Raw genomic sequence first — 72,089 nt, 5'->3', positions numbered from 1 at the left:
GTTATAAGGTCTTTGAATGGGAATATTGTTACACTGTCCCTAACAGAGGTGTGTTGCACACTCAGAATTCCAGGCAATGAAGGCAACTTCTTCCAAGGACAACTGCCTGAGGGCCTGCTCGAATTTCCAAATGTCCACCTGGTCTGGTGCAAACACCTGCATGTCTAAGAGACATCTGGATTACTTCCTCACACGTTTGCACGTCTTCCAGATTTTAGCATAGTCTAAAGGTTATTCTTAGGCTCTCCATGACCTTCAAACCTAATATAGTCCACATCACATACATTGCATTTTTTCCTGTACATATATTATGCTATGCCTTATGCCATTTGCATAGGGTTGATGATCATACCTCTACTTTCAAGATAGCTCCAATAGAATCAAGTCAAGCAAGGGAATCTCATTCCCTTAGTCTCAGCAATTGGTTCATTAGGAACAGGGAATGTCATGAAGGTATTAAACAAATCAGCCTGACTAATTCCTGGCAACAGGGCTTGCTTAGAAATGACCCAATTGAGCTCAAGCTCAAGCTCAAGAATTTTTTTTCATTATTGTTGCAAATGAGGGTTGCTGCTTCTCCACAGAAATCAGACTTCTTTGTGAACAGAGCCATCATGCAGCCCTGTGAGGAAAAGGACAACATAAGAATAAAGTGACAAAAGAATGAAACGGAAAGATGGGATAGGACGGGGAGAAGGGGACAAATGAGATCATGGCCCACATTAATTTTGTCTCAAGTCCATCCTTCACCAGGCTTTTCATCTGTGCAAATCATAAGTTGCTTTTATTTTTAAAAAACAATTAATATTGGGCTTTCTTAATATTATAAGCAATAACATGCATATGAACAAATGAATTCAAACTACTTGCAAGCCCAATTGAATCTGTCTTTAAATCCAGTACCCAACCTATCCATTTCTCATTAATATCATGCCTACCACCCTAGTTCAAGGCAGGATCCCTGACCTGAACATATATATATATATATATATACACATATACATATATATATGACATTACTGCCTCTGTTTAATCTTCCTACTCTAGGCTGCTCCAATCTTGCCTCCACACACAAGCCAGAGAGATCTGTTGAAAATAGAAATAAGATCTACTTGCTTTTCCAATAAAATTTTGCCAAGGCTTTTATTGATTGTAAAGTAAGAACCAAGCATCCCTCCCTCTGCCTTCTATGCTGTGGGATATGGGCATGCTAATATCTATGATGTCTCCTTAGCCCCTCTACTCCAGCCTCCTGCCTCTTTCTTCGTCTTCCCACCCTGGCACCTTCTACTTGCTGGGTCTTCTTCGTGAATGCATTTCCCTTACTTTCATTTTCCTTCCATTCAAACATTGCTCACACATAGTGGGTGATTTGGGGTAGCCTATCACAAGTCAGTCAGTTCATGAGGCAGGGGCAGAAGGGAGAATGAGAATATTTACTGAATACTAGTATCCAGGAGAGGATTCTGGGTACTTTTTATTTCTGCAAAACTTTACAATCTCAGAAACCCACAGAGGGAGTTCTATTCTATCCTATAAGGTTGCTATGAGTTAGAATCAACTTGATGGCAGTGATATTTTTGGCTTAATACCCAGGAATAGAGGACGAACTGGGTCAATGAAAGCCTACTTCCCTGAGCAATAGGTTAGGAGGTATTTTAGAATCAGGGTGGGGGAAGTGATCTTCTGGAACATTCTGGCTTAGGTGATAGTTCCTTCAGTCCTCAGACTGTTCTTTCTACTTGAAAGTGCAATTTCCCAAAGCAACTGTATACAAACATTCCTGGGGTGAGGTCCAGGTAGTAAGGCAGGGGGTAGACCAAATACAGGGGTACATATGTTAGCCAACTAAAAAGGGGGGGAGGAAAAAAAGGGTAGTGGGGAACATGGCACTAACCCACCTAAGGGGAGGGTATTGTTTATATCTCCATAGGGAAAGAGGGACCAGACTTCAACCCAGTGCTCCAACATGTGAATGCAACATACCGGCATGAAGCAGGGAACCAATAGAGACCTCTGAGGGGCCAGCCCCATTCCCAACTACATGGATAGCTTCTCCTCCCCTCTGAAGGTTTTACTTCAGAGGGCACCACTGAAGCTACAGCTCAGGGAGAGGAACATGTCTGATCAGAGCACATGGGAGCAAATGAAGGGGGAGGAAGAGAGAGTGGAGCACATGCTGGCCCACCAAGTTTTGAGGGCGATATCCCTTCTCAGATATTGAACAATAACCAATTTCCCTTTTCAGATATCTCTTCTCAGATATTGGATGATATCCAATTTACAGAGAGAGCACATGACCGGCCCACTATGAGACACGACATCCTTCACTGACCCATCGTCCTACAGGGGACAACACTGGAGACACAGTGTGGGAACTGGTCCCGATCTGATACCACCACACCAAGGCAAAACACTAGGGGCGTGCAACAGAGCAGCAAGGGGAACAGAGCAAGGAAGACCCCAGGGAATACCAAAAACAGACTTTGGGCCCAGGGCGTGTCACTCCATCAGACTTGACCAGAAAACACTCCTAAAGATCAACACACTGACCTTGAACTATTTACAGGTTTTTCTTTTTGTTTGTTTGTTGTTGTTTTGCTTTCTTTTGTTGCCTTGTTTTGCTCTGTCTTGTTTTTGTGCATATTATTATCTCTGCAGATCTATCTAGATAGGCAGGATAAACAATCTGGAGCAGAAAACAATGGGACTGACAATTTGGGGGTGGGGTGGGGGGAATATGGGGGAGGAGGGAGTGGGAGAAAGGAAGTGGTGTTAACAAACCCAGGTACAAGAGAACAACAAATAATCCAAAATCAGTGGCGAGGAGAGTATAGGAGGTCTGGTAGGGCTTGATCAAGGACAAAGTAACCGAGAGGAATTACTGAAACCCAAATGAAGGCTGAGCATGATAGTGGGACAAAAGGAAAGAAATAGAGGAAACAACACAAGAACACTTTGTTGTGATGATTTGGCGATCTGAGATGCGCACCTGTCTGGCACGATTGCTGATGACAATGGGTGCACAGGCAAATGTGGTCAAGAAAGCTGATGGTGCCCAGCTACCAAAAAATATAGCACCTGAAGTCTTAAAGACCTGAAGATAAACAAGCAGCCATCTAGTTGAGAGACAACAAAACCCACTTGGAAGAAGCACACCAGCCTGTCCGACTAGATTGCTGAGGACAAAGTGGGTGCATAAGTAAAAGTTGTGAACAAAGCTGATGGTGCCTGGTTATCAAATGATATAGCATCAGGGGTCTTAAAGGCTTGAACACAATCAGGCGGCCATCTAGTTAAGAAACAACAAAGCCCACAAGGAAGAAGCACACCAGCCTACCCCAACGCGAATGCTGAAGACAAAGCGGGTGCAAGGGCAAGTGCGGTGAAGAAAGCTGATGGTGCCTAGTTGTCAAAATATATAGAATCTGGGGTCCCATAGGCTGGAAGATAAACAAGGGGCCATCTAGCTGAAAAACAACAAAGCCCACATGGAAAATGCACACCAGCCTGTGAGATGACAAGTCATCGAAGGAATCAGGCATCAAAGACAAAAAAAAAATCATATATTTTGAATGAGAGGGAGTGCAGAGTGGGGACCCAGGGCCCATCTGGGCAAATTGGACATCCCCTTGCAGAAGGGCTGTGGGGAGGTGACAAACCAGTCAGAGTGTAATGTAGCAACGATGAAACATACAATTTTCCTCTAGTTCTTGACTACTTCCTCCCCCCCACTATCATGATCCCCATTCTAACTTACATAACCGGTTGGACCGGGAGATGTACACTGGCATGGATAGGAACTGGAAATACGGGAATCCAGGACAGATGAGCCCCTCAGGAACAGTGGTGAAAGTGGCGATATTGGGAAGGTGGAGGGAGGGTGAGGGAGAAATGGGAAATAGATGACAAGGTCTACATGTAACCTTCTTCCTGGAGGACGGACAGCGGAGAACTTGGTGAAGAAGACATCAGATGATGTAAGATATGATAAAATAATAATTATTTATAAATTATCAAGGGTTCAGTGGGAGAGGGGAGCAGGGAGGGAGGGTAAAATTGGGGAGCTGATACCAAGGGCTCAAGTAGAAAGCAGGTGTTTTGAGAATGATAATGGCAACATATGTACCAATGTGCAGGACACAAATGATGTATGTATGGATTATAAAAAGAGTTGTATAAGCCCTAATAAATGATAAAAATTATATTTAGTTAATAATAAATGTTGGTTGAACTTGAAAAAAAGAAATAGAGGAGAGAACTAGGAGGCAAAGGACATATATAGAGATCTAAATACAGGCATATACATATGTAAATATATTTATATATGATGATGGGGAAATAGATCTATGTGCATATATTTAATAGGTTTAGTTTTAAGGTACCAGATGGACATTGGGCCTCAACTCAAGTACTTCCGCAATGGAAGAACACTTTGTTCTATTAAACTGGCACTCCATGATGCTCACTTTCCCGACATGATCACTGAAGACAAAGGGGCATAAGCAAATGTGAAGAAAGCTGACGGTGCCCGGCTATCAAAAGATATAGCATCTGGGGTCTTAAAGGCTTAAAGGTAAACAAGTGGCCATCTAGCTCAGAAGCAACAAAGCCCACATGGAAGAAGCACACCAGCCTGTGTCATAACGAGGTGTCGAAGGTATCCGTTATCAGGCATCAAAGAACAAAAAAGTCATATCATTGTGAATGAGGGGAAGTGCAGAGTGGGGACCCAAAGTGCATCTGTAGACAACTGGACATCCCCTTACAGAAGGGTCATAGGGAGGAGAGGAGCTAGTCAGGGTGCAATGCAGCAACAATGAAACATACAACTCTCCTCTAGTTCTTAAATTCTCCTCCCCACCCCCCGCTATATGACCCCAATTCTAACCTACAAATCTGGCTAGACCAGAGGATGTGCACTGGTACAGATAGGAACTGGAAACATAGGGAATCCAGGACAGATCAACCCCTCAGGACCAGTGGTGAGAGTAGTGATACTGGAAGGGTAGAGGGAAGGTGGGGTAGAAAGGGGAAACTGATTACAAGGATCTACATATAACCCCCCCTCCCTGGGGGACGGACACCAGAAAAGTGGGTGAAGGGAGGTGTCAGGCAGTGTAAAACATGACAAAATAATTGATAAATTATCAAGGGTTCCTGAGCGAGGTGGGTGTGGGGAGGGAGGGGAAAATATGAGGAGCTGATGCCAATGGCTTATGCAGAAAGCAAATGTTTTGAGAATGATGATGGCAACACATGTACAAATGTGCTTGACACAATGGGTGTATATATGGATTGTGATAAGAGTTATATGAGCCCCCTATAAAATGGTTTTTAAAAAAGAAAAGAAAGTGCAATTTCCCACCCCTCTGCAGGTATTATCAGTCGAGTTCTGCCTTCCAGAAGGACATCTGCACTCTTCTCAATGGCAGCAGGAAAGTTTTGTCAGTTCATTGTGAATTCTTAAAGGGTTGTAAGATTGTAACAGAAGGAGAGGAGCGTTTGGATGCCTCAGCGTTTTACTGAGGCACACGGCAACATCAACGTCATCTCCTTCAAGTGACCTTTCCTACCGTTCCCTTCTCCCTGCTGCTTCTCATCTTGTGTCTTGCGTATGCCATCAAACTCAAAACCAAGTTCACTGCCCTCGAGTCGATTCCACCTTGTAGCTACTGTATAGGACAGGGTAGAATGTCCCCCATGGATGTCTTCAGAGGAGCAGAACATGCATCTTTCTCCCTTGGATTGCTTGGTTGGTAAGTTGTATCCAGTGACATTGCATTTAGCAGGCAATGCCTACTTGGAACCTACTATGCCCCCAGAGTGCCTTTGTGCATGCTCTACAATGTGCTTATGATTTTCAGTAATTAAAAAATACATTTAGTGGTTTATCATAGACTGTAGGTCCTTCGGGAAAACCTTGTCTATATGATTTAAACTGGGTCCCTGATTTAAAGTTAAAGTCAATAAACTGTTGTAGATGCCCCCAAGGGCTGTTCTACAAGATGAAGTCTCCTAAGAAGATGTTCTCAGAGTGTCATTCACCGTGACCCCTATGTACAATGTAAAGAAACACTGCGTATCCCTGCACCATCCCTGTGATCTGTTGTGAATCAGATCCTTGTGATCCACAGGATTTTCATGGATTGATTTTCAGATGTAGAGCATCAGGCCTCTCTTCATACTCTGGCTTAGTTTGAAAGCGCTTCTAATATTCTTCCCCCTCATAACAACTTAAGAACTTGCAAGTCTCTACTGACAGGTCTTAGCCCTGCACTGACAGTGAATTGAACCTGGGCATCCTGTGTGGAAGGTGAGCATTTTACTGCAGCACCAATGTCTCCTTTGAGACCAATCACACACCTTGAAACCTTTGGAGGAATCAGCTGGCAGATGAGAGCTTGTGCCAATACCTTTATCATTTCCAGAGCAGCAAAGGAGAGACAGGTTGGATTATTGTCTGCTGATACCGCTATGTACCTTGCAACTTCAGCAGCTTCAGCTTCACTTGAATGCTTGTTAAAAGACCAGAATCTTGGCCCTCCCCCAGACCTACTCAACTGGAGTCTGCATTTAAGCAGACACTGCCCCACCCCCATGATCTGTGCTCATCTTATGGTTTGAGTAGCAATCACTGCTCGGTAGCATCTTGCACGTACTGCCTACTGTGATAATTGGAAAACCCAGGGCCAGAACGCAGGAGCCAGGCCTCACTACTTATTGATGACCTTCATCAATACTTTTACCCTCGTTATGCCTTCGTCTGTCCACCAGTCAAAAGACCTGGCTGGTCCTGTTAGCTTGCAATTACTATTATGATGAAAAATGAAGAGCTTCGGTGTAAGGTGCTCTTTCTGGCCTATCTATAGAGAGAGACACGGGGCCAGCAAGGTGAATAAAGAATAAATGGATTTACAGTGTAAAAAACAAATTCAACTCCCCCCACCAAAAAACCCCAAATGACCTCAGAAATTACCTAAAAGTAGCTAGATGTTATGTTAACTAGGGACTCCTGGCTAAGGGCAGAGGTCAGCTCACCAATTAAGTCACAGCCTAATAATGCCTTCTTGGGGCCCTGGCCTTTTTATAAGGAAGAAACTGGGAATGTCTCCCTTTCTCTCTTGCCCTTTGCTTTTATCCTTGCCAGGACTCTGTGTCTGCCTCTGGGGGGTGGGAGTGGAGTGGGGTGGGGGTGGGGGCGCGTGGGGCTGCCAGCCCCTCAGAGCTGTCCATGCCTTGCCATGTTTCCACCAACCTCGGATCCACGTGACTCCAAACCCACTGGCCTCTGAACTCCCTGCTTCTCCTTTCAGTGTCAATGGTCGGTAGCTACACTAGTCTGAAGAGGGTGCTGGCTAGCCTCGGACTCCTGCACTTGAGTTGGACGGGACTGGACACCTGCTTGAGGTAAAGCTGCTGCTTGATATAAAGTTCTTTCTTGTGCACATGTAAGTGTCACTGGTTTTGTTTCTCTAGGTAAACAAGCCTCATACGCTATCATTTTACCAGCCAAATCACTCTCCATTCACATGGAAACACCCACCCAGTCCTCAAAAGCACTGATTCTCAATGCTGGCTTCACATGAGAGTCAGCCAGGATTACCCCAAACCTCAGGGGCAGGTAGCACACCAGACCAAAGTCACCAGAATCTCTGTGATTTATAAGCCCTCCCTGAGTGTCTCAGTTTCCTAAGTTGTCAAAGGGTTTGTATTCACTTGACCTTCCATTCTTGGAAATCTTTGACCTCCACGATCTGTGAGCCAGCAGCCTGCCATTAGACCCGCTGACTTTGGATATAGCCACCCTTGTAGCTACAGGATTCTGGAGAAACCTCCAGGTGCACCTCTGAACCACACCCACAAACCCTCCACAGCCTGTGACCCAACAGCTTCACATTTGATATAATCATTAGGAGAAACCTCCAGGTTGATGGCTGATGTGTGGACTAAGGATAGTTTTCAGACACTGCAACCTTAGCAAAAGTGTTTTGCATACAGTTACTGGTTCTTTGGGACCAGAGACCATTTTGAGTTAACAGTTGAAGTTCGATAAATATTTGTTAGATGAGGGAGTTCAAGCTGCCTTCCACTAAGCTCCACTGCCAAGGGGCCTTACTTTTCTATTGGCTATAGACTGCAGGTGCCTTCCCTAACTGTAGCGAACTAGACAACACCATCATGCAGCAAGTACGCAGCGAAGCTGATTAATTCTGACCAGGATGGCGGGGGAGGGTCAAACTGTGATTACATTCGCCTCATATTTCTCACTTTCTTTGGAATATGAGATTGCTTGCCCGGAAGACTTGGTTAAAATATGAATCTATTACATGGAGGGAGTAACTTATCACACTACCATCCTCCACTGTCACACTAACAGATTGTTTATTAGACTTGCCCCAAGAATTAGTGAATCCAAGATAAGCCAAAACTTAGGTTTCCAGATATTGGCTTATGTGATTAAGAGAAAAGTCTGGATGTTGGAATGGCAGGTGGACAGTACTGTTTGAGGCCAAACGTTTAAGCACCCTGAGAAAGCAGTAGAAAGAAGGCACCAAGTGAGCACTGTGAATGAAAGGAGTAAGACCTGTAATAACGCCACCACGTGTCTGTTAGTTTGTCACATTTGGGTCACTTGTGTGTTGCTGTGATACTGGAAGGTATATTATTGATATTTCAAATGCCACCAGGGTCACCCATGGTGGACAGGCTTCAGTGGAACTTCCAAACTAAGACAGGCTAAGAAGGAGGACCCAGTGATCTACTTCTGGAAAAACTAGCCATTGCAAACCTTATGCATGCAAAAGAGCAATGTCTGGTACAGCCCTGGAAGATGAGCTCTCAAACTGGAAACACTGGAAAAGCCACTGGCGAAGAGTTGGCCTTAGTGATGTGGATGGGGAAAAGCTTTCAGGACTTTCATTTGCTGATGTGGCATGTTTCCCAATGGGAAGAAACAGCTGCAAGCCTACATTAACATAGGAACATGGAAGGTAGGCAGTGTGAAGCCATCAAAAGTGAAGGGCAGCACATAAAGATTGATATCTTAGGCATTAATGCATTAAAATGGATTGGTATTAGCCACTTTGAATTAGTCAATCACGTGGTATACTATGCCAGAATGATAAATCTAAAAGAATGCAGCCACGACTGCGGGCCCCGGACCCTCGTGTGGAGGGTGCTGTGCTCAGACCGGGGCTGGGTAGCGGTGCGCCGAACCCCTTCTGACCCAGGCCCCGCCGGCGTCAGCGCGGACACGGCCCAGAACCTGAAGGACTTAGCAGGGCGGCTGCCCGCCGGCCCACGGGGCATGGGCATAGCGCTGAAGTTGCTGCTGGGCGCCGGCGCCGTGGCCTACGGCGTCCGCGAGTCCGTGTTCACCGAATCCCCTGGTTCCAGTACCCCATCATCTATGACATCCGGGCCAGACCCCGAAAAATCTCCTCTCCCACAGGCTCCAAAGATCTGCAGATGGTGAACATCTCCCTACAGGTACTGTCCCGGCCCAACGCCCTGGAGCTCCCCAGCATGTACCAGCGCCTGGGGCTCGACTGTGAGGAGCGGGTGCTGCCATCCTTTGTCAACGAGGTGCTCAAGAGCATAGTGGCCAAGTTCAATGCTTCCCAGCTGATCACCCAGTGGGCCCAGGTGTCCCTACTGATCCGACGGGAGCTGACCGAGAGGGCCAAGGACTTCAGCCTCATCCTGGACGATGTCGCCATCACAGAGCTGAGCTTCAGCCGAGAGTACACAGCTGCTGTCGAAGCCAAACAAGTGGCCCAGCAAGAGGCCCAGCGGGCCCAGTTCTTGGTGGAAAAGGCGAAGCAGGAGCAGCGGCAGAAGATGTGCAGGCGGAGGGGGAGGCCGAGGCCGCCAAGATGCTTGGGGAAGCCCTGAGCAAGAATCCTGGCTACACCAAACTGCGCAAGATCCCGGCAGCCCAGAACATCTCCAAGACGATCGCCACGTCACAGAATCGGATCTATCTCACTGCTGACAACCTCGTGCTCAACCTGCAGGACGAGGCCTTCACGCGGGGAAGCGACAGCCTCATCAAGCCTAAGAAATGAGCCTGCTGAGCGAGAGTTTCGCCCGAGACGACGTGGACGCCCCTCACCTGCCCAGCATCATGATGGTCCCCTCTCCGCCCCTCCACCCCACCCCTCCCGGATTATTGAAGGACTGGCCCTTTTTTTTTCAGGGAAATGACTGTCCTCTTCCCCCATTTCGTCCAAGGAATCGAGTGTGATTGATTTCTCAGTGATTTATTCCGTACCGGGTGAGTTCCCTCCCTGGAGACTGGGAGGAGAGAACTGTCGTCCCAGGAATTCTCAATAAACTTTTATTATGCAAACCGAAGCAGAGACCTCCTGCCTCTGAGCCGAGCTGGGGAGGCCCCTGCGCACATGGCACCTCAAAAAAAAAATAAATAAAAAGAATGCAGCCACATTCATGATCAAAAAGAATACTTCAATATCTATCCTGATGTACAGTGCTTTCAATAATAGGATGATATCCATATGCTTACAAGGAAGACTAGTGGATATGAGTGTTATTAAAATTTTACATATTTACTCATAATGCTAATAACAAAGACATAAAAGGTTTTTACTAATCGCTGCAGTATGAAATGTATTAAACACGAAATCAGGATACATTGGTAATTACTGGTGATTAGCCCACCAAAAGTAGAAACAAAGACGAAATATTAGTAGCCGGAAAATATGGTTTAAGGGATACAAATGATGCTGGAGATCACACGATGGAATTTTGCAAGACCTATCTTTTGGAAAATTCTTTTTTTGAAACAATATAATTGGTGACTATACATGACTTCGGTGCATGAAATACAGAGAGGAATCAAACTGGCCACATTTACAGAAAGAGAATGAAGAGATCAGTCGGAAGAAAGACAGAAGACAACTGTGGAACAGACTATCAATTTTCACATCCATAAGAGCCAAATAATGACCTGGAGTTTGTCTCATCTGAATTTATAGACCATCCCAAGCATAGAGATGATATACGGAACACTAATGACCAAAAACCAGCAAACTCTCAGAGGAAATCAAAGATATCACCGTGAAGAAAGCATGAGGTCATTAAAAAGAAAGGAAAAAAAATAAATGAGGAGCTGATTCCAGAAGCCCAAGCACGAGGGCAACAAATGTATAAGAGTGCTTTACACAATTGATGTGTGTGTGGATTGTGATAAGAGTTGTATGAGCCCCAATAAAATGATTTTTTAAAAGACATGAAATATATGAGAGGAAAATGGATGTCCAAGAAGCTCTGAAACTTGGTTTTGAACATAGAATAGCCAGAGACAGAAGGAACGATGAAGTAAAAGAGCTAAACAGAAGATTTCAAAAGGCAGCTAAAGAAGACAAAGTAAAGCATTATGATGAAATGTGAAAAGACCTGGAATTGGAAGTTCCTCAAGGTGAAAAGACTAAAGAATACATTCAAACCATGAGCTACAATGTTAAAGGATTCTATGCCCAAAATGTTGAAAAGTGGGGAGGTTACTTTGAGGATGAAGGTGCATCTAACCAAGGCCATGGTATTTCTCAATTGCTTCTTCTGCATATACAAGTTGGACATTGAATCAGGAAGACAAATGAAGAATGAGAGTATTTGAGTTGTGGTGCTGGTGAGGCATATTGGAAGTATGCCAAAGGGACAAATGGTCGAAAGGACAAACAAATCTGTCTTAGAAGAAGTACAGCCAGAACACTCATGGAAGGCAAGGATAGGGAGACTTCATCTTACAAGGTCTGGCCATGCTGTCAGGGGAGACTGGTCTCTGGAGAAGAACATCATGTTTGGTAAAGTACCGGGACAGTGAAAAGTGGAATGCCCTCTGGGAGATGGATTGACAGTGGCTGCAACATTGGGACACTTGTGAGGATTGTGCAGGACTGAGTAATGTTTAATTCTGTTGTGCATAGACTCACTAAGGGCTGGAACTGCCTTGATGACACCTAACATCATTGATTAGATATTGAATGATTCAGATCCCTTCAAGGGAAGATGAAAGATATACTGAAAAGGGTTGCTTGGTGTTCCAGCATTTCAGGAGGTAGTATATGATCAAGAACTGGTGGTATTGAAGGAAGACATCAAAGCTGCTTGGAAAACATTTCCACTGGAAGAACAAAGCCCCAGAAATTGATGGAATACCAATGGAAATGTTTCAATAAACTGATGCAAGTTATCTGTATCAAGGAATTTGGAAGATGGTTACCTGGTCAGCCATCTGGAAGAGGTCCATATCTGTGGTTATTTCAAATCAAGGTGACCCAGCAGAGTTTAGAAATTATTAAACAATATCATTACCATCACACACAAGTACAATTTTGCTAAAGCTCATTCAAAAACATTGTCCAGCAGTACTCCAATCAGGAACTTCCAGATTTGGATGAGGACGTGGACTGGGGGAATCTCATTTCTGATATAAACTGAATCTTGTCTGAAATGAGGAAATACCAGAAAGATGCTTACCTGTGTTTTATTGACCATGCAAAGAGATTAATTGTGTGAATTATAAAAAACTGTGGATAGCATTGCAAAGGATGGAAATTCCAAAGCACTCCCTTGCCCTCACGCAGAAGCATAGGCTGGTGTTGAAACAGAACAAGGTTTAAAATTAGGAATAAGATGTATCATGCTCATATCCTTTTACTATGTCTATTTCATCTATATGCTGAGCAAATACTCCAAGAAGCTGTAATACATACAAAAGAACATGGATCCAGATTAGAGAAAGTCAGTCACAACATGAACTATGCAGATGACACAGGTTGCTGACAGTGTAGAGATCTCAAAATACTGAGGATTAAAGACCGCAGCCTTCAATATGGATTACATCTCAACATAAAACAAAACTCCTCACAACCTGACCAATACACAACTTCATGATAAACAGAGAGAAGACGGAAGTAGTCAAGGGTTTCGTTTTACTTGCAGCCACCGTCCACCTTCAGATAAAGCAGCAGTCAGGAAGCAAGAGGACTCATGGTGATGGGCAAATCCCACTGAAATGGGCCTCTTTAAAGATTTCAAAAGGCCCCCCCAACTGTCATGATCCGAATTCTCCCTTGCAAGTCTGGCTAGACCAGAGGATGTACGCTGGTACAAATAAGACCTGGAGGCACAGGGAATCCAGGGCGGATGATCCCTTCAGGACCAAGGGTGTGAGGGGCAATACTGGGAGGGTGGAGGGAGAGGGGTGTTGGAAGGAGGGAACCGATTACAAGGATCTACATGTGACCTCCGCCCTGGGGGACAGGCAGCATAAAAGGGGGTGAAGGGAGACATCGGACAGGGCCAGATATGACAATAATAATTTATAAATTATCAAGGGCTCATGAGGGAGGGGGAGGGAGGGGGAAAAAGAGGACCTTGTGCAAAGGGCTTAAGTGGAGAGCAAATGCTTTGAAAATGATGAGGGCAAAAATTGTACAGATGTGTTTTACACAATTGATGTATGTATGGGTTGTGATAAGACTTTATGAGCCCCTAATAAAATGTTAAAAAAAAATAAAAGATTTCAAAAGCAAAGCTGTACTTTTGAGAAGGAAGGTGCACCTTACTGATTGAAGTCATGGTATTTTCAGTCACCTCATATGAATGTGAAAAATGTACAGTGCATAAGGAAGACTTGATACATCTGAATGACAGCAGGGCAAAGAATATCAAGTATACCCTGGCTTGCTGGAAGAATCGACAAGTCTATCTGGGAAGAAATACAGCCACAATGCTCCTTTATAGTGGAGCTGGTGGCTTTGGCACGTTATCAGGCTGCATCAGTCTCTGGAGAGAACCACTCCTGCTTGGTAAATTCGGGGTCAGTGGCCAAGAGGAAGACTGTCCCTGAGAGGAATTGACACAGTGGCTGCAGCAATAAGCTCAAATGTGGCCATGATTGTTAGGATGGCTGGGATCGAGCAATGCTTCCTGTGGGTTGATGTGAGTTGAAACTGTCTTGATGGCACTAACATCAACAACAACACATTTGTGTGTGTGTGTGTGTGTGTGTGAGTGAGTCAAAAGTATTGCTACTTCATCATAGCACACTTTATTAAACACAAATATCAAAATGTGAAGGTATTATTTCTTGGCACATCCTACAACTAGGTGTATGCATTTCTGAAGATGGTATGTCCATCTCTCTAACCCTTCCTAAAGAACTCTGTGCTTTCTGAGTTTTGACATCAAAACAGTTTTTTAATTTTATTAGGGGCTCATCCAACTCTTATCACAATCCATGCATACATCAATTGTGTCCAGCACATTCGTACATATGTTGCCATCATCATTTTCAAAACACCTGCTTTCTACTTGAGCCCTTGGCATCTGCTCCTCATTTTCCCCCTCTCCCCGCTCCTTCTCCCCCTCCCCCGTGAACCCTTGATAATTTATAAATTATTATTAGTTTTTCATATCTAGCACCATCCAGTGTCTCCCTCACCCACTTCTCTGTTGTCCATCCCCTGGGAAGGAGGTTATATGTAGACCTTGTAATCTGTTTCCTCTTTCTCCCTTACCTTCCCTCCACCCTCCAGATATTGCCACTCTCTCCACTGGTCCTGAGGGGCCCATCTGTCCTGGATTCCCTGTGTTTCCAGTTCCTGTCTGCACCAGTGTACATCCTCTGGTCCAGCCGGATTTGCAAGGTAGAATTGGGATCATGAGGGGGGTGGGGAGAGGAAGCACTCAAGAGCTAGAGGGAAATTTCATATTTCATCGTAACAACACTTATGTTTGATGTTTTCAACCTACCTGGCAGTGCAGTGAAGAAAACACCTGGGGAGTTTCTTTCTGTGAAGATTCCAAGCCAGAAAAGGAAACTCCCTGGAGCACATTTCTACCCTGTAATCTATGGGGTTGCTATGCGTCACCATCATCATCCTGTTTTATTTGTGTGTGTGCCTGCCTTTATTTCTCAAGTTTATGGTACCCATAAATCACCAGGAATCTTGCTAAAGGGAAGACTCGACTTTAGAAGGTCTGGAGACCCTGACATCGAATGAGTTTCTAACATCTTCCTAGGTGAGTTTGATGCTTCTGGTTCACAGATACCTTCTGAGTCACAAGGGGATTCAACTGTGCAGGCAAAGTTGAGAACTAAACTCTTGAGGATGCTGTTAGGATGTTATTGGGATTGCTAATCACCCTAATCCTCTACACCCTTCGATGGTTACCTTGATGTATCTACTTGGCTAGCTGTGCTTTCTGGTTCTAGTTGCTCTGAAGGTATTTTGTAGGCATCATTAGCATTTATAGCAGTTGACTTACAGGTTAGTCTCCAAAATATGAGTGAGCCTCACTCAAATCTCTAAAGACTGTAAGAGCAAAGACTTTAAGAGCAAAACCCGAGGTTTCCTGGAAGAAACTCAAAGATGTGCCACATTTATTCGACCCATTTAGTGGGATTGGAGCAAACTCAGACAAGTTTGCTTGAGGTAGGTACTGAGTTAGTGGCAAGTCCTGGATTGGTTTTTGCCTACATCTTTCTGACACGTAGGCCAGTTGCTCTCCAAGGGTCTCGATTCCTTTCACACAGTAGAGCTGTGGGCAGAGATAGGTGGGTTGGCAGGTTTGGAGCTGCTTGACGAGAGATTTAGAGAGACTATGGAGGCCCTGAGGGGCAGCCAGATAGGTGGCGAAGTTTGTAACCATGGACCAGTGGGCCATTTAATGAGGCCCCTCTGTTCCTTCAGCCAATAGGAGAGGGAAAGCTTGGGTTTATTTCTACCTTTGATGCTAACCAGATATCTCTAGACACCCCCTATCAGGTATTCATCTGGATGCTGGCTCTGTCCCTAAACCCTGAGTCAAGAATCCTCAGTGGCCACACAATTAGAATGGAAGAAATGCACCTCCTCCAATATCCCTGAATTTGCAGCTTACTCTCAGGTATATACTTAGAGAGTAAGTGGTTACTACCTTCACTTTCCAGGTGAAAAACCCAAGGTCAGAGCTTTGTCAGTGAGAGATCTCCTAACCAGGGAGACTTCTGACCCAGGAGTCCTCACACTTTTTAAACAGGGGCTAGTTCACTGTCCCTCAGACCGTTGGAGGGCCGGACTATAGTTTTAAAAACAAACTATGAACAAATTCCTATACACACTGCACATATCTTATTTTTTATATTGAACCAAATGTTTACTAATAGTTGCATATTTATTTTGTACAATTTCTCTTCAAATGAGGATTTGATAAATCTACTTCTAAGATAAAGTCAAGATTAAATGTTTTCACAGTTACTGATATTATCCAAAATTATAAATGGAATATTTTTGAAGTTCATTTCATACATATAATTTAAGGGCTGTCTCAAATGTTTTTCTTTTTTTCTTTTAACCATTTTATTAGGGGATCATACAACTCTTATCACAATCCATACATATACATACAACACATATCTTATTTTGAAGTAAAAAAACAAACGGGGCAACAACACCCAGCGGGCTGGATAAATGTCCTCGGCGGGCCGCATGTGGCCTGCGGGCTGTAGTTTGAGGACCCCTGGTAGAATTTCAGTGGGCACAGTGGTGGTTCCCTGGTAGAATTCTTTCTTGTCTTCCATGTGGGATGCCGATGCAGGTGTCCTGGCCAATGCATGTCATACATTCACCATCCATTTGTCGTTGGAGGGCTGCATGTGACGATGATGCTAAGCAAGTTCCAACTGAGCTTCCTGACTCTGTGGACTAGGAAGAGGGCCCCAGTGATCTGCTTTTTCAAGGCAGCCAATGAAAAGCCTATGGCTCTGTCAGCTTTCTGCCATGGGCATGGCGGAGGGCCAGGTGGGGTCTTGCACTGTGTGAATGGGTTGCTCTGACTAGGGCCCACCCCACAGCTCTGTACAATGACTGACTTTTCTGAAGTGCCCCGGTAGTGCAAATGATGACTGCGGAAAGTTTGGATGTTGGAGTTAACCCAGCTGTACCGTGGGAAAAATCAGCGATTGATTTACCCTGACACATGTGTAGCTGCCACGAATCAGAATCAACTTCATGCAAATGGTTTAGACATTCAATGGCTGGATGACAGACAGCAAAACCGGGAGTCCCTAGGGCCCCCAGGGACTCCCTGGCCATCGGGGATGCAATTCTGTTTCTTTCAAGGAGAGCTGTAGAAATTGCATCAACATTTGAATTAGCGAGGCCTACACCTCTGGCTTTGTTATAAAAGTGGCCAGAGGAAAGCTTGTCAGAGATCTTGCCAGTATCAATAACTCACCCACAAGGCCATGACGGGAAAAGCACATGCCTTATAGAAAAGCTTCTTCAAGCCAGTGGACAAGATGAATTTATCATTGAAGCTACACTACCACCTTGTGGTATACACTGAGCATTGCCACACACCAACAAGCAGAGCAGCGGTTCTCAACCTTTGGGTCGCGACCCCGTTGGAAGTCGGCCATCTTTTTGTAGGGGTCGCCTAAAATGGTCTAAGGAACGGAGACACCGCTCCTCTTCCATCTCTAAGCTGGTCCTCCCACATGCAAATACGCCCACATACAAGTACCGGCACAAAGACCATGGTTAAAGACAAAATTTCATTTATTTGTAAAATTAGAAATATATATTTCACAATATATTTACATATTGTTTTTATGATTAATCACTATGCTTTAAGTATGTTCCGTTTGTAACAATGAAAATACATCCTGCAAATCAGATATTTATATTATGATTTATAATAGTGGCAAAATGACAGTTACGAAGTAGCAACGAAAATAATTTCATGGGTTGGGAGTCACCACCACATGAGAAACTGTATTCAAGGGACACGGCATTAGGAAAGTTGAGAACCACTGCTGTAGCGCAATTCTTCGTCCCTCCCCTACTTTTTCTCCTTAGTTTGATGAAAAACATAAAACAGGGAGCGGATGTAGTGGTAATTAAGAGGAAACCTGTATTTGAGCACATTGAACTATGAGTGTCTCTGACCAGAAAAACGGCAGAAATCTTGCAAATTGCGTGCTAAGATGAGAGATACAGATAAATTGAACAACATGTCTTATCCTTGCATTTATCCACCTACTTAGAGAATTTGCATACTATTCTCACCTTTAAGAGGAAAAATGGAAAAATTTTAGAAAACATCCAATTTATATTTACATCTTGCTCTTCAGTCAGGAGCACAGACCCTTCGTGACCCAGGAACATTGTCCCCGTGTAGGTCATCAGGATGAGGCGGGACTTGGCACTTTTAGATTTTTTTAAATGCACATGCGAAGATATTTTTTCTTAAAAGGAATTCCACCTCTTTATTGTGATTTTGGTGGAGCACATACATTTTTTCCTATGGTCATTTCATACACCTGTTTAATTAATTAAAATAATTTTATTGGGAGCTCTTACAGATAATATAACAATCCATAATTCAATTAGATCAAGCATAATTATACAATTACTACCAGCATCATTTAAAATTTTTCTTTCTTCTTGAACTCTTTGATATCAGATCCCCTATATCTCCTCCCTCCCCCACCCTATCCCCCAGGAACCCTTGTTCCTATATTATAGTTATTATTATTATCGCCATATCTTACACCACCCACTGTATCCATCCCCTTACAATTTCGTCATTTGTTCCCCTTGAGTGGGGGTTGTGCAGTCATCTTCTCGTACTCCCAGGTCATTGTGGCTCCCACTCCTATTTCCCACGGGCTTATCTAGCTTGGATTTCAAGCATTGATCAATCTTCATTATACAAATGAATATTCGCAGGTCTTACATACTTAATAAGGTAAAACTGGGCCCTTAATAGTAAGGGAGGAGGATATTAAAGAATTAGAGGACAGGTATGTGTTTCATCAGTGCTATACTGCATCCTGGATATATCATCCCTTTCGTGTGGCCCTTCTATGAGGAACTGTCCAATTATCTCACAGATGGGTTTTTGGGTCTCCACTTTGCCTACACTTCTTCACCTTGATTTGATTACATGTTTTGAACTTCTGATCCCTCATGTACCCTTAATAATTTATAAATTATTATTTTATCTTATGTTACACTGCCCGCTGTCTCCCTTCACCCACTTTCCTGTTCCCCATCCCCCAGAGAGGAGGTTATATGTAGATCCCCGAGATCGGTTCCCCCATTCTACCCCCCCTTCCCTCCCGGTATCATCACTCTCACCATTGGTCCTGAGGGGTTCATCTGTCCTAGATTCCCTGTGTTTCCAGATCCCAACTGTACCACTGTGCATCCTCTGGTCTAACCAGGTTTGTAAGGTAGAATTGGGATCATGATAGTTGTGGGAGAGGAAGTGTTTAAGAACTAGAGGAAGGTTGTGAGTGTCACTATTTCTACACTAAACCCTGAGTGACTCATATACCCCCCCACTACCCCTCTGCAAGGGATGTCCACTTGTCTACAGATGGGCATTGGGTCCCCATCATGTGCACCCTTCCTTCATTCATGATGATACTACTTTTTTTGTCCCCCTCCCTGCCTTTGGTGCTTGAAACCTAGTCCCCTCAGCCCTTCATGACCACACATGTTGGTGTGCTTCTTCCATGTGGGCTTTGTTTCTTCTGGACTAGATGGCCGCTTGTTTACTTTCAAGCCTTTAAGTCGTCAGATGCTATATCTCTTAATAGTTGGGCACCATCAGACTTCTTCACCACACTTACTTATGCACACATTCGTCTTCAGCATTTATGTGGGGAAGGTGTTCTTTGGTGTCTGCTACCTGATCCCTTCAACACCTCGTGTTCACTTAGGTTTGTGTGCTTCTACTCTGTGGGCTTTGTTGCTTCCGAGCTAAATGGCCGCTTGTTTGCTTTCAAGCCTTTAAGACACAAGATGCTATATCTTTTTGATAGCCAGGCACCATCAGCTTTTTTCACCACATTTGCTTATGCACAGACCTCTGGTGCTGGGCTATGTTGGGGGGAGGGGGTGCTCTTCAGATCAGCAAGCCCTCCCAGGTCCCTGCAGGCCTGTAGAGGTGTAAGGTAGCATTGGGATCATGATAGTGGATGGGGAGGAAGCGTTTAGGAACTAGAGGAAAGTTGTATGTTTCATCATTGCTACATCACATCCTGACTGGCTCATCTCCTCCCCGAGACCCTTCTGTAAGGGGCTGTCCAGTGTTTGTCTACAGAGTTGACCCTGCATATTTTGAGAGGAAGGTGGAATCAGCCAGGCTCTTGTCTGCCAACTGTGATTTGTTTTAAATAATGAGTTTGGCATAAATTCTTATTTGAAAAGAGACTTATTTTTTATTGTGGTAAAGATATATGTAACAAAAAGTGCCCTTTAAACAGTTTACAAGTACAAGTCAGTGATATTGTGTGCATTGTGTTGTACCACCATCACCGTTGTCTGTTTCTAAAATGTTCTGTCACTCTTAACAGAAGCTCTGTGTCCCTTAAGTAAAGAGTTCTCCTTTCTTCCCTCCCATTTGCCTTTGCTAGCCACGGACAAACTTTGATCTTTAGACAATTGCTTGTGCTTGATAGTTTATATTGATGGAACCATGCAATATCTGTTCTTTTTTTTACTGCATTTCTCTCAGTATATGCTGTCAAGTTTTATCCAAATTGTGGCAAATATCAAGACTTCCTTCCTACTTATGGCTGAGTAATATTCTGTTGAATGTACATACCACATGTTGCTTACCCACACATCTGTTGATGGGCTGTTTAGGTTGCGTCCCTTGCTGGACTATTGTAAACAATGCTGCAATGAACATTATCTTTTTCTCTACAGTGGATGCACCATCTTACATTCCCATTAGCAATGGATGATGGTTCAATTTCTTTACATCCTATTTCTTTCCATTTTGAAATGACAGCACTATTAGTTGGCTTGAAGTTCTATTTCCTGGTGGGTTTGATTTTTGTTTACCTAGTAACCAATGCTACCACGTGTCTGTTAGTTTGCTTTATGTTAGTGGCTTGTATAGTGCTGGGATTCTAGAAGCTATGCCATCAATAGTTTAAATACCAGCACAGTCACCTAGAGTGGACATGCTTAAGCAGAGCTTCCAGACTAGAAAGAAGGAAGAGCCAACCTACTTTGGAAAGATTAGTCACTAAAAGCTTTTAAAACAGCCATAGAACAATGTCTGATATGGTGCAAGAAGATGAGTCCCTCAGGTTGGAAGAAACTACTCAAAATATAACTGGGAAACTGATGTCTCATCAGAAGAGAGTTGACTTTAGTGATGTGATGGAATACGCTTTTTGAACCTCTAATTGCTGATGCTGTACCACTCAAAAGAAAAAGAAATCGCTGCAAACTTCCAATAATCATCGAAACGTAGAACATATAAAGTATGAACGAGGATAATTGAAACGTCTTTTTATACTAGGCGTTAGTGAGCTGAAATGGACTCATGTTGGTCATTTTTAAAGAGACAATCATATTGTCTACTATACTGAGAGAGACAAATTGAAGAGGAATGGCATTAAGTTCATTGTTAAAAGAACATTTCAAGATATATCCCGAAGTACAATGCTGTCAGTGATAGATATTATCCATAAGACTATTATTCCAATTTGCCTGCCAACCACTTATGTCAAAGATGAAGAAATTGATGATTTTTTATTAACTTTTGTAGACTGAAATCAATCAAACATGACATCAAGATGCATTCATAGTTACTGGTGATTGAACTGTGAAAGTTAGAAAAAAAGGATCAACAGTTGGAAAATATGGCCTTGGTGATAGAAAGGACATACTGGTAATAGAATTCTGAAAATCCAATGATTCATTCATTGCACATACTTTGTTTAAATAAGCAGTGACTACAAATCATATTCACTGGATGGAATACACACATCGACTATATTTGTGGAAAGAGATGATGGAGAAGCTCAATATCATCCATCAGAAGAAGGCCGGGGAATGACTCATTTGCAAGTTCAATGTGAAGCTGAAGAAAATGAAAGCAACTTCATGAGACCCAAAGTATGATCTTGAATATATTTCACCTGAATGTAGAGACCATCTCAAGACTAGATTTGATGCATTGAACACTAATGAGCCTTTGCAAAGCTGTGGGACAAAACCAAAGACATCATACATAAGGTCATGCAAAAGACAGGGAAAAGAGAAAGACCCACAGGGATATCATAAGAGAATCTGAAACTTTTTTGTGAACTTAGAATATCTAAAATGAAAGGAAGAAATGAAATAAAAGAGCCGAACAGAACATTTCAAAGGACAGCTGAGGAAGACAAAGTATTATAACGAAATGTGCAAAGATCTGAAGATAGCAGGGAAAAACATGCTCAGCATTACTCAAGCTGAATGAATTGAAGAATGATTTTAAGCCTTGAACTGCAATATGGAAGGATTCTATGGGCCAAATATTGAATGATACAAGAAGCATCAAGGGAGATGGAAAGAATACAGTCACTATACACAAAAAATAGTTGGTGTTCAACTATCTCAAGAGGCAGTACATGATCAAGAACTGATCATTTCATAGGAAGAATACACTGAATACATTGGTGAAAAATAAGCCTACGGGAATTGAGAGAATACCACCCAAGAGGGTTCAACAAATGGATACGGCACGAGAGGTACTTACTAATCTATGCCTCGAAACTTGGGAGAGAGTTACCTGGAAGAGATCCATATTCAACAGGTTCAGGCCAGATTTACAATAGGAAGTGGAACAATGGATATCATTGCTGATGTCAGACGGATCTAGGCTGAAAATGAGAGTGCCAGAAAGATGTTTACTTGTGTTTTATTGACTATGCCAAGGCATTTGACTGTGTGGACCGTAACAAACCCGGAGAAGAATGGGAATCCCCAAACACTTTATTGTGCTCCTATGAAACTTGTATATGGCTCAAGAGGCAGTTTTGCAGACAGAACAAGGAAATACTGCATGGTTTAAAGTCAGCAAAGGTGTGCATCAGGGTCCCTGAGATCAGATCTATTCCGTTTGTATGCTAAGTAAATAATCAGAGAACTCAAATTATATGAAGAAGAATGAAGCATATGGATTGGAAGAAGGCTTGTTAACAACTGCCATATAAGACACAACCTTGCCTTCTAAAATTGAGGATGATTTGAAATACTTTCTGATGAAGGGAAAGGATTGCAGCCTTCAATATAGATTATGACTCAATGTATAGAAGAACAAAATTCTTACAACTGGACCAAAAGGTAACATCATGATAAATGGAGAAAAGGTTGACGTTGTCAAGGATTTTGTCTTGCTTGGATACACAATCAATGCTCATGGAAACAACAGCCAAGGGATCAAAAAACATATTTGTGTTAGTCTGGGTAGACTAGAGAAACGAATCCATGGACACACATACGTGTATAAGAAAGAGATTTATATACAAGAGCAATTGAACATTGAGAAAACATCCCAGCCCAGTCCAGATCAAGTCCATAAATTTGACATTAGCCCATATTTCTGATATCAATCTATAAAGTCCTCTTCAGACTCATGAAACACATGTAATGATACCAAATGCAGATCACATGTAGAAAGTATTGTGGATTCAGTGGTGATGGAAACACCTCAGTGCTGGCAGGTGTCTGTCTCTCTGTGGCTTCTCCAGCTTCCGAGGTCTGATTGTGTCCATGAGACTTGTCTTCTGCAATGTCTCCCAGGGAATAACAGAGAGAGAGAATGTGAGGTGTCTTCCACTTCCAAGGAGGAAGTACCAGATTTCCCAGAATTCTCAGGAGAAGGCCATGCCCACACAGAAGTCTTATTGGCTATCTTGAAATTGACAGTCTAGACTCCACCCCTACAGTTTTAATCCTTAAATTGACACCAGATTAGGTGACTACCACAATATTGAATTAGGTAAATCTGCTACACATGACCTCTTCAGAGTGTTAAAAGGCAACTATGTTGAGAATATGCATGGTTTATCCTCAGTGAGGAAAGAGACAGCTGAGTTTAAGGTAGATACATAAAAGCTGGTGGAGATTCTGAATGATACTTCAGAGTGGTCTTGATAACCTTTCTCTTTTTTTTCCTTACTAACCATTTTATTGAGAGCTATTACAGATATTATAACAATCCATAATTCAGTTAGATCAAGCATAATTGTACAATTACTGCACCATCAATTTCAAAACATTTTCTTTCTTCTTGAATTCTTTGATATCAGCTCCCCTTTATCCCCTACCTCCCCCACCCAACCTTCTAGGATCCCCTATTATTATATTATATATATTAATATTATTGCCATATCTTACACCATCCAATATATCTGTTCACCTGACATTCTGCTATTTGTTCTCCTAGAGTGGGGTTATACAGTCATCATTGCTATCAGCTCCTCCCCATCCCTTCACCCACTGCTTCTTCTTGTACCTCAGGGAATCATTACTCCTATTACTGTTACTGAAGGGTTATCTATCTTGGCTTTCATACATCGATCTTAATTATACAAATGAACATATGCAAGTCTAACACAATTAATGAGGGAAGGGGAATAAACATTGAAGAACTAGATGCTAGTTATTTGTTTCATCAGTGCTATATTGCACCCTGGTTATATTATTCCTTCTATGTGGCCCTTCTGTGAGGGACTGTCTAATTTTCTTACAGGTGGGTTTTGTGTCTCCACTTTGTCCATGCTCCTTCACATCACTTTGATCACTTGTTTTTGAGATTTTTGATACCTATTCCCATTGACACCTCATGATCACACAGGCTGGTGTGCTTCCTCCACATGGGCTTTGTTGCTTCCCTGCTAGATGGCCACTTGTGTAATTTCAAGCCTTTAAGGCTTGAGATGATATATTGTTTAATAGCCAGGCACCCTCAGCTTTCTTCACCACTTTTGCTTATGCACACATTTTGTCTTCACATGCAGTTGTGTCAGGAAAGTGAGTGTCATAGAATGCCATTTTATTAGAACAAACTGTTCTTGCACTGAGGTAAGATTAAAGTCGAAGCCCCAAATCCATTTGCTTCAAATATATATATATATTTAACTTCCCTTTTTTCTTTCCTACTGCCCCATTATCATGTTTACTCATCATTCACCTCTCAATAATTCCTTTCAGATACATTTCAATTAATGAAACACAACCAAGAATGCTATACCCTCCACATCATCATTTTTAGAACCCTTCCTATTCCCCTGTTCCTGTCATTATTGGCTCACTGCTTCCTTCCCCGCACCTCCTCCTCTCCCATACCCCCCACCCCTGGAACTGTGGGTCCCATCGCTGTCTCCCTGGGATTGCTTATCCTGCCTATCTGATATAGACAGGCACCAAAAGAAAAACGATAAGAAAAAACCAAACAAAGAGTTCCAAGTGTAAGTGTTAAACTCACCCAGAGTAGACGAGTATCTCTGTGTTCAACAGAGAGAAGGACATGTTATCACCCATCAGTCCAATCCCCTCTTCTTTCAGGTTCCATGTCTCGGGACCTTCTTACCTGACAGCAGCACTGATATTCTTTTGGTCCTCAGCATTCGTGACAGAGGGGTGTGCCTCCCACAAGTCTCCCTTGCTATTCCTGCAGTCAGGGATGGAGTAGTCCAGTGCCCCCCCCCCCCACCCCATTACACCTTTAGATTTGCAGTATGGCCCTCTTGTGAATAACCCACAACCAGTTCCGGTGAAGTGCGAAGCGTTGTCCCCCAAGTCAGAAGTTCACAATCGGGATTCCTTGGGAGCATCATGGCTTTGCTTCCATCGCTGTTGCACTTTCTCTTGGCTTGCCCCCATGTGGGCAGGTCAGACCAGCTATTCTCCCTGAACTGTATCTTCATTGCTTTCCTCTGTAGTGCTGTCATCTAGGTAGGGGATGTCATGTCTCGAGCTGAGGCTGGCTTTGTGGTCCTCTCTGCGAAAGAGCTGCTCCAAGGAGGAATGTCAACCTCAAAGATTGGCTCACCAGAGTGAGGTCTACTCTCTTTCTCTTTCCTGTGGAGACATAAACAATACCCTCCTCTTGAGTCGATTAGTGCCCTGGTCCCCCATTGCCGTCTTTTTTCTTCATCCACCCCTCTGTGGGCTATAAAGGCATATGGGGGGTGGTAGGAGATGTCTTTCAACACAAGTGCTATCAGCATGTTTTTCTTTTTTTGATGATGTATGTATCACTGGGTTTGGTCTGGCTCTTGCCAGAATGTATGGTTCTCAACCTGGGAACGGTATGATATGTACATTTTCCCGTATGCCCATTCTGCTGCTTGAACTTACCTTAGTGGACTCAGGTTGCACTTGTCCTTTTGTGCTTTTCTGGCTTAGGTCAGCATTGCATCCTCCAACCCTATACATGAGATGAGGTACTTCGTCTTTTCATCAATGTTTTTTAGGAATGCATAGTACTCTATTGTGTGTATGTACCAGAGTTTTAAAAATACATTTGTCTATTAATGGAAATTTAGGCTGTTTCCAGTTCTTGGCAAGCGTGAACTGCATGCTCATGTACATTGGAGCACAGATGTCTAGTAGCAGTCTGTTTTTCCTTTCTTTCTTTTTCAGGATCCCGTGGGAGGATGAGAGAGGACAAGGCCCCCTTCTGTTTCTTATTTCTTTTGGGTATATTCCCAGTAGAGGAATTGCTGGGTTGTAAGCTAACTCAATTTCCATCTGTTTTAGGTATTGCCCCATTGCTTTCCACAGTGGCTGTGTGTATTTACAAGATCACCAGCAGTGAATGAGTGGTCCTATCTCACCACACTGCCTCTAACATATGTTGCTTTCTGAGTTTTTGAATTGGGCTATCTTTGTGGTATCTCATAGTTGTTTTAATTTGTATTTCCGAGAGGGCTAATTATCAGAAACATTTTCTCACAAGTGTATTGGCCATCCAGGTTTCTTCCCTTGTGAATCTTCTGTTCAAATCTTTTGCCCACCTCCTCAGTGAGCAATTTCAGTTTTCTCTTATTGTAACCTTGCAGGATTCTGTTAAGTTTAGTAATAAGCCCTTTGTCTGATATGTCATTGTTAAATATCTTTTCCCAGTCTGTGGACTCGCTTATTACTGTCTTGGTGAAGTCTTTCTATGTACACAAGTGTTTTTATCTTTAGTGTGTCCCACTTATCTATTTCATTTTAATCTGAGTGTGTACCCTATCTTATTTCTGATAGTCCATGTATTCCCTGCACTAAGGTTCTTAATACCAATGCTGTGCCCTTGGACAAAGCCTTCTTATCCTTGAACCCAGGGTCAATCTTGCAAAGTCAAAAATTAGAATTGCACTGCCACTCAACATATTATTTATGCGCTCCTTAGCCAACACTTGCCTTTCAGTTTGTTAAATTGTGGTGGCTTCTATATTTCTGTGATGTTGGAAACTATGTCACTGGTAATTCAAGTGCAATCAGAGTCCTCGAGGTGAGCAGCTTTCAGTAGAGCTTCCATACCAAGAACAGACTGGGAAGAAGGAATAGGTTGTCCACGTCTGAGACTTGACTACTGAAAACCTTATGATTAGCAGTAGAACATTGTCAATTACAGTGCCTGGAGATGAGTTCCTTAGGTTGAAGGGCATTCAAAAAGTGATGGGGACCAACTATATCTTTAACATAGTGTCAACCTAAACGACATGGTTAGAGTAAAGCTTTCAGGACCTTCACCTGGTTGATGGAGCATGATTCGAAATGAAAAGAAACAGCTGCAAACATCCATTAACAATTGGAACAGGGAAGGCAAGAATTATGAATCTAGGAAAATTGGAAGGCATCAAAAATGAAATGCATTAAGATTGTCATCTTAGGCATTAGCAAGCTGAAATAGAATGGTATTAGCCATTTTGAGTTGGACAATCCTGTGGTTTACCATGCTGAGAAGGACAAATTCAAGAGGAATGGAATCACATTCATCCTCAAAAAGAACAATTAAAGATCTATCTGGAAGTTCAATGCTGTCTATGATAGGATAATATCTCTATGCCTACAAAGAAGTCCACTTATTACAATTATTATTAAAATTTATGCATCAACCACCAAAGCTGGTGATGAAGAAATTGAAGAGTTCTATCAATTTCATCAAAATGAAATTCACCAAGCATGCAATCAAGATGCATTGATAATTACTGGTGATTGGAACACAAAATTTGCTGTCAAAGAGGAAAGATCTGTAGTTAGAAAATATAGCCTCCAGGATAGAAATGAAGCTGGAGATTGCATGATAGAATTTTTCAAGACAAATGAATTTTTTCATTGCAAATACCTTATTTTTCCTTCAACAAAATAAACAGCAACTAAACACATGGACCTCATCACATGTAATACACAGGAATACAATTACAATGTATGTGGGCAGAGATGCTCAGTATCATTAGTCAAAACAAAGCTAGAGGCTGACTGTGGAACAGATCATCAAATGTTCATATGCAAGTTCAGGTTGAAGTTGAAGGAAATGAAAACAGGTCCAGGGGAACTAAAATATGAGTATGTTCCATGTGAATTTTGAGATCAACTCAAGAACAATCTGATTCATTGAACAATGATGACAGAAAACCTGATGAGTTGTTGAAGTACATAAAGAATATCATACATGGCTATCAGTAGACAGACAAGAAATAAAATGAAAGACTAAAATGGATGTCAGAAGAGACTTTGAAACTTGCTTTTGATGATAGAGCAACGAAAGTGAATAAAAAAAAAAACTGAAAGAACTGAACAGAAAATAGCCAAGAGAAGCTCAAGAAGGTAAGCCGAACATTGTGATGACGCGTTCAAAGAATTGGAGTTAGAAAAGCAAAATGGAAGGACCCTCTCAGCGTATCTCAAATGGAAAGAATTGAAGAATGAAATTCAAGCCTTGGGTTGAAATATTGAAGGAATCTATTAGCAAATTATTTCCTTATTCAGGAAGCATCCAAAGGAGGTGAAAGGAGTATTCAGTCACTGAACCAAAAAGAATTGGTCAGCATTCAATCATTTCAAGAGGTAACATATGTTCAAGAATAGATTATGTTGAAGAAAGAAGCTCAAGCAGCATCGAAAGCACTGGTGAGAAAGTTAAGGTTTATTGTGCCGACCTGGCCAATAAACACATGTGAGGTTAATTGAAGGGTGGAGAGATTAATGGCTCGGTGAGCCTCGCCTTTCTAGTTCTTGGGTCTCTTGCTTTGTGATGATCAGACCAGGGTGTAGCTGCCTTAGCCAGTTCCCTGCTTCAGCTGGCAAGTCTCACTTCCTGCAAGACTTCCCTGAGGAGAAGCCACATGGACCTACCCTGATGCAGCCCTGGGTGCTAGAGCAGCCATGTGGAAATGCCTGCCAGCACTGAGATGCTTACCTGCTCACTGATTCGGCTTTCTTCCTGCAATCGGCATCATTGCGTGTGTTTTGTGAGATTGAGGACTTTGTCGATGGGTGTCAGACATATGGGCTAATGTTGGACTTATGGGCTTGGACAGTACTGGGTTGGGATGCTTTCTTAATGTATATTTACCCTTTATATAAAAGTATATCTTATACATATGAGTTTCTGTGAATTTGTTTCCATAGTTTACCCAGACTAACACAATTGGCATTGGAAAAACAAGGCTCTAGTAACTAATGGAAAACCAATAGAAATATTTCAGCAAGCTACTGTAGTGTTGGAATCACCTATGACAAAGAGTTTCCAGATTGAGGAGAGGACATGACATGAAGGATATAATTACTGACATTGGATGGGTGTTGATTGAAAGCAGAGAATCTCAGAAATATGTTTACTTGTATTTCATTGACTATGCAAAGAAATTTGACTTTGTGGATCATCACAAACTATGAGTAATAGCACCAATATTGGGAATTTCAGAACACTTCATTCCGCTCCTGGATCAAGAGGCAGTAGTTCAAACAGATGCTGCATGGTTTAAAATCAGGAAAGCTGTTCATCAAGGTTGTATTCTTTCACCATACTTATTCAATCTTTATGCTGAGCAAATAATCTGAGAAGCTGAACTGTATGAAGAAGAACAGGCATCCCATCAGGACTGGAGGAAGACTTATTAAAAACCTCCAGTATGCCACAACATCCTTCATATGCCACACCAGGAGGACTTGATGTGGAAACCCCACTAAGTGAACTGGGGTCTAACTCAAATTCACCTGTAGCCATCAAAGCATCATAATGTGCGAAGAAGCAGATGACTACTATACTAAGGACATAGAACTGGTGGTGGCTGGACTTTGGTTTGAATCTCTTGCCTTGAGGGTGCCCAATGAATGGTGTCCTGGGACTACCATATACTTACTATTTTAATGCCCTCCTTGCTTTATTAAGATATGTATTGATCTGCTACACCTGGTTCTGCCCTGCCAATGAATATTATTGCCTTATTGCCAACCCCCAATTGTTTGTGTAAACTGTGTCCAGTCATTTATGAGTTTAATCTGTACAAGTCAATAATTCATGTATTGTGCTTTGTAGTTAGTCTATACTTATATGATTTCCTTTTCTCAACTGGGTTTTAAATTCTATAACCTCTTGGCCATTGAGTCAATGCTGATTGTAGTGACCCCTTGTAGGTTCACAAGACTCTGCTTACGGGAGTAGAGAAAGGAGTCTTTCTCCCGCAGAGCTGCTGGTGGTTTTGAACCATGTGGATCTCAGCCCAGTGCATAACGACTACATCACCAGGACTCCTCTCTCTACATTCTGCACCACTGGGCAAATTCATGGCACTGTGATAGTTAAGTGTTTTGTGCTAACACAGCACTTGGAAGAAGAAATGGGTGAAGTTTAGCTTGTTGATTAGGTTGTAACTTGGTGATGTTTCTTGGAGGTGTGACTAAGATATATGACTCTGTGGGGGCTGGCCTCTATTTCCCTCTCTCCTTCCTTATTGATTGGACCTGCACGCTGATGAATCCAGTTGCCCTGCCTCATTACATGTGCTGTGCTACCTGTGAGCCAGGTAGCACTCCATGCCACCTTGCCATGCCTGCTGCCTGTAGGCTGGCTCCACTTGTCTTGTCACTTCTCCAGATGTGCCAGCCAGCCACCTCCCATTGCTACACTGTGAGGTTCCACCATGATTTGCTTCACAGCCCAACTGTCCTCTGCCACATTTCACCACCTCGTCATGTGACTTCTGCTTCTTTGGCTTTGGGCCTAGTGCCCGCATGAGTTGGAAAGACCATCAGTATATTATTTGACCCATGAGACTGAGCTGGACTGAGGTCTCTGTACTGTTGTGTGGACAGCTGTGCTGTTATACGTCCCTTTTACTATATAGACTTATCCACTTATATATAATTAGTGTCCTGTTTTTTTTTTCTCTCTCTAGAGAACCCTGTCACTAGGTACTGTCAGTAGGATTATATTATGCCCCAGGGAGATAAGTAATAATATTCTCTAATAAAAAAATGGTACTGATGTCACTCTCTCTTTTAACATTTTATTGGAGGCTCATACAACTCTTATCACAATCCATACATCCATTCATCGTGTCAAACACATTTGTACATATGTTGCCATCATCATTTTCAAAACATTTTCTACTTGAGCCCTTGGTATCAGCTCTTCATTGTTTTCCCTTCCTCCCTTCCCTCCCTCCCTCATGAACCCTTGATAACTTATAGATTATTATTTTTTCATGTCTTATATTGACTAATGTCTCCCTTCACCCACTTTTCTGTTGTCCATCCCTCTGGAAGGGGTATATTTAGATCATTGTGATTAGTTCCCCCTTTCTTCCCCACCTTCCCCTTCCCTTCCTGGTATCGCTACTCTCATTATTGGTCCTAAGGGCTTTATCTGTCCTGGATTCCCTGTGTTTCCAGCTCTGCTCTGTACCAGTGTACATGCTCTGGTCTACTGGATGTGTAAGGTAGAATTGGGGTCATGATAGTGTGGGGAGGAAGCATTAAAGAACTAGAGGAAAGTTGTATGTTTCATTGGTGCTATACTGCACTCTGCTGGCTTGTCTCTTCCTTGTGACCCTTCTGTAAGGGGATGTCCAATTATCTACAGATGGGCTTTGGGTCTCCACTTTGCACTCCCCCTCATTCACATTGATATAATTTTTTGTTCTGGGTGTTTGATGCCTGATACCTGATCCCATGATCACACAGGCTGGTGTGCTTCTTCCATGTGGATGATTTTGCTTCTCAGCTAGATGACTGCTTATTTATCTTCAATCATTTAAAACCCTAGACCACAGTTATATCTTTTGACAGTTGGGCACCATCAGCTTTCTTCACCACATTTGCTTATGCACCCATTTTGTCTTCATCGATTTTGTTGGGAAGGTGAGCATCACGGAATGTCAGGTTATTACAATGAAGTAGTCTTGTGGTGAGGGAATACCCGAGTAGAGGCCCAATGCCCATCTGCTACCTTAATACTCAATATGTAAATATATGTACATAGATCTATTTCCATCTCATTGTATGTAAATATATTTACATATGTATATGCCTGTGTTTAGACCTCGATACATGTCCTTTGCCTCCTAGTTCTTTCCTCTATTTCCTTTTACTTTCCTCTTGTCCCACTATCATGTTTGGCCTTCATTTGGGTTTCAGTAATTCCTCTTAGCTACATTACTCTTGATGAAGCTCCACCAGCCATCCTATACTCTCCTCACCATTGATTTTAGATCACTTGTTGTTCCTTTGTCCCTGGGTTGGCCAACACCCCCTACTTTCCCCAACCTCCCCCTCTCCTGCATCCACCTGTAACTGCTGGTCCCATTGTTTTCTCCTCCAGATAGCTTATCCTGCCTATCTTATCTAGATAGACATGCAGAGACAATGATTATCACAAAAACAAGACAAAGCAAAGCAAAACAACAAAAAAAGAAGACATACACCAACAGGAACAACAAAAACCAATGACAAAAAAAGAAAAGCCTATAAATAGTTCCAGGTCTGTTTGTTGATCTTTAGGAGTGTTTTCCAGTCAAGTCTGAGCCCTGCCTCCAAAGTCTATTTTTGGTATTCCCTTGGGACTTCATTGCTTTGCTCCTCTTGCTGCTCTGTTGCATGATCTAAGCATTTTGCCCCGGTGTGGTGGGGCCAGATTGTGCACAATTCCCACACTATGCCTCCAGTGTTATACCCATAGCCTTATAGGTCAGTGAGAGATGTCATGTCTTGAGATGGAGCTGACCCAATGGTCCTCTCTGTGCATTGACTGCTCTGAGCAGGAATATTCTCCTTGGGGCTTGGCGACCTTGAATGTGTTCCACTCTGTCTCCTTCCCTCTTCCTTTGTGTCTATGTGCTCTGACCACACGTGCCCTTCTCCCTGAGCTGTAGCTTCAGTGCTGTCCTCTGAAGTAAATTCTTCTGGGGGAGAGGAACCTGTCCATGTATTTGGGATTGGAACCGGCCCCACCAACATCTCTATTAGTTTCCTGCTGACACAGATGTCTCTAAGGTGACTCAGAGACATATATAAGCCATAGATATATGAATGGATTGGGGGCTCACACGTAATTCTAGCCCCAATATAAGAAAAATTATTTGCAATGACATTTTTCTGCCTGATACTCACCTTCATGAAGTGATTACTGAAGACATGGGTGCTGTAACAAAGTGTGGTGTAGAAACTAGATGGTGCCTGTCTAACAGAAAGAATAGTGTCTGGGGTCTTAAAGTCTTGTCTTCAAACAAGCAACCATCTAAGTGGGGCCTTAACTAAGTTCACATGGAAGAAACACACCAACTTGTGTGATCCAAGGATTGTAAATAATATAATCCAAATCTGAAGGAGGGAATTATATCAGAACTTAAATTGTGGACATCTGATTCACAGAAGGCTGTGCACGGTAGTGGAAGCCCAAAATTGATTTGCAGGGTCCACACATATATTAAAGCCCCCAGTAAATCTCCTTTGAAAATAGTCAGGGCTGTGAATAGTGAGCATTGTAGAGATGATTAGTTGATAGAGTTAGGTTAAATGTAATATCTTATTTGATTTCCCTTTTGACGTGTTTACAAGTTGTTTCAGTTTTTTTCTATTTTATCTTGTTATTGTTGTTAGATTTTTTGTCTCTTTGTTTTTGTATGTTTTATGGTATATGAAATCCAGGATGGGTGAATCTAAGTAACTGGATAAATGATTTCTTGGGGGCCTGGCAGGGGGTGCTTTCTGGAAAATGGGGCGATATTAGCAAGGAATATAAGAAGAAACATAAAATTTATTGGAATAATTGCACAACTCTTCTTGATATGATTAAACTATTGAATTGTATGATATGCGGATTCTGTGCCAATACAACTGTTTAAAAAAGAAAAATCAAAACAAAAACCTTGTGGTATGCAGATAACACATTTGCTTCCTGAAAGTGAGGAAAAAGGAGGTACTTGCTGATGAAGATCAAAGATTACAGTCTTCAGTATGGGTTGCCACTCGATGTAAAGAAGCCAAAATTCCTCACAACTGCACCAATAAACGACATCACGATAAACAGAGGAAGACATTTAAGCAGTCAAGAATTCATTTTACTTCATTTTACCAAGAAAGCAAATGCAGAGTTCTCAGCCACATCCCTCTGCACAGACTTCTCTGCACACGTGTTAAAAAGCAAAGATGTCATTGAGGACTGAAGTGTCCTGAACCACGCTGTGGTATCCTGAATCGCCTCATGAGCATGTAAAAATTGGAAAATGAATAAATAAGATTGAAGGAGAATTCGTGTATTTGAATGATGGTGTTGGTGAAGAATATGCAAAGTACCTTGGATGGCTGGAAGGACAAACATCTGTCTGGAAGTATGGTCATCTCACATACTTTGGATCTGTTATTAGGAGAGACTAGTCCTTGGTAAATCAGAGTCAACCCGATGTACTGGCTCAGTGGCTGTGAACATAGGCTCGACATAAGTAATTGTGAGGATGGTAGAGGTCTGAACAGTGTTTTGTGCTATTGTACGTAGGGCCAGTATGCATCTGAACTGACTCAAAGGAACCTAACAACAACAATGTGGTTGGAAGGGGTGGCAGCCCCCTTCCACTCTCGGATTCAATAGGCACAATTGTACAGTTGAGATACATAAATATTATATTAAAGTCATAGCAAGTGTGGCCGATAAAAGAGGGATTGAAATAATGGAGCCAGACACATTTCATAGTGCTCACCTCAGCCCGGCTTGGTGGTCCATGTGGAGGGGGGAGGGGAAGGAGGACAAGGGGAAAGGGAGCAGGGGAACAAAGACCGGAGAGGAGAGGGGGAAACGAGGAGAGGCCAGGGGAGGAACCGAGAGAGAGCTCTTTATTGCTAACCCAGGCCTACAAACCTCTGGGGGGGGGGGGGGGGAGTGCAAGCCCACCAATTACAGGTAAAGACATACATCAGAGGAAGGGGTTGCACTATAGGTTATACAGCAATGAGAGAGGGACAATCTAGGGATATACACACAGTAAGAAGAGGCGGGATTGGGGGTTTACATGTGACAAGAAGGGCGGATCCTAGATTCAGGATGGCAAGCTAACTTTGGATGGCACTGACCCGGTTTGATTTGTTTTCTGGATCTCCATAGAAACTATTATCAGTAGGGTGTGAACCCCACCTACAGGAACTAAGCTAATGGTCACAAGCCTAGAAGGAGTAGTCCATTGTCTTTAACAGCAGGGAGTGGGGGGCCTACCTGTGGCAATTGGATGCCTTCAGGGAGGATGTCTCTAAGCATCTGACCTCCCACCATATGCTGGCAAAAAGCTCTTAATGTTTGGCATGTCTTTGGGGGGGGGGGACAGGGAAAATTCTCTATAATCCCACACAACAATTTGTTCTTCAAACTCTATCAGGAACCAGAATGCCATGGAAGGGCAGTACTCAGCTTCAGAGTTTATGATTCAGCTGGGGTTGGACTAGAGAAGCAGCATTTCTCTTAAGGTCCAAGGTGATTTCAACATTTGTAGCAGGAATCACACTTGTTGCCAGCAGTCAGAGTTTAAGGCCCAAGACTTTACTTGGGGACACGGCAGAACAGAGTGCGGATGAGGAGACTGCTTTGTGGGCAGTGGTCATCTTCCTAGGGGGTCTGCTACCTGTGAAGTCATAGGCGGTGTTAAGTGTCAGGAGATTGGAGGACCAGACAGAACTCATTGGTCATAAGAAGACAGGCTCTTGGTAGAGTTGGAAGGTAGGAGAAGGGTTGGAGAGCGGAGACCTTTTCCTTATCCTTCCTCTCAGAAGTATCTATGGAGGATTCAGCATCCGGAAAGTGCTTGGGGACTTGGACAGGAAAGCCTGAAGATGGAGAAGCTTCCTGGAATCCATTTCCATGAGAAAGAGTCAGGGCTAAAGGCTGACTTGGGCTTCTGAAGCTAAAGCTGAAGAGAGTGGATTTGATCATTTCCATCATCAGCGTCATAGATCAAGGATTGTGGCTGTGTTAGTCTGGGTACTTTCGAGAAACAAATCTACAGAAACTCATGTATAAGAGAGAGTTTTATATAAAGGTTAAGTGCGCATCAAGAAAATATCCCAACCCGATGCTGCCCAAGCCCACAAGTCCAACTTTAACCCATTAACTCATATGTCCAACAGCAATCCACAAAGTCCTCCCCCATCTCACAACACACACGCTCATTGTTGCAGCCACTGTGTCCATCCATCTCGTTGAAGGCCTTCCTCTTTTTTGCCCCTTCACTTTACCAAGCATGATGTCCTTCCCCAGGGACTGATCTCTCCTTAAAACCTTTGCAAAATTTGTGAGACAAAGCCTCGCCACCCTTGCCTCTAAGGAACATTCTGGCTGTAGTGTAGTGTTTCCAAGATTGATTTGTTTGTCCTGTTGGCAGCCATGGTAGCTTCAATATTTATAAACAATTGTCAGGATGGTGCAGGACCAGGAGATGTTTCATTCTGTTGTGCATGGGGTTGTTATCAGCCAGAACTGATTGGATGGCACCTAACAACAACAACAACAATCAACACTGCTTTGGTGCCATATTAGTAATCTAGTGTGATAGTTAGGGTTTTTGTGCCAACGTGGCTCCCAGAGTAACATGTGGGTGGAGTTTAGCCTTTCAATCAGGTTGCAGCTTGAATGGAGGCAATGGAGATCAATGGCTCTTTGAGGCCAGTCTCTTCCTCTTTCTCCCTGGAGGCAGGCCACAGGCTTTCTCTGCTTCCCCTTCCTGTTGATAAGCCACTCTGAGACCTGCAAGGCCTGTGATGCAGCCACTGCCATTGGATCCACAAGACTTTACATCCACCAGCCTGTGATCCTCTTGTATTCCCCATCATTGTACGTGGCTACATGAGTCTGAAGAGAGACTAGTAACAGACTTATAGACTAGTATCAGGCTTTTGGACTTGATTTGGACTGGGCTGGGATATTTATTTGGTATAAAATTATTTCTTGATATAATACTCTCTCTTTCACCTATATATGAGTGTCACCAGGATTTGTTTCTCTAGTTCACCTTGTCTAAAACACCTGGCTAGTATGGAGATGCCCTAACAAACGTCTTTCAGTCTGTCAGCCTAGGGAATACAGAACTGGGGCTGAGGTGGCCTGGAAAACTCTGGTCCCCTGCATCCCTGAAAATTTCCTCTGAGAATAAGTGGGGGTACTGATCTATTTGGCACTCTGTCCTTCTGGTGTAACTCACGCAATGGTTCTTGGGAAAAGCAAATCACAACTTTCTTTGTTCCATGTCTTCCCTTCCTCTCCTCGCCATCCCATTCTCATTTTTTTGGCCAGGTCTGTTGTATGGTTGAGTTAGGTGGTCCCCCATGTAGATATTTAAGGACAATGGGCAGCTGGGGTGGGTTGTTACTGTAGAATGGGACCCTGACACTTTCTAGGGACCCACCCAACCTATGTGTAAACCTAGCTTTGGCTCAGGGACCAGGGATAGCCTCTGATCCTACTCCAGGGCCTAGATGAAGCTGGGCCTGTGTGGGCACTGTAGTGAGGCCAAGAGGCATCTTGCTCACTTGCTCCTGGCATAAGACACAGACTAGAGAAATATGCCATGGGAAAAGCTACACCGTTCCACTCCCAATCAGATTTGTGAAATGACCAGACCTGCCTCAAGGTCAAGGACCTCTTGGGATTGTATCTGTGTGATTAGGTTTTCTGGATCTGCAAATGGACAGGCAGGCCTTTGACCACTGGGACTCCCCAGGAAGTCCCTCCTTGAAATGTTTCAGTTCCTTCCTCAGGTTCCTGCCTACCTCTTCCATCAAGCCCTTGGCATACCTCACCACCCATCTTGACTCCCAAATTCCTTCCAGGACAGTGTGTGACCATAACCTGTTGATATGATAGGATCCTCATTGATAGTGTTGGCAGTTAATTAAAAAAAAAACCATTGAAGTTATGTCTGGGCCAAACCCCATGTGCCCATTGGCTGAGATTGGTTGGAGTGAGCACTGAGATATTTGTCAGATAATGCCCAGTATTGTCAGCACAGTCAGGTGACCATAAATCACCACCACCACATCTTACAAGTTAAAAGAGATGTTACATGAGTAGAGAAGGTCACTGGTCCCAGATCAACGCCTAATAAGTGGCATTTGACCATTGGCAGCATGACCACTGTACTTGGGCATCTTCTATGGAAGTCAGGGGTCCTGGAGGGCATATACAAGGCTTAGGAACCTGCGTGCTACAGTGGCTGGTGCTCAGTTGCTAACAGGAAAATGGCAGGTCTGACCCACTGAGTGGCTCCGGTGAAGAAAGAACTGAGACTTCTATAAATATTCAAGCAAACAAACAAAAACCCAAACCCTTTGCTATGGAGTCCATTCGGACCCATAGGCACTCTAGAGAGGGTCTTTGACAGGAGCAGATAAGCCTCTTCTTTCTCCCTCCGATCACCTGGTGGATTTGAACCACCAAATTTGCAGTTAGTAGCACAACAAGTAACTTAATATACCAGATAAAAAACCCAAAAGACCAAGCTCACTGCCATCAAGCCGATGTCAACTCAGGTTGACTCTACAGGACAGGGAAGAACTGCCCCATGTGAGTTTTTCAGACTGGAACTTATTATGGGAGTAGAAAGCTCTTATTTTTCTCTTAAGGAGCAGCTGGTGGGTTCAAACTGCTGACCTTGAGGATTGCATGCCAATGTGTAACCACTATACCAGCAGGACACTTAGAATATCCTACTGGGCACTTATACTCTGTCACACATGGGGTCGCCATGAGTCAGAATCTGACTTGACTACAGCTAACAACAACAATTGTTGACAAGTCTTAAAATGATAACAATGTCTGGTTTGGGACGAGTTAATTCTGTGTGTCCGTGTAGACCTGAGCTCCATTGGGTTTTCAATTTTTCGTTTCTCAGAAGTAGATCACCAGGCCTTTCTTCCAAAGAGTGTCTGGGTAGATTTGAACCTCAAAATTTTAGGTTAAAAACCGAGCATATTATTCTATGATGCCCACCTTCCCGATATGATCACTGAAGAAAAATGTGTGCATAAGCAAATATGGTTAAGGTGCCCAGCTATCAAAAGATATAGCATCTGGGGTCTTAAAGGGTTAAAGGTAAATAAGCGGCCATCTAGCTCAGAAGCAACGAAGTTCACATGGAAGAAGCAAACCACTCTGTGTGACCACGAGGTGTCGAAGGGATCAGGTGTCAGGCATCAAAGAAAAATAATCATATCATTGTATCTGAGGGTGAGTGCGGAGTAGAGACCCAAAGCCCATTTGGAGGCAACTGGACACCCCCTTACAGAAGGGTCATGGGGAGGCAATGAGCCAGTCAGGGTGCAGGGTAGTAATGATGAAATATACAACTTTCCTCTAGTTCTTAAATGCTTCCCTCCCCCCACTATCATGATCTCAATCCTACCTTATAAATCTGTGGCTAGACCAGAGGACGTACATTGGTACAGATAGGAACTGGAAACACAGGGAATCCAGGACAGATGATCCTTTTGGGACCAGTGGTGAGAGTGGTGATACCGGGAGGGTGGAGGGAGGGTGGGGTACAAAGAGGGGAACCGATTACATATAACCTCTTCCATGGGAGATGGACAACATAAAAGTGGGTGAAGGGAGATGTCAGAGAGTGGAAGATATGACAAAATAATAATTTATAAATTATCAAGGGTTCATGAGGGAGAGGGGAGCGGGGAGGGAGGGGGGAAATGAGGAGCTGATATCAAGGGCTCAAGTAGAAATCAAATGTTTTGAGAGTGATGATGTCAACAAATGTACAAATGTGCTTGACACAATGGATGGATGTCTGGATTGTGATAATAATTGTATGAGCCCCAATAAAATGATTAAAACAAACCAAGCATATTAACTCTTCATACCACCCAGAGACACTACTTATAACAATAGCTGTTTTTAATGAGCATTTTTTATGTGCATGAGGAGTACATATTTTTTTGTGTGTGTGTGTTCAATCCTTCAACAACCCGGCAGAAAACACATCAATATCCTTACAAAAGGATCAGGAAGGTGGTCGGGACACATTGGCTTTCATGAGGTCCTGGATTTTCTAGGTGGAGATCAAAGACCAACACTTGGACACTTGGACCTGTCTGGGCCACGAAATGGCAGGGATTGGCTGTCAGTGACGAGAGCAGGATTCTGGGTGTAGCTTCCTGGCAGGGGCTAAGTCCATCACCAGGGCGTGAAGGGCAGGGCAGGCCTGGCTGGAGCGGCTTCAAGGAGAGTTCACTGGGTTCGGTCCTGAGAACTGAGGGGCCTCCCACTTCTTTGTTGAGAAAGGAATTGCCATATCCCTCTGTGGAGCACCTTGTTCCCCAGGGTGTAGTGGCAGGCGTTGACAGTGGGCACTGCTTTTGCAACAATGGCAGGCACCTGTTGTGGCCGAAAGACCCAGAAAGAGTCTTTCACGCTTCTGCTTCCCTCCCTAGCCCTCCCCACGAATCTCACCCCGCCATTCCTCTGTTCTCTGCTTTCGTCTGCAGCATTGAAGCACTGCCCCTACCAGTGAGCGAGCAAAGCCTGGCTTCTGAAGCCCTGTGAGACTTGCTCCTCCTGGGATGCATATCCTCCCTAGCCACAGATACTAAGCATGCAGGGCATGCGCTTACCACCTGGTTGTCTAACCTTGTCATTGCACAGAAGGCCCAGGCAATGCCAGTCAGTATGCCCATGTGGCCCAGGGTAGGTGGGTGGGAGGGGAGCATCCTCTGTGTGCTACGGTTGCTTGGCAAAGGAGAGAGTGACACGGAGGACATAGGACAGAAAGAGAGGGGGATGAGTCACTTGGAGACGTAGGGATGGGCGGTCTCTACCATTGGGGGTTGGGCATTTCCATACCATCTGTAGTTTGGGGGAGATGCCGGTCACATCTGTACAGGCTGCACACAGGTACAGGAGGGCATAAGGGCCCCAGCCCAGCAGCAGTGTCCTGGTTGGCAGAGTGGTGTTCACCTGGGGAGAAATGGTCCTAGGAGGCCTTGCCCTGCTTCAGAGGCAAGCAGCCCTGAGTTGCCTGGGAAACCAGGTGAACCCTCAGTGGTGCTAAGCAGCAAGACAGGGCTGCAGGAAGATGCCAAGTGCAGGGCAACTGGACACCAGATGAACTTTGTCCTGGAGTTGAGACAGAGTCTGAGACCTCTCTGGCCTTTAAGATTGGGATTTCAAGCCTGTGATTTGTACCTACTTAACGTCAATTGCCTGCATATGGCCTGATAACACATGTTATCAGATAAATTGCTTTATCACACACAACTTATCTAGATGCTGGTAATGGACCAGGTAATAAGCTTCCTTCTGGTCTGAGCTCTGTAATAAGGTGTCTTAGGGTTCCATGCGTGGGGGGGCTATGTGGACAAGATCCAGGGTTGAGTTGCCCTCAAAGTTTAGACATCAGTCCTAGGTCCAGCTGGTGAGATCACCCTGTCCTTACTCAATTGCTCCATTTCCCAATGTGAGATGACAATCAGGGACCAGAGCTAGTCAGGGTCAGGGTGATGGCACAGCTTTATCCCAGGGCTTTCCAGGGGGACACAACTTGTGATTTCATTTCAGGAGGGAACTAATTTTTCTCCTGAGGAGTCACAGGTGGGTTTGAACCATAGACTTCGAGGTTAATAGCCCAACACGAAACTTACCACTCCATCTGATCTCCTGGGACATCTCCATAGTTCCTGCTTCCCACATATTCTCAGATACTAAAATGTATTAATGCTAAAAATGAGTGTCTATGCTCTCATTAGAGTTCCCAGGTAGTGCAAAGAATTAGTGCTACTCTAACTGCTAATCAAAAATTCTAACGGTTTAAAGCCAGCTGGAGGCACCTGGGAAGAAAGGCCTGGTGATCTCCTTTAAAGCCCAGCATTGAAACCCTCTGGGGCAGTTCTACTCCGATACCCATGGGGTCAGCGCCAGTCAGGGTGCTGGGCCACAGCTGCAGGTGTTTTCTTATTGCTTCATTCCGGCAAAGATGGCAACGCAAGTGGAATGAGGAAACCGCTGCTTCATGGAATAATTATAGGTCCCAATTCGATATCTTAAAAACGAATTGACGGAGAGACATATTCTCTTGTAATGTCCTCCATTCCAAAAGACAAAAAGTGCTTGAGGCCAGAGTAGAAATTGGCCTTTTAGCCAAGAGGCCGCCTCACCTGGAGATTGTAGAAGCACTTGATGACTCTGGGCACAATGCTCAGACCATGCCCCAGCCCCCAGCCCACACCCAGGTGTTGCTGGATGGACAGAGGGCATTCTCCAGCTTTGGAAGTGGGGTCCTTACCTGGAGGGGGCCGCTCTTCTTGAGTTTCTGCCGCATGAGCTGGTAGGAAGTGAGTGTGATGAAGAGGGGCAGGAGGAAGTTGAAAAATGCCATGGTGAAGAAGAAACTGGTGAAGTTTCTGCAGGCAGGGAGAGAGGGTCGCTTCTCAGGGTGACTGGCTCCACTCACAGAGCCAGCTGCCTGTGCTCTAGGTTGGTCTTTGAAATAGGCAGATGCCGGTGTTCAGTGTGATGAACCCCCTTCCAGAGCCAGGAACCACCGTAGGGCATAGGCCCTCATGTAACTCTAGGAACCAGGAAGATGGTGGGGGGGGGGGGGCGGAGAGGGGAAGGGGAACGAGTGCTGCTTTGAGTTCAGGTGCCCAGCCAGGCTTTCTGCAAACTGCCCAGCCCTCCTGGGTGTTCACCAGGGAGAACAAAAAGGAAGGCCTTCGAGGGGGACTGGACAGCCTGGTAACACCTGTGGGAGAGCTCCAGATGGGGGGGGCAGGCCAATGCTCTCCCCCATGGAAGCCTGCCATCAAGGGCAGGAGGTTCATAAGGAGGCGTCATGTGGCGTGTACTGCAGGCTGCAGGGGAAGCAAGGAGGGGGGAGGATGTGGTCCACATGAACCACTAAAAAAGGGGCTCTCAAAGTCCTGGTTTCCCAGAGAGTGTACCCTCTCTAGTGGCAGGGGCCACCGTGCACTCAAAGTTGTCTCCCCAGGCCTGGGTCCTGGGAATTCAGAGGAACGGAACTCCCAGCTGGAGGGATCCCTCTAACTAAGGACATGGTCCCTTCAGAGATGCGGATGTTATATTCAGGACACTGGACTGCTGAATACAACCAAGGGCTTACGGAGCGCTGTGACCGTTGCAATGACACAGGTCAGTGGCAGAGGCACAACTCTCTGCTTGATGCCCCTCCATGGACAGAGCAGTGATCGTTGACTTGCAAAGTGTCCCCATCCCTCAGCCTTCAGACTTGGTGCTCTCTGTCCAATGCCAGCTCTCAGTGTCGTAACCCAGGAGTTGAACTTGGCTGGCAAATGTTGGCATTTCAACATTTGGGTTTACAGTGGGGGCACCCACTGTTTGAGGCCTTACCTGTCACCTTTGGAGTAGTCCAGCGTGCAGCACGTGCCAAGTGGCTCATAGTCATAGTGCCCCCAGCCCAGCAGGGGCAGGGCTGCCCAGAAAGCAGACGATAGCCACACGAAGAGCACCAGGGTGCTTGCTGAACTCCAAGCAAATGGGCTCCCTGCATGGCAGGACAGTGAGGATGAGCAGAGGAGAACCAACCAATCTAAAGAAAGTGAGCCTGCTGGTCAGGCAGAGGGTCCCCTAAATCCCTCTCCCAATTTTTAACTACTGGGAGCCTACACACATGGGGAGCATCTCTGAGCCTCAGTGTTCTCCTCTGAACAACGAAGAGGATGACCATCCCCTGGGGAGTTGCCAGAAGGAGAAAAGACTTCATGGAGGGTAAAGGGCTCCCAGCAGAAGCCCCCCATCATTGTCTTTAGAGGTTAGGGAGATGAAGGAAGGGGCATGGAATTACTGTGTGATCCAGTAATCCAGCCCAGAGGATTGAAGAAGGAAGGCAGGAAGCCTAGGCGGATCACTATTCTGGGACCTTGCTCATAAGCATCCACATCCATCTGGAGCTCACGGATACTTCTGAGAACTCCTGAATCAGGACCAAGGACCCTTTCTGTACACATGGCAGGGAGGGGTCCTGACAACATCCTTTGGTGTGATGAGTTCCACGGAACTCACCTCGTCCATGTTCATCATCTTCACCCATGACCTTTTGACAGGCCACACTGTAGGGAGCCCTGGGCCTAGCCTTCAGGCTTCCTTCCTCTGATACCCCTTCTCGTGCAGGACAGGGCAGGGCACGGGAATTTGGTGAAAAGAGCAGACCACCCCTCACTTCCCTGGCACTTTGCTTCCATGCATCGGGTTCACATAGCATTTGTTTGCCTGTGACAGTACTAAATGCCCACTTTTTTTACTTTCAGGCTTTAAATGGATGAGCAGAGTGACATGTTTCAGGCTACCAGGGATGGAGCAGACCCTTTGGGCCTGCTGTTTGCCTCCCATTCAATTTTCCTGTGTCCACGCTGGCCCACCATGTTCACCCCCTTCAGGACAGGGCAAGAGGGCATGGACTGCCCTACCAGGGGCGGGAGTATTGCAGTAGGGGTGGTGACCCATTGAGGGAAGCTGGGGAGCTGGGAGGAGCTAAGAGTCCTGGGACAGGAGCTCTGAGAGGAGGCAGGGGTGGCTCACTTTCAACACCGGTAACAGGAAGGCAGCCCTTTGGCGGGGAGGGCACTGGAGGGCGGCATCTGAGGAGAGATGCACAGTGGCCACTTCCTTGCCAAAGGGACCACCCCCAAGGTGGGCACATGCAGAGCAGCTCGGTTTAGGAGATAAAAGGAGTGACTGTCTCAGAAGACCTCAGCACATACCGGCTCTGTACCGGACTGGCCGTGTGACCCACGGACAAGCTACAGAACCACTCTGTTTCCCAATCTGCAGACCGAGGATTTGATCTGGGGGTGGGCCGAGTCACAGCTCCCATCCTGTATCCACACACCCTGTTGGGGAGCAGAGCACCAAGGTAGTCTATGGATGAATATACTTTTATTTTAACGGCTCTTCTCTTAGAGGGGGTTCAAGTTAGAATAATGCATTAAACCAATGATTTCACAGATACTGTTTAAAGTCAGGCTAAAACACATGGTCTAGCTTTCACAAGTGAGTCACTTTTAACAAAAATATGTATGCTACAGACCAGATGGTACCCTGATATGGCCAACATGCTGAAGACAGTATGAGATAATTGAGCTGCACTGGTCTCCCTGGAGCCTTGACCATGACGAGTTCCTGGGAATGGTGAGGTCCCAGCTCTACACCGCACACACCCTCTTCCCTGCCCCACAACATTGCCTACCCCCGGGGCCATCTTCTGTACTCAGGATCTTATTTGATTTTTAACATAAAACTGTGAGCTTGGTTAGTAAAAGCAGACCCCCTCCCCAAGAGGAGAAGACTGAGGCTCAGAGAGGATCCCTGATCTGTCTGGGACTTCGTCAATGGCACAGGGAGCCTTTCATGGCTTCTACTTGTCCTGCCTCTGCACTTTCCCATCTCTGTCCTGTCCTGAAATGAGTGCTACACCCATGCACTCTGACACCCACCCAAACTCGCCTGTGCCAGGAAACGTTGATGGGGACTTCATCCTTACCACCCCTCCCTCCCTGCTTCTCCTCCTCCCCAGTCTGTATGGGCTACCCTGATCTGGGACCCCAAAGACATACGGGTGCAGTAGTGGTGGTAGCGTTCCCAGGCAATGGCTGCACAGCTGCAGATGCTGGCCAGGGCCATCGCGAAACCTTGGAAGCCGTGTGCCTGGCAGCCGTCTGAGCCATAGGGCCAGTGCCTGTAGGGACACTGGGTACCAGTCACTCTTCCCCTCCTCTCTACCCCCTCCCCCCACTTCCCATGATCAGTTTGGAGGCCATAACCAGTCCCTAGGGAGCTGTGCTTTCCCACGAGAAGACTGAGGCTAAACAGCTCATGCCTCTCCCTGAAAGTGGTGGGTTTGAAAGCAAACTCTCCCAACTAATCATCTGTGCGTTATCCAGGGGCCTCCCTGTGTGGTCCAGTGCTGGCATCACAAGAAGTACAATAGGCTCAGAGCACTCATGCCTGTATTTGAAACACGGGGAAACTGAGCCTCAGAGAGCCTCATGCAGCAGATGAAGGTAAAGTCAAAGACTTCAGGTTTCCCAACTCTCAAGTCCATGGTCCAAGCAAAGGTGAAGTTGCAGTTGCTCTTCCTGGGTGGAAGGAGGTGAGGGGAGTATAAAGTCAGGGTACAGTAGAGGAAGATCTCTTCAAATTTAGACAGATTGACTCCCAGATGACCTTGAAATGACAAGTTTAATGTCCAAAACAAAACAACCAATAAGGAATATTTAGTCTTCCTCAGAAAACAAACCAGTGAGTTTGTTTTCTGCAAACCTGCAGCCCTGATCAGAGATTGTGGTTTGCAATAAGGAGACCCTGATATTTGATAAAACATTGTTTGCTTTCACAAACACTTATTTAGGTCTTACGTGTGTTGAGCAAGCAGCCCTGGTAGCTCAATGGTTTACCACTTAGCTACTAACCCAAAGTTGAATGGTTTGAATTGGCAGCAGGAGGAAAGATCTAGCCATCTTGCTCTTGTAGAGATCATGGCTTAGCAAACCCTATGGAGCAGTTCTAGACTGTTCTATCGGGTCACCACGAGTCAGAATTGATTCATTGGCACGCAATAACAACATGTGTTGAGCACTGTTTGAGGTTACTTGCAGCTAACCCGTCTGCATTTCTAGCTACCCATATGAGTTAGGGGATAACATGCAATGTACCGAGGAGAGTCAGAGCTAGAAACTATGGAGCCGGGTCCCTAACCCAGGTAGTCTGGGTCCCTAGAATAGTTGTGAAGCAGTCGTCCATGCTCTCAATCTCTACAGTGCACCCTCTCTGTTGACCAAGTGTGAATAGTTCCTGACCTTCAGAAACCAGTTACCACTCTGGAGGGGGAGTCTGCAATTCAGACATAGCTTAGCACAGCCTGTCCATCATTTACTCTCAGGCTAGCTTTCTACTGTGGGAAGAACTTGGCCTTGCACCTGCTGTTCTGATGCTGCTGTTCTGCACCCAGAGGTTAGCCCCGGGGTGGGCCCATAGGTCCATGGAACGCATGTATGCGTGAGGGCGGACAAGACAGACAGAGGCAGTACCGGCGGAGGCTGGATATGGCTGCAACCAGGGCATTCAGGCTGATCCCACTATCCGCCAGGGCCAAGTTCAGCACCAACAGGTGGCCAGGTGTCCGGATCTCTGGGATCTTGCAGAAAGAGAGGATGGTCAGGCCATTGAGACTGAGGCCAGAGAGTGCTGAAAGGAAGAGGAGGTTGCGGCATCAAGATTAGTGAGCCTGCTGGGGTCCAACCCATGTGCCTTGTGGTGGATGGCGCTTCAGCTTCCTTTCACCCATAGTTCTTCTATACCGCCCCCCGGTGGACCGACCCTTAGACACAGACAGCAGAGGCACAGCCCTTGACCTCTGCACTCACTGTCTAATGTGAGACAGTCAAGGACACAGTGTAGGAAGTACAGTGAGGTTCATGCTGTGATAATAGATATGGGACCTCATTCAAAGCTCTCTACACCCAGTCTTCCCCGTGTATAGTGAGAAACGGAGGCTCAGAGAGACTTGCTACCTGCATCTGATCAATAACTAGTCATTGGGGAAGCCGGTTGAACACAGTTCTCTTAAATTCCAAAGTGCCTGCTTTTCCCAATAGGGCAAGGGAGCAGAGTCCAGGAGAGTCTGGATGAGGCAGAGTGTGGAAGGAGCTGTGAGGATGGGAGGCAGGAGGTCCGCTTCAAATGAGCTGTCTCCAGCTCAGATAGGCTAGACCTAGAGTTTCGACTTGACCAAACGCCTTCAAATCTCTGAACCTTAGCCTCTCTCTCGAAAACGAAAACTGTGGGCATTTACAGGGGAAATAAATGGAGGAGCATTCCCGAAAAAGGGAACCGTGTGTACAAGGATACACAGTGCTAAAACGTCGTGGCCTGATTGGGGACTGGAGGGAGGCCGGACTGGAAGGTTCTTGGAAGAGGGGGCACCGGAACTGTGCCTGTGGCTACCATTCCCTCTCCGCTATGATTCTCATCAGGTGACAAGGTGTGTGGATCACGTCTCTGCAATTGCTTTGAACGAGGGCTAGATGCCCATAAATCCAGCCTTCGACTGATTTAGCCATACTGGCTCTGCTGTCCAGACTGGTCTCAATGAGCTTCTTAGGTGTGGGATGGGCACAGGCACTTCCTGGGCTGGATTGCCTGTCAGTGGACTTAGGGGGTGGGGGGTGGTAGACATGTGGAGCTAGAGCAGACGAAATAGCTAAATTAAAATCCCCATGTGTCTACAAAGGTAAGCACTTCGTATCTATATTAAGCTATCCTAACCATCTATGGTGTGTCAGGACTTTAATGCCAGCGAGCTGAGGGGACTTGGTCACATTCACACACACACACACACACACACACACACACACACACACACACACACACACACACACATAACTTTTAAGGGTCTGGCATTTTACAGGAGTCTAAGCAGGACCTCCTGGAATGAGTTAAACTTCCTCCTGGTTGGAAGGACAGAGAAAAAAAGTCAGAAGCCTTTAATCTTGGTCATTTTCTGTCAAATGCCCTCTCTGAAACATCAACCTCCTCGTCCCCAGCTGGGTTCCACGCTCTGAGTCCCCACATCAAGATGCACCTCATAGAGACAGCAGTTCTGCTGTCCCTGGTCTTGCACCAGGATCAGGTAGCCAAGAAGGCGCGGCACCCTGCCTGGTTTGGGGGAAATACTTGCCAGATGATAGCTGTAACTCGATTCTTGGGAACCATGGGGTTCTTGTCCTTGTCTGGCCCAACTCACCTTCCACCAGCAGCACTGTGCCCACGGCCAGCACTTCAAGCTCCCCGAAACCAGGAGGCAGGGTCCCGGGCTCCAACATACTTGAGTCCGACCCTTGTAGGCTGGCTCTTCTCTGGACGCTCAAGTAAAGCTTCCCTTTTAAAGGGGCTGCTGACATAGCAGCCCATCTCTTATGCTGAATCGTGGGCTATTCCTGCTGCCGCCCTTCAAAGTTTTGGCCCGAAGAGAAGGAATTCATTCATCAGTTGAACAATAAGACCATTGTGAACCTGGATGGAGTCCTGTCTCATTCATTTCGGCCCCACCAGACTGGATTAAAAAGCAAGAGTCCAAACAGCAGAATTGGAAAAGAGTTGCATAATTACCCAAGAAATGAATGGAATGAGGAATTTGAGCTGCAGCTATCGCTAAGAGTTGGGTAGGAGCCAGGTTTGTCCATGTTCACAGGCATTGGCAAGCTGAGCATCAGTGCATATGCATATGTGTGCACCTGGGTGTATGTATGTGTATGTGAAAGCATGGATGTGTAAATGTGAGCTTTGAGCTTTGCACGCATACATGTGTGTATATATTTATGTATGTGTGAGCATGTGCCAATGTATGTCCTTGGGTGTGTGCATGGTGTGTACATGTGTATGTGGTGTGTGCTTATGATTGAGTGAATGATCACAAGTGTTGGAGGAAGCTTGAGGGTTAAAAACGGTTTTAAAAAAGATAGATGTTGAAATGCCCTTTTGATAATGAATGTGATATCATTCCTTTTCAATTTGTCCTTCCCAATCTCATAGGTCAGATTATGGTCTGATTCAAAATGTCCAATACCAGTCGATTTTATCACATGGATGCCTAGGATATTGATCTTTGTGTGGACGCTCTTATTTCTCATGGATTACAATTTTCCTAGATTCCTACTTCACATTCCACATTTCAATTATTAGTGGATGTGTGCAGCTGTTTCCTCTCATTTTGAGTCCTGCCTCAGCAAATTAAGGTCCTCCAAGTTTGCTCCATCCACCTGATGAAGGTCGACTCTATTTTGAGAAGGCTGCTTTCCCCCACTTGTCTTTTGAGTGCCTTCCATTCGCATGGGCTCATCTTTCAGCAGTCAATTGGAAAATGACCTGCTGCAATTCATCAGGTTTCCAACAGCAAGGTACACAGTAGTGGCCTGCACCTTTCTTCCTCCTTAAACATCACTCACTGCCATCGAGTTGATTGTGACTCAGACCAATCCTACAGGACAGGGTCGAACCGGCCCTGTGGTCTTCTAAGGCTGAAAGTCTTCCCAGGATTAGAAAACCTCTTCTGTCCCCAGTTGGGCAGTTCTTCCTCCCAGTCGGTTTTCATCTGGAAGCTGTGCAGAAACCTGTCCACCATGGGTAATGCTGCTGGGATTTGAAATGTTAGTGGCACACATGCCAGCATCACAATACACCAAACTGACAGGCGAGTCATAGAAAGCAGCACAATCATGCTTATTAAACGCTCACAATGGGTCAGGCCTTATGCTATACGATTGCGTAATAATTCCGACAACAACTTCATGAAGTAAAGCCCAACATTTTAGGTGAGGAAATGGAGGTTTAAGTAATTAAGAATTGGCCTGAGGTTGCCTTGTGACTCATGGGTGGAGCTGGCACAAATGACCCATATCCTGTGCCTGGGCACTAGCACCTTCATCAGCACCCTCTGACTTGGTGTGGCCACTGTGTTCTGTCAATGTCTCTCTATTTCCCATCGTGTTAGTCTGGGTACATTCGAGAAACAAATCCATAGAAACATGCATATGAATAAGAAATAGTTTTATATACAAAAGGAATTGAACGTTGAGAAAGCATCCAACCCAGTCCAGTCTAAGTCCATAAGTCCAATACTAGCCCATATGTCCAATACCAATCTATACAGTCCTCTTCAGACTCACAAACACATGCAATGATGCCAAATGCAGGACGATCACAGAAAGTCTTTGGATCCAGTGGCAGCATCTCAGTGCTGGCAGGGGTCTCTCTGTGGTTTCTCCGGCTTCCGAGGTCCGGTTGCAGCAGGGCAGGTCCATGTGGCTTTTCCAGCTCAGGGCACTTGCAGCAGGGCAGGTCCATGTGGCTTTTCCAGCTCAGGGAACTAGGGTAGTTCCATGTGTCTTGTCAGCTGCCATGTCTTCCAAGGAGTGGCAGAGAGAGAGAGAGAAGTGTCTCCCGCCTTCCAGGAGGAAATATCAGATTTTCCAGAATCCTCAGGAGAAGGCCATGTCCACACAGAGGCCTCGTTGGCTATGATCTTATTGACAAGCTAGACTCCAGCCCTACACGCTTACTCCTTAAACTGTCAATTATGTAACTACCATGCCCATTTTCCTCTCAGAGGGGTTGTACCTACATCCAAGTGTAACAACTAAACAGAATGTTAAGATTCCTTGGGTGAGAAATACCTTAGTCCTTGGCTTCACATAAGAAAGAATTCACATTGAAGCCTGGTTTGTGATCCAAGTGGTTGTTGTTGTTTTTTTTTAAAGGACAGAAGAAGTTTAAGGTTTTACAGTCACCGAACATGGGACTGCACCCCCCCACACATGGTGACCTGAGACCTGAGAGAGAGAGAGACCACAGCATGGCCAAGTGGAAGGCAGAGAAGTAGCAGGAAAAAGAGCGGTGGTCTCCAATTTCTGGTTTTCAGGACCTTCTGCTGGTAGGCGTGGTTGATGGTACTGGTTGACCCCATTGGCTGACTTAAGCCCATTTGGCCTAGATTGGGTCAATCCAGGTATACTGGCCACCTAGGGGTACTTCTCCCTCACCCCCTGCAACCGCCTCGGGGCCTGTATTGGCGCATGCCCGGTGGACACCCTGGTCTCTGCTCTGCTACCTAACATTTCCCCACTGATGGGGCATGGACTCAAATCTTTGGGGAACTGGGTGATGCTATCTCTAGCTACTTCCTCCTGGTGAAAGTGGCATGGAGTGGGGCTTTGAGTCCACACTCTGGGAGAAGGGGTTGTCCAATCAGGGTCCTTGATAGATGGGGTTGGCGTGGTTCATGAGCTGGGGGTCCTGGAGCTGGCACACTTGGTTCAGAGGCATTGGTAACCTAACGACTTCTGGAAGAAACAAAGCAGGTGGACAGTTTAGGTGAGACGGGTAAGGCTGTGAGATGGCAGTGCCCGTGGAGGTGTGGGTTAGTGTCTTGAGAAGGTTAGAAAAGAAATCTCAGGACTGACAGGCATGGGTGCTAGTTTACTTTAAACACAGGAATGGGGATAAAGCATTTACTGGCTTAAAGACTATGATGGATCTGAGGTAGGGTTTTCTGTGGAGTACTTATCTGTCCTGGGGTGGCAGTGGAACACTCCCCAAGAGCTCTCAGTGGTGCTTGTCTGTGTGCCCTGTTTCTGAGGGGTCTGGGTGCAACAGCACCCATGGTTTCACCTGCGAATGGTGCCCAGGGTCAGGCGAGAAGGTCAGGACGGGATATGAGGGGGGCAGATCCTCCAATACCCATCTAGAAAACACAACCAGCATCACGAAAGCTCGATGCATCAAGGCCAGTGACTGCAGTTTCAGGATGCTGTGAAACTGGGGCCTCGAGCAGGTGCCCCTGTAGGCGGGGGGTGGGGTCGTGGACCTAGTCTTTGCCAGCAAACTGGAGCCTGACTTTTCTAGACAGCCCACCTGCTTGGGTGACCGTACAGGGCCTGTGGAGGGACCTACTGGCATGAGTAATTCACTAGACCTCCCAAGGTGAGACCACTGCTTGGAGTGGCCTTCCAGTAGCCGTCAAAGGTGCCCACTGGCACGAGTGGCCTTCTGAACTCCTGAAGGGGAGAAGAGATTGTCAATTGGCTCAGGGAACATCGTAGGGAAATTGGGATTCTTGGCGGGAGACATACTGTCCCAGTGGAGCTGTACCAGGCACGTGCTGAAAGCAGAATTGCTGAAAGGCCATCAGAAATAAGTGAATTATTCAGGGGCGTGGCTCCCGAATGCCTTTGGTTGAGGCTTCGGCAATGGGAAACCAGCCGGTAGGAAAAACAAACAAACAAACAAACAAACCCTAAACTAGCCAACTGGCAGAATGCTAAAACAGCTTTTTTGTAAAACCAGGAGAAAACAAAAGGGAGGGGAGGGGTAGGGAGTGCCCAATCATCGGGGACTAGGTGGGCCTAGTGAGTTCCCAGGGCCGAGCAGCCAGCCCAGTGAGCACTGCTCCCCATGTGTTTGGAGCAGTGGGTGCCATCTTGGCTGGGATCACATGGTCAGTTGTCCCACAACAAAGATGGCAGCGGACACTGGGTGGTGCCACCTTGCCGGGAACAGAGTCACGTGGTCAGGAACATGGCAGCTGCCGCATGCAGCCTGGTCAAGAGTCTGCAGGGAGCAAGCAATGGGGACCAGAGTCCCGCAGAGACTAACAGGGTTTATGCATGCATGCACGCACATGGCTGTCTAGCTGGCCGGGACACAAAGCAATCCACTGAAAATCAAAAAGGCTTTGGGGACTGAAATCCCCCAACTATAGTCTGACTCCTCCAGGAAGCCTTTCTGAGGAGATGGGTATCCTAGAGCCGTTCCTTTGCCACCAACCAACCTCCATATTGCATTGCTGGTTCATCTGTATGTCTGTGTGCTTGTTCCCCCACACCTGTAAGATCGCCCTAGTGAACCTATTAAAAAGGGGCTAGTGAACCAGGATAAGACAGAAGGGCAGGCATCGACAGAAGCATCGTTATCTTGGGCAAAGGCAAAGGCATAGGGCACGTAGGGATGATCTTTTGTTTGGGGGAGAAGAAGGTACCGATGGGAATAATGAGAAAATGATATCAGCTGGTATGGGAAGAGGAAGGTATTTTAGTTAGCTGCACCCCCCCCCCCACACACACACAAACCTATTGCTATCAAGTTAATTCTGACTCAGAGTGACCTTATACATGGTTTCTGAAACTGTCCATCTTTATGGGTGCAGACAATCTCACCCCGCTCTTCTGGAGCGGCAGATGAGTGAGAATGGCTGACCTGACTGTTAGCATCCCTGCACCGGACCCACAGTGCTACCAGGGCTCCTTCAGCTAAGGAGCTGCCAAAGCAGAAATAGGGTGGTGCCTTTGACAAGCAGAAAGTAACTTTCTCACAGTTCTGGAGGCTAAACGCCCAAATCAGGGTGTCAGCGTTCTTATTGGAAGCCCCAGTCCTTCCTTGGTTCCTTGGCTTAAACACTGTCCTCACATATCACCTGTCTGCCTTCTCCTTTGTATGTGTGTGCATTCTGGTCCTTTTCCGACTCTGAAGCATGTAGGTTTAGCACACATCCCACACTTCCATGGGCTAATTAACAACAACAGAAAACTGCCTCTTCCCAAATAGGATTACATCCACATCACTGATGTGGTTAGGCACATCATCGAACGGTTCTAACTCACAGACCCTCTGTGCACTAGAACAAAACACATCTGGTCCTGCGCCTGTCCTCACAATTGTTCTAATGTTGCAGCATCTATGTCAATACATCTTTTTTTTTTTTAAGCAAAAGGGAAGAAATTTATTGGAACCCATACGGGAAACCCTAGGGGGGCCCAGCATACCCTACTGTGTGGGCATGCCCAGCAAAGAGTCATACCATTCACTGTACCCCCATGTCCCAGAGGGACTCCCCTTGAGCCAAGTCCCAAAGCCCCAGGACTGGCTGGGGGTGGGGACAGTCAATGCATCTTGTCAAAGATTTTTCCTCTTTTCTGCTGCCTCAGTACTCTACCAAGCATGATGTCATTCTTCAGGGACTGCTCTCTCCTGATAACCAAAGTGCGTGACAGTAAGTCTTGCCGTCCCTACTTCCAAGAAGCGTTCTGGCCGCACTTCTTCCAAGAAAGATCTGTTTGTTCTTTTCGCAGTCCATGACACTCTCAACATTCTTCACCAGCATCCATAGGTGCCAGGGCTAACACTTTAACACATGTTTTGGTGTGACATCATTCAAGCAACAGCAGATGAGAACCAGCATTTGGTCTGGGTCAGTATTGTCAAGCAGGTCTTGCACGGAGCTGGACATTTCATGTGTGCACGGTGGGTCCCAGGAAATGAGACACGACCAGACTTCCCTGGGCTGTGCTTGGCAAGCCTTTGGTCACGAGGAATTGAAGAACCCTCTGGAAGACTCCAGGGAGCCAGGCATGCGGACCATGCCCGAGAGAGCAAAGCCTCGGTGTTGCCATGAAGGAAGGAATCGGAGGGAAGGGTAGTGTGTGTTTGAGATTCTCGCTGACTTATTACCTGACTGGTGTCCTGAGCAAGCGGTGGTGGGATGTGGTTGGGGGTGGGGGCCATGAGTGAAACTAGAAGTTTCTTCTCTCCCCATTCTGTGAGACACTCTTGGAACCCTCCTTGACATGCGCTACATGGAGAAAGAGACGTTTCCTGCCCTCGCTCAGAAATGCCCCGTGCCTTTGTCATTACCAGAAGGGCTGAAGCAAACGAGTGATGAGTGTGTGGACCCCCAAAGCACTCGGGGAGCAGCTGTTGGCCAGCAAACTGGCAAAACGCATGAGCCCACGGGACGCTCTCTGAGTTCCAACTCCCACCCCCAAATATCTGGATATTATTACTCCTCCATGAGCACATTATCATCAAGTACAAGCAATATTTGAGCACTCACTATTCATGCCCCATTTGTCCATTCCTTGCATCGCGGTGGCTTGCATGTTGCTATACATGGTGTCACTGGTATAAAATACCAGCATGGTTGCCCACAGTAGGCAGAGTTCAGCAGAACTTCCAGACTAAGAGGGACCTGGAAGAAAGACTTGGAGACTTTCTGAAAATTAACCCATGAAACCCTCTGGCTCACAAAGTATCGGTCTAGATGTTGCCTCTCTTACTTTGGATGCTTCATTAGGAAAATGCAATTGCTGGCCAAGGAGAGGTCAGTGATCATAAGGATCGTTCAGGACCTGGGGTTTCCAAGAGTTAGGGCTGACTCTATGGAAATCAACAACCACAACCACACAACCTGTCAAGACCTGGGGTCAGGGGCGTTATTGAATGTACTTTACCACCCTGGAGGGAGTAATGTTACTTTTCACTTTCCGATGAGGGCAGATGCGGCAAAGAGATTATGTGATCCACTCAAGGCCATGGACTGTTAAGTGCAAGAGCTGGGATTTGAACCCAGAGAGCCTGGCATCAGAACCTAACCTGTTCTGAATGACTTCATGGTCTCAGCAGAGCTCCGTCTCCATCCCCTGACCCCACACTGAGCCCAGGCACCTGGCAGTTTCTGTGCTGCCCATGGCCCAGTTAATGCAGGCAGACTTTCAGGTGGGAAGTCAGTATAGTAACTGTATGTCCTTAGATGCAGCCTACCCACCTGAGCTCTCTAAGCCTGGAGCTGTGGCTGTGGGAGGTCCCTCCCCCCAAAGCTCAGGACGGGGGGGATTCTGGGAAACACTAAGCTGTTGACTGCTGTGGCTGAAGCTCTTCTCCTAATCCCTCCTCTCTCTGTTTATCTGATGGCCTCGGGAGGGGCCCTGGTAGCAAGTGGACAGCTGGGCTCTCAAGGCTGGCGAGACGGAGCAGGCAGAGACAGGCCTGCCCAAGTTGGAGAGGAGCTGGGAGACATGAAGATGGCAGTGCACATGTTCTGGCTTCTGGTCATCGGGGGACTCCCCCAGGCCTGGGGCTCTTGCCCCTCACAGTGCAGCTGCAGCCTCCGTATGCTGGGTGATGGCAGCAGGACCAGGTACACCACCAGGAGCCGGGAAGGACTCTGCCAGCAGGGCTGAGTGGATGGGGTGGGATACAGGCTCTCCTCCTATGGCTGGTTGAGACCCCTAACCTCTGCCCTGAAGGCTTAGGGGCGCTCTGGGAGTGGTCTTCATGACATTATAATCGGCAAGCAGGGTTTGCGCAATTCTCAGAAGTAACCATGCCACATGGGTGTAGGGCATGGGATTTCAAGCTTTAGAAATCCTTCCAGAGCCCCTTTTCAGGCTCCTGGTGAATTGAAACAGGAGATGGACAGGTACTTGCCCTCTCTTATCTCTTTCTCTTCCTTCTGTGGCTTCTTCCACTCCATCCTTTTATTTGTATCGCTCCTTAACCCAATCCTATTTCGGGTGTCTCCTCCTACCCCAGGCCTTCATGTACTCCCTGTTTCTGGGTCTCTTCCGGCTTGGGACTAGCAAGTTCACGAGTACCACTCACTGTAGGCCAGATGCTCTCTGCCCTCTGGCCCTCTTTGACTTCCTTACGTATTGGAGCTCCTGCGGGAATTTCCTCTCGCCCCTTCCTCTCTGGTCCTCCTTCCCCTGGCACGTTCCCGATGCCCCCTGCTGCTGTGGACTGTCCATTTCCCGCCACCGTTCATTTGTTCCTTCTGTTTAGCAGTTTCTAACATATGGTTTGAAGAATGGAAAGAGCTCAATTTTTGATCCAACTATCCAAGGCTCGAACTCCAAATATGGAAGGTACACATTAACTCCCCAAGTGAGGGTAAGGATGAGGCCTGAGATGACTGGGGAATGACCCCTGACCAAGGACAGCATGATCCAGGCGATGAGGGCTCCCAATCCTCCACCCCCACCACACAGAGAAAGGGGCTCCATCCAGGTCCCATGGCCTCAGAAGCAGAACAGGTTCTGGAAGACAGGACTTCTGATTCCATCTCCAGATCTCCTCCCACCAGCAAGGACCAGAGACGGCTGCAGGCAGCAGTTTGCCTTCGGCTGAAAAATGACTTTCCAGGGCCAATTCCTAGAGTCCCTAACATCAGGCAGTGACCATTCCCACCTCTGGAATGAGAGCTCATTAAGTGTCTGCCCGGTGTGCAGCAGGCCACCTCCTCGGTGTGTCTTGTAAAGGCGTGAGGCCTCAGAGGCGATAGGAATCCTGAAGCCCCGGTTGGCTGAAAGCACAGTTTGCCTGACTTGCCAGAAGCCTTCATCCGGCTGACTTCATCCAGAGCCCTCAGAGACTCCAGTGCTCATGCTTGTGCCGCCTGGGCCACTGTCCTCTCTCCAGAGGCCCTTGCCATGTGCAACATGGGGTTACCTAAGAGCTCGGTCTGGGCGCATGGAGGCTCATGTTCTTCATGCACAATTGCCCCCCTGGAAGTCACGCTTGCATTAGTCTCTTATTGGTTTCCTTTGATGCTTGCCTTGACTCTTTTCTCCCAACCCCATCAGTCCCCTCCCTCACCCACAAGCAGAGCTTCCTCCCAGCAGCACCCAAATCTGCATATTTCATCTGGAAACATCCGTGCCTTAGCTGCTCTTTCTTCTCTACCTAGATTGCACACTGTGGCAAGAGGGGCACAATCTGATAATTTTCTGAATGGCCGCATTTAAGAGGGATTCAGTGTATGTGTCTAGAGCACATGGCCCAGACCCACTGACTCTGAGGCCAGACATGAGGAATATCTGTGTCTTTCTGTGGTCACAGTTTACAGGAAAACGAGATCCTGATGCGGGCTAAACTTAGTGGATGCTGATGGGAAGGGTGTTGCAACAGCAAGGCCTGATGTTTGCTGTAAGCAATGACATCTCAAAAGAATGACCTCCTTATCAAAGAGAAGCAGGGTGGGTACAGAGGCACTCCAGGTGAAACTGGCCCTGGGCAAGGACTGGCCTCCTGATGCGCTGACTCTGAGCTTTGCCTTCTTCTTGGGCATTTTTCAGGCTGGGTCTTACTTTCTGCAAGTAAACGGACATTGGCAATTATATAAATCACACATTTAAATTATACACTGCATTAGAGCAGGGGCTGCTTCTTGTTTTTCTCTCCTCAGCTTTCTTTTGGTGTTCAATTCGATAGCACCAAGTCTAGGAAGTCCCTGTTGAGGTGGAAGGGAGCGCTGCCTAAAATGCACTCTATCTCTGTGGAGCAGTGGGGTGCAGAATCCCCAATAGTCTGTGTCACTGGCCTCCTCAGGCTGCCCTACCGGTATGGCCCTGAGCTGAGCGTGCACACACCCTCAACTTGCACATACCCTATCTGCCTTAAACGCCATGCCTTCCCGGTGAGGTGCTAGCTACCCTGAAGGGGAACTAGAGACCGAGAGGTTGCCGGGCCAGAGAGCAAAGAAACTCAATCATAAGCAGCAGGATTAACAAGTCCCAGCTCTGAGAAATCTCATCATCAATGGTCCCTCAGGCTTAGAGAGGCCCAAAGACTTCCACTATCCTAGCAGCTATGTAGTTTTCAATGAAGAAAAGCCCACACAGCTACAAGAAGGGAGGGATGATTTAACGACTTGGGACATGTGCAAGGTACACAACTGGTCACAAAACCAACTTAGGGTTTATTCACTGTTCATTCTCTGGGGAGCATAGATGGGGTGGCCCTGGGGTGGGACATCAGCTCTCGAGCTTGGGGTCCTTCCACCAGTGAACGGACCTCAGATAACCCTCTGGGGTTTCAGATGGCCCTCCAGGGCCTTTCGGGTATGACCTCTTGGAGGCTTCTGTGGGAAGTTGGGCGGTGTGGGTGGGCGTCCAATGCAGTAGGGCCCCTTCTCAACCGTCCTCTATGTTTGTTACCAGGACGGTGGTGTGCAATGACCCCGACATGACACTGCCTCCAGCCTTCATCCCTGCAGACACCTGCCAACTGCGCTTGGAGCGAACCGCCATCCACAGAGTCCCTGGGGAGGCCTTCAGCCTGTTGGCTCACCTGGAGCAATTGTGGCTGCCCTACAATGCCCTCAGTGACCTCAGCACCCACATGCTGCGTGGCCTGCCCCACCTGCGTGAGCTGCGGCTCCCAGGGAACCGGCTGGTGACCTTCCCATGGGCAGCCCTCAGGGATGCCCCCCAACTGCGGCTACTGGACCTGCAGGCCAATCGCCTCTCTGCTGTGCCGATGGAGGCCGCCCGCTTCCTGGGGAACCTCACCTTCCTGGACCTCTCCAGCAACCAGCTGATGAGGCTCCCGAAGGAGCTGCTGGGCACCTGGGCCCACCTGCAGGTGGGGCCCTTGCTGCCTGGTCATCGAGCGAGGCTGGTCTTAGGTAAAGGATGCTATTGATTTCTATTCTTCAACCCAGCTGAGCTGTGGGGTTCGGGGCAAGTTACACAAGCCTCTATGAGTCATGGTTCTTGACTTGGAACATGGAAATTATACCTTTCACGCATGTGATGCAAATGTGAGCACATTCAGCTGTTTACCAAGAGGTTGAAGAGTTGAGCCCACCCAGGAGTTCCTCAGCAGACAGACCCCGGGCTCTCCTGAGAAACCAGCCATGGCAAACCCTCACAAGTCAGCGTTGACTCAATGGCAGCGATTTTGTTTTGTTTTGTTTCCAAGTGTGAGTGGAGATGGAGTGGGAGCCACAGAGTGGCAGGGTCAGGAGTTCAATCTCCGAGTCAGATGGCTGGAATTCAAACCCTAACTCTGTCGCTCTTACCTGTGTGTCCTTGGCAAATGATTCAGCTTCTGCTAAGGGAGGGTGCTAATAACCTCACAGGATGACACGGTAGGGAAGAAGGCAGTGCTGAACACACAGGATGCACATGCCAAAGACAGACATGTGTTGTGATCTCAGCTCAGGAAGGACAGGGAGTGCTGTCAGCCACCATCCAGAGTCAGAGGCTGGCTCAGAGGCATAGCCCCTTCAACAAAGACTATACCGTTTCTAGGGATGGCCTCATCTAAAATCTAGCACCATGAGAGTCTAAAAGCTCAATCATTTGGAATTCATCTGATGGGATCTTTCAGTCCCAGCAGCTCCCAGGTGTCAACTGAGGCTGTGGCCAGGTCCCCATCACAGCCCCACTTCTCTTTCTTAGCCTCCCCTTCTTTTCCTTTACCACCTTTGTTCCTTTCCCTTCTGCAAGTGCAGGTCCTACGGGCCCCCCTCCTCTTAATTCACTTGGTGCATGCTAATCTTTATCTCAGAGTCACTTCTTGGGGAGCCCAAGCTTCAGTTGAACTCCGAGCACATGAATGCCCCTCTTGGAGAGGATTCTCTGCATGCTCTACACAGATGGCCATCTGTGTTCTTTGTCAGTTGCTCTCTCTTTCCTGTCTGTGTTGGTGTGACATTAAAGGTCATTTTCAAAAGGTGGTTTCATGGCTACAGGTTGGGCTGTGATCTGCATGGTCAGCAGTTCGAAGCCACCAGCAGCTCCATGGGAGAAAAACTGGGCTTTCTACTCCCGCAAACAGTCACAGTTTTGGAAACCCACAGGGGTCATTATGAGTCAGCATTGACCCGATGGCAGTGAGTCACCCCTCAAAGACGTTGATTCAAACACCATCCTAGGAGGTAAAATTCCCATTGGATTCTGACTCACAGTGACCTTAAAGAACAGAGTGGAACTACTCTTTAGGATTTCTGAGGATGAAAATCTTCATAGGAGTAGATTGTCTCATTTTTCTCCTGCAGAGTGGCATGTGGGTTTGAACTACCAGCTTCGAGGTTAGCAACCAGCAGTTAGCCTACTGCACCCCCAGGACAGCATCTTGCAGAAGTGCAAATACAGACCAGCACTGTAAACCCAAGTCTACCACCCACAACCCCATTTGTTCAACAGAGGGCGCCATATTTGCGTTCTCTATGACCCTCTGCAAAGGAGTCCTGGGAGAGTAGGAGTTACAAATTGAGCTGCTAACTGCAAGGCCAGCAATTCCAAACCACCAACCCCCCTGCGGGAGAAAAGGGAAGCTTTCTCCCTCCATAAAGAGTTACAGTCTTGAAACCCACAGGGCCATTCTACTGGGTTCTATAGGGTTGATATGAGTCAGCATCGACTTGAGCACAGTAAGTTTGGTTTTCTGATTCTCTGCAAGGAACTCTGGTGGTGTAGTGGGTTACGGATTAGACTACTAACTGCAAGGTCGGTGGTTTAAAACCACCAGCGGCTCTTTGGGAGAAAGTTGAAGTCTAAGGAACCCACAGGGGCAGTTCTACTCTGTCCTGCAGGATTGCTATGAGTCAGGGTCTGCTTGATGGCAGTGAGTATGAGCCTTTGCAATGTCCTGGATCTTATGTGGCAACATGATAAAGACATCTGTAGAGGCTTTATTGGGTATGGTTGAACGGAACTAGATGGGCTTGAGGCCCAGCCTTTCTGCTTCCTACTCTGTTTTCAGAAGTGGCTTTCCCAAATATCTCCTCCTCAAGAAAGCCTCTGGCCTCAGAGCCGGGGAAACTCAAGACTCCTTAATCCTACCTTTCTCCCCCAGAGCCTCTGCCACCAGTGTAGACGCAATAAGAGTCAGGGCAGGCCCCGTGTCCATCCTACAAGGAGGACTCAAGAAATAGAGGCAGGATCCTCTCCTCTTAATCACCCTCACCGCTCCACGGTGGTTCCCTATGGAAGTGTGGGCCCCTTTCCTAGTATTGTCAAATCAGATCTAGAACATCACACAGGGCATGCTTATACAGAAACATAAGTTGTGGATGACCTGGCATCCAAATTTAACTAGGCGCCCTGTATTTTACCTCCTAAATCTGGCAGCTCTATTCCAGGAGCCATGTCAGGGGTGAGAGCAACAGCCAGGCATTATGACGAAACGGAGATGCACTAGGTCTTTAAAGTCATGTAAGCAGGAAGGAAGGACCCCTTAGGACCCAGTTTCACAACTCTATGTTGAGTGAGTTAGCATGAGACACCAGCTAACCCTTCTGTCTCTTTGATTTCTTCCCCTTTCCTAGCCATCAGTTGCTTCCCCAGTAAATCACACCTTCTTTCCTGCCCAAGACACCTACTTTTGCCCTGATGGTAGCACACATGGGCATAACTCGTAATGGAAAATCCATTTTAATGGTATAACACATGCATGGATTTATGTGACCATTTAAAATATTACAGGAAAGGCTAAAGCCTTTTGTCCCTTCTTCTTATTCCAATTCCTTTGCCTTCTCCCAAAGGTGGCCACTGTTACCATGCTTGCTTACATATCTCCTGTCTTAATTTACAAGCACAGACATACATATAAGTGTCAAAATTAATTCTTATTATGTTGTATATATCAGCCAGCAGTAAAAACACTGCCCCCAGATCTCTCTTGGCCATCCTCCTCAGTGACCATAAGTGGACCAGCTTCACTTAAAATAATTGCTATACAGTGTTCTGCAGTAGAGTTAGACTCCCATTTATTTAGCTCTTTCTCTTTTCATGGACATGTAGGTTGTTCCCCTTGTGGAATTACACCCATATAATGCCACACAGAACACATGTACCCACGTCTCTCTAGAATTGGTGCTGAGGGGGACAGATGCTGGCTCCCGGCCTGCGCACAGGAAGCATTGGCATGCCAATCGGATGCTCTCTAACGGGCCAGGCTAGTCCTCGCTCCCAAGAGTAGAGAGTGAGGACACCATCCGAGGCTGCCTACCAGCTTGTGGGCCTTGCTCTGTGTTCCGGGAAACAGCAGTGAAAAGCAGCTTATCATTAAATTGGCCAATGTGTTTAACGTGGACCAAGTTTGCAGGTAAATATTTCGCCGTTGTTTAATTCTGCCTTTTGAATTACTTGTTTCAGGACCTTGTGATGAGGTGAAGACCATGTAGTTTAGAGACCTACCAGAGCTAAGCAGTGACCAATCTTGGGCTCCAGATGAAATGTTAAGTGAAGCTTCTATCGGGTAGACACTACAGGGGTAGGAGGTGGATGGAGGTGGCAGAAGGAAATGGCATCCTTCCTGTTTGTACTTCAAAGGAACTGGGACTCACAGCTGTGTCTTCAGATCTTTAATGTAGTCCCCACCCCCACCCAGCCTTCTGACATGACATTCCCCTTCCAAATATATCAAATATATGTACATCACAGACTACTAGACACACTATCAGTTTAATAACAGCTTTGTGGGGGTGGGGGAATATCACTCCGTGCATTAATATTACATTTGCAAATGTGTAACGAGCAATCATGTCTTAGGAGGGCACAATGCCCACTTCCCTCCACATGAGCCTCTTTGACAAGGTGGTGTCAGGATTACCAGCCCCTAACACATCATCAGGGGTTCGGTAGGCACAATTGTACAGCGATAATAAATAAATATTACAGTAAAGTCATAGAGAGCATGAGAAATAGAAGAGAGATTGAAATAATGGAGTCAGACACATTTCATAGTAGCATGCTCCCCTCAACCTCACTTGGTGGTCCATGTGGAGAGAGAAATATTTATTGCTAACCAAGGCTTTTATATTCTCTGGGGACGTGCAAGCCCCCTAATTACAAGTGATGACATATGGAAAGGATTATGCTATAGTAATACAGTAATGGGAGGGGGGTGATCTAGGGGTATCTGTTAGATCTCTCTGGAGATAGAGTTACACCTCTGTCCTTGGCTCCGCACGAGAAAGAATTCACGCCGAAGCCGGGCTTGTGATCCAAGTGAGTTTAATGAGTTAGAAGATGTTTCAGGTCTTACACGGCACCCATAGGATTCCTCCAGATCATGCAGCCTGTCAGAGACTGCTCAGTGTCATGCAAAGATTTCTTTCCCTGCGACTCTCTGTTAGATCTCTCTCCCAAGTTCTCCTCCAAAAGTCTTGTCTCAAGTTCTCCCTCCCAAGTTCTTTCTCTCCCTCTGGGCTCCTGCCTTTTCAAGGATTCCACCGGGAGGCGTGGTGGATGACCCAAGATCGACCCCATTGGCTTAATTGAGTTCACCTGGCCCAGGTGGGCCAATCCAGGTTTAACGCCCACCCATGCCCACCGCGGGAAACCTTAGGTCTCTCAGCATGTGCAGTGCACCGCCCTTTGTTCTCGTGCTTGGCTCTTGGCATGGGTCAATAGACACTCCATCCCTGCCTATCTGCCTAATATATCCACGTAATAGGAAGGGGAGGGATTGGGGGATATACATGTGACAAGGTCCTAGATTCAGGATGGCAGCCTAACTTTGGATGTCACTGAGCCAGTTTGTTCTCTGGATCTCCATAGAAACCATTATCAGCAGGGTGTAAACAGCACCTACAGGGACCAGACTAATGGTCGCAAGCCTTTAGGGAGAAGTAGCCCATTGTCCTTAACAGCAGGTAGCGGGACTACCTGTGGTGGAACCAGACAGCACTCTGGCAAATGACTGCCTTCAGGGAGGTAACTTGACAGTCATTTATCATTCCCTGCAAGCAGTACCCTAAGTCTAACATATTTGCGGACGACGACTTGGAAGAAATCTTTCTGTTTCCCACAAGGTGGGATTCATGCCCTGTTTTCAGCTTGGTGGAGATGTTCGTTTTTCTGTCACAGAATTTGAATGCATGGCCCTTTTGCTCCTCCTTTCACCCCCATTTGAGCCCGTGTCAAAGGGCTAAGGGCTCCAAGCAGCCACGCTCACTGACAGAGGAACATTGAAAGGGCCATTTATTCTGGGAGGACAGAGACAGGAGTCAGGGAAGCATTTTCAGAACTGGGTTTTGTTGTAACTGCAGAAATCACACCATTCTAAGTGATTACAGTAGTAATCACCAATCTTGTAAGCATGTGACATGTCTACTTGCAGGGCTGCAGGACAACCCCTGGGTGTGTGACTGCCGGCTCTATGACCTGGTCCGATTCCTGGATGCGTGGGCCCCTCACCTGGCATTTATTGAGGCCAGGCTCTGGTGCGCCAGCCCACGAAGCCTCGCTGGGGTGGCCTTCAATCAGTTGGAACTCAGGAGGTGCCAGAGCCCAGAGGTTCACCCGAGTGTGGCCAGCCTCCAGTCCCCTGTGGGCAGCACAGCACTGCTACGTTGTGGAGCCACTGGCGTCCCTGTTCCTGAGATGAGTTGGAGCAGAGCCAACGGGCATCCGCTCAATGGCACAGGTATGTGAATATAGAGACTGAGCAGCAACGATCTCAAACTAGAGGGTCCCCATACCGGGAAGGGACCGGGACAGCAAGGAGGTCTAAGCCAGCTGACACCCATCTCTCTGAGGGGACTTGGGAAGACTACCCAGGGGGTAGAGCACGAGCAGTGGGTTGAAGGTTAACAATGGTTTTCATGGCAACTTATGACAACCCATGAACCACTGTGGCCCCACTCTGGGCGAAGCAAGAGTGTCTGCTGGCGACACTTAGTGGATTTGCGTTTTATATCTTTCACGGTTATAAACATTAAGAAAGTATCACTAAGAGTCTCAGAGTGGTTCCAAAAGTTACCAGATATAGCTGCTAACCCAAAGGTTGGAAGTTTGAATGCAGTCAGTGAGTGGTGTCTTGGAAGAAAGGTCTGCTGATGTACCTGCCAAAAAGAGTTACTGACACCCTACGGAAGAGAGTTTTGTTCTGACACACACAGAGTGACCCTGAGCTGGGGTTGACTTGACAGCAGCTGGTGATCACGAGGAATCATGAACCATATGAGTTAGCATCTACCGAACTCTAGCGCTGCGCTAAGTACATTATGAAATTAGGGACTTTAAACTCGAGCAAGTTTGATCTTTTCTATTTTTCACATGAATAAACGGAAGCTTTGAGATGTGTCATGCATGGCCCACATCATATAGCTCATAGATGGAGAAGTTGGGTTCATATCATGACCTGGTTCACTCTACAACCGAATGACTTTCACCACTAGACCCAGAACACTTCAAGTCCCTCCCAGCTTGCTTCTGTGTCTCCTGAAACTAGGTTGGAAACCAGGGCTCTAAGACAAAGCACCCAGCCCCCTCAAAAACCATTGCCATTGAATGGATTCTAAAACCATTGCCATTGAATGGATTCTAACTCATACCGGCTCTCCATAGGATTTCTGAGACTGGACATCTTTACAGGGGCAGACAGTCTAGTGTTTCTCCTACAGAGCAGCTGGTGGGCTTGAACCACCAGCTTTGAGGTTAGCCGTCCACAATGCCACCAGGGCTTCTGTTGCTCTAGGAACGTGGGATTGAAATTAATTTGCAAACCTCTTTCTTGTAAAACAGAAAGTTGGAGATGCTATGATTGAAGGGCAGTGGCGGTGAGGTTAGGGAAGCAGAGTACTTTGCCCTGGACCCCTTCCACATTGCATCCTGTTGACCTTTGATCCCTAACACACCTGTCCCCTGCTCCAAGGGGTCACTGCAGTGGCAGCCCCGTCCTCTAGAACAGTTTGAACCTCCCACACCTTGACAGTTGACCATTCTTAGGCTCTGCTCCCACCTGGCACTGCAGAGACTTCCTGAATTTGTAACCCTGGTTCCCTTCACTCCTCTCAGACACGTGGAGGGATTGCCAGTGTTTCTACGAGTACCAGGCGTTTCAATGGGGACGGTGGGCTTGCTTTGGAAGTGAACTTGAGGCGGTGCCCTCCTTTACCCACGAAACCTCTCTCTCCACAGTGCACCAGGAAGTCTCCCGGGATGGCATGAGCTGGGCCCTGCTGGGCCTGCCGGCAGTGTCCTACCAAGATTCTGGAGACTACGTCTGTCAGGCCAAGAACTTCCTGGGTGTCTCAGAGATGCACATGTCCCTGACTGTCACTGAGGCGCAGGTGTTCCCCCAGCAGAGTGGAGGCCCCGAGTCCCCGTGGGCCAGGGTAGAGGAGGGGGCAGAAGCGGTAGCGTACAACAAGCAGCTGGCGGCCAGGCATGTCCTCCATGCTGCCAAGCCTGCTGCCCCGGCTCTCTGGACCTTTGCACCCAATGGCGAGGAGGAGCGAGCCCACCAGCGCTTGCCAATGGGTGGTCCCGGGGAGCACTCCAGGAGCGGGCCAGCAGGGCCCCAGGAAATGCAGATGGTGCGGTCCCTCAAGGTCGTTGGCAACACGTACCACAGCGTGTCCTTGGTGTGGAAGACCCCCGAGGTGGGGCGCGCCACGGTCTTCAGTGTTCTTTACGCGGTCTTCGGGCAGCGCAACATGCTGCGGATGGCCGTGCAGCCTGGCGAGACCCGCGTCACCCTCGACGGGCTGGCGCCCCAGACCAAGTACGTGGCATGCGTGTCCCCGCAGGGCCTGGTGCCGCGCAAGGAGCACTGTGTCATCTTCAGCACCGACGAGGTGGCGGATGCTGAGAGCGCGCAGCGCCTCATCAACGTGGTGGCAGGCAGCGTGGCCGCGGTCATTGCGCTGCCGCTCACGCTGTTTGTCTGCGGTGGAGCCTTGCGCAGGCGCTGCCGCAGAAGGGGCTCCCCGCACCCCGGGGCTCCCGCGGCCACCTACAGCATTCTCAGCCAGCCCGACTGCAGTGAGGATGGCTCTGAGCGCCGGTCTCGGTGCAGCCTGGGCGAGGCCGACCGGCTCCTCTCATCCACGACCAGCCTGGACTCTCAGGCCTTGGGGACCAGGCGCATCCATGAGTACTACTGCTGAGGACGCTGCCTCCCCTCTCCTACACAACGACAACATCTCCACTTTCCCTTTTCCACGACCACCCTGACCCATGCCACCCGCAGTAATAGTAGCAACGCCAGCAGCTCACCCTTAGCACGGTCTATTAGCCAAAAGGTTGATGGCTCACGCTGAGAAGTCTCAGAAGAAAGGACTGGTGCCCCACTCCCAAGAAAGGTGGTTGTGCTCCATGAGTTGCATTAGGGTCCCAGGCTGGAAGGTCAGTCTTCCAGAGAAGGTTCATCTCGTAGTATAAGCAAAGACGTGTGATGCCTGCCCCTAAGCTCTTGACTTGCGTTAGCACGTGGTCACCTCTGTCCATATCCTGTCTGCCAAAGCTAGTCATACAGCCAAATCTACCCCTACCAGGGCGAGCAGGGGTAGCTTTCCTCTGGAGGTGATGGTGGGGCAGCAAGTCTTTCTAGGACCTGATGTTGCTTCACATCTGCCGGGATGACACAGCCAGCCAGGGGTACCTCTGACAGGTGAGGCAGGCGGTTGGGTGGGCTCTGTAGTCAACAATCCTTACCATTCTCCTGCTCTGTACCTTGCTTGCACAAGCAGTAGATCTGCACTTACCCACAGCCTTTCTCTGTAGAAGCCACACTTGCACACGCACTCATCACCCCACCTGCACACACTCATTGAAAGCTGGATCGTCCTTTCAGTTTTTCATGTACACTTGTGCGTTCCAGTTAACGTGCTGCAGCTAACCAAAAGTTAGGCGATTCAAGTCTTGGCAGAAACACCTGGCTATGCACTTCTTAAACGTCAGCCGTTGAAAGGTCCGTGGAACACAGCCCTACTCTGGCACACAGCGGGTCTCCATAAGTTGAAATGGACTCCATGGCAACTGGTCCATCAGACTTGACTGCAGACACACACTCACCCACACCGTACCCTTGCCTCCAAATACACTCCCTGATTCCAACACCAATTGCTCCAAGTGCCATTCCCCTTAGATATGATGATCTGATCTTTACCAAATTCTAGAGGTTTGGTTGATGCCAAGATGCCATTGATCACTTACTCTTAGAATATTAGGCTGGGGGGATTCTTCCACTGCAGGTAGCAATGTGGTGCCTAACTCGGCCAGGCACACATGTCACCTCTACCCCCGGTAACAACACTTATTATTCTTACTGAAACATACCTCTGAGAGTTCCCCAGAGCCTTCCTAGTCACTCAGCGCTATGCTTCAAAGAAGGATTACTGGCTAGTTTTGCATCCAGCGGGGAAATCATGGAGATGTTGACCTGTGCACAGAGAAGGTGGACATTCCTTGCTGAAGGCCTGTTGATATGTCTTTTCTGCAGAGCTGATCTCTTGTGAGCGGAGCATTGAGGGATTGGTGCCAAGATCCTTAGGCTGCAACTGAGGAAATTTATGGACAGTGAATTAATTTTGTCAGCATTATTCAAGTGACTCTGGGTTGTGTTGACAGAAATACAATAGCATGCTCCAGGTCTGTCTAAATTATTTACACAATAATTTATAACATATGGCCTTCGGGTAAGTTTACCCTATTTTCATGCATTGTGTCATTTCAACAACCCTGAAAAATGGAAATCCAACGAGTTGAGTAACTTGTAGAGAGTAGCGATAGATTCTTTTGGAATCCATGTCCGACAACTTTCAGGCCAGACTGGGGATCTTTATTCATCGTTAATCTCTGAAGTGTGGACCACTCTAACAGGTTCTTTAAGAAAATGAACTTTTTTCATAATTCAAACTTGGGACCAGGACCTCGAGAACACCTGTACATATAAACATCGAGTTTCCACACCTGTGGGGAGTGAAGTTGGGCCATAGCCATGAGTGATGCTGTTGTTAGCTGTCATTGAGTTTACTCTCATTCAGGGCAACTTGATGTACAATGGAACACAGTGCTACCTGGTCCTGTGGCATCCTACGATTACAAATATCTTTGAGTCTATCATTACCACCCCTGGCCAGTCAATTTCACTAAGGGTCTCCCTCATCCTCATTGACGCTCTACTTCACAAAACATGATATCCCAGCAATTAATCTAGTAATTAATGCTTTCTGATGATATGTATGAAGCAAGAGAGTTGAACAATGTTCATAGCCATTGGTAAGAAAACGATTTTTTTTATTATGACCAAGCCATTGTCTATATCAGAAGCCAGCAAAGGTTTTTGTAAAGGGCCAGATACTAAGGATTTACGGTTCTGTGATTATTCTAGAAGCCTATCGGTGAAGTACTAAAGCAATCAATCATAGTCATTATGTCAGAGAATGGTGTTGCGTACTTCTAATAAAACTGTATTTACACAATGGGTGACAGGCTGAATCTAGCACTCAGGCTGCAGCTTGCCAATCTGCCATTGAGACGTATACAGGCATTTCCACTGTATCTTGGGATGTCTAAGGACTCATTTATGATCATTTGTTATGCAAGATTGATAGGCACCCTTCAAATTAGAACAACTATACAAGCACAATGGGTAAAAACAGTTATCTTTTGAAATGATCAAACATTTTAAAATAATTGGCTGAGCTTATCAAGATTAAACAATAATTGTCCTAAGGACAACTACTATCTGGCCAATTTCTTTTTTTTTTTAAACTTCTAGCAAGACATATTTTATTTATATTCAATTTTTTAATAAATCATTTTATTGGGGGCTCGTACAACTCTTACTATAATCCATACACCCATCCATGGTGTCAAGCACATTTGTACATTTGTTGCCATCATCATTCTCAAAACATTTTATTTCTCCCTGAGTCCTTGGTATCAGCTCCTCATTTTTTTCCTCTCCCTCTCCCTCCCTCCCTCCCCCCCTAACCCTTAATAATTTATAAATTATTATTTTTCCCTGTCTTATATTGTCCGTTTTCTCCCTTCATTCACTTTTCTGTTTTCCATCCCCCAGAGAGGAGGTTATATGTAGATCATTGTGATCAGTTCCCTCGTTCTCCCCCACCGTCCCCTTCCCCTCCTGATATCACTACTCTCATTATTGGTCCTGAGGGGTTTATCTGTCCTGGATTCCCTGTTTTTTCACCTCTGCTCTGTATCAGTGTACATCCTCTGGTCTAGCCGGATTTGTAAGGTAGAATTGGGATCATGATAGTGAGAGGTAGGGGAGGAAGTATTAAAGAACTAGAGGAAAGTTGTGTGTTTCATCAGTGCCATACTGTAGGTGACTGGCTTGTCTCCTCCCCGCGGCCCTTCTGTAAGGGGATATTCGGTTGCCTACAGATGGGCTTTGGGTCTCCACTCTGAACTCCCTCTCATTCACAATGATATGATTTTTTTGTTCTTTGATGCCTGATACCTGAGCCTATTGATGCCTCATGACCACACAGGCTGGTGTGCTTCTTCCATGTGGACTTTGTTGCTTCTCAGCTAGATGGCTGCTTGTTTATCTTCAAGCCTTTAAGACCCCTGGTGCTATATCGTTTGATAGCTGGGCACCATCAGCTTTCTTCACCACATTTGCTTATGCACACATTTGTCTTCAGTGATTATGTCAGGAAGGCAAGCATCGTGGAATGCCAGTTTAATAGAACCAAGTGTTCTTGAATTGAGGGAGTACTTGAGTAGAGGCCCATTGGCAATCTGCTACCTTAATATTAAACCTATAAATATACACATATAATTCTATTTCGCCATAATCAAATATAAATATATTTACATATGTACATGCCTGTATTTAGACCTCTATAAATGCCCTTTGCCTCCTAGTTCCTTCCTCTATTTCCTTTTACTTTCCTCTTATCCCACTATCATGTTCAGCCTTCATTTAGGTTTCAGTAATTCCTCTTG

The 72,089-nt window shown here is 46.3% G+C and overlaps 2 protein-coding genes and 1 pseudogene across 2 annotated transcripts; 2 read left to right on the top strand and 1 right to left on the bottom strand.

The window, feature by feature from the left end:
- The first annotated feature begins 9,121 nt into the window (after positions 1 to 9,121).
- LOC142458611 (prohibitin-2 pseudogene) lies at positions 9,122 to 10,112 on the top strand (annotated as a pseudogene).
- Positions 10,113 to 40,521: 30,409 nt separating this feature from the next.
- On the bottom strand, positions 40,522 to 49,145 carry RGR (retinal G protein coupled receptor). The gene is made up of 7 exons (XM_075559579.1): positions 49,067 to 49,145; positions 47,352 to 47,508; positions 45,879 to 46,000; positions 43,657 to 43,810; positions 42,572 to 42,689; positions 41,134 to 41,247; positions 40,522 to 40,668 (listed from the first exon to the last, which is right to left on the bottom strand). The coding sequence occupies exons 1-7, from the start codon at positions 49,143 to 49,145 to the stop codon at positions 40,522 to 40,524; spliced, it is 891 nt and encodes a 296-aa protein (XP_075415694.1).
- Positions 49,146 to 56,666: 7,521 nt separating this feature from the next.
- LRIT1 (leucine rich repeat, Ig-like and transmembrane domains 1) lies at positions 56,667 to 68,275 on the top strand. The gene is made up of 4 exons (XM_075559161.1): positions 56,667 to 56,788; positions 59,589 to 60,055; positions 65,503 to 65,808; positions 67,305 to 68,275. The coding sequence occupies exons 1-4, from the start codon at positions 56,667 to 56,669 to the stop codon at positions 68,273 to 68,275; spliced, it is 1,866 nt and encodes a 621-aa protein (XP_075415276.1).
- Positions 68,276 to 72,089: the final 3,814 nt, after the last annotated feature.

The sequence above is a fragment of the Tenrec ecaudatus genome, chromosome 10 (assembly GCF_050624435.1).
Source record: "Tenrec ecaudatus isolate mTenEca1 chromosome 10, mTenEca1.hap1, whole genome shotgun sequence".
In the NCBI taxonomy this organism is placed as follows: Eukaryota; Metazoa; Chordata; class Mammalia; order Afrosoricida; family Tenrecidae; genus Tenrec; species Tenrec ecaudatus.
This window is presented reverse-complemented; position numbering and strand designations above follow the sequence as displayed.

Coding starts and splice junctions, on each gene's coding strand:
- RGR (XM_075559579.1), bottom strand. CDS start 49,145: ATGTTGGAGCCCGGGACCCTGCCTCCTGGTTTCGGGGAGCTTGAAGTG. Junction 43,811..45,878: donor CTACCACCACTACTGCACCC/GTATGTCTTTGG, acceptor CCTGCCATGCAG/GGAGCCCATTTGCTTGGAGT. Junction 41,248..42,571: donor AGAAGAGCGGCCCCCTCCAG/GTAAGGACCCCA, acceptor ATTTCTCCCCAG/GTGAACACCACTCTGCCAAC.
- LRIT1 (XM_075559161.1), top strand. CDS start 56,667: ATGAAGATGGCAGTGCACATGTTCTGGCTTCTGGTCATCGGGGGACTC. Junction 56,789..59,588: donor GGTGATGGCAGCAGGACCAG/GTACACCACCAG, acceptor GTTTGTTACCAG/GACGGTGGTGTGCAATGACC. Junction 60,056..65,502: donor TCGAGCGAGGCTGGTCTTAG/GTAAAGGATGCT, acceptor GTCTACTTGCAG/GGCTGCAGGACAACCCCTGG.